Below are 72,089 nucleotides of genomic sequence, written 5' to 3'. Positions count from 1 at the left end.
CTCATTTTATATGTATTCTCTCAGCCAGCTATGTCAAATTCTGTAAACATCAACAGATTTCCTTCTCGAAAATATTCTATCCCTCACTTTCAAGGACAAGGATTTCTTAGATGGAAAGTAAAGATACTATTAAATCTTGAAGGTGATGACTTGCATGATATTATTCTTGGTAATTATGAATGTTCGCCTCAACCAATTGATCAGACTCATGATAATACCCTTGTAATTGAAGGATTTATATTTGAAGAATGGAAAACTATTTACAATAAGTGGATCGGACGTGACAAAATAGCTCATCGATATATTCTTTCTGCTCTTCAGGAATTAATCTCTTATACTTGATGTATGTAATATTTCAACCTCAAAAGTTATATGTGAGTATTTAATAGAAAATTTTGAGAAGAAAACTATTACAAAAATACTTTATCTTTGTAGTCAGCTAGCTGAGTTACAATACAATATTAAAATTTCTATGACAACACATATGAAATCATTCAAGAACATTATCAATAAGCTTGTTGCAATGTTGCCATTTCATAAAAGGAATTGGTAACAGAGCTTCTTGACACTGTAAAGGATCCTACTTATGATAATATTGTTACCGTATTATCTAACAAAGATGGGATCAATTTTGATCAAGCTTGTATATCTTTGATTGAATATTCACAATGACATGAATGAGGACACACAGATTCAGAAATAGTTATGATCTCACAAGAGGATACACAATCAGAACCGAGAAACCAAGCTTTACTTGCTTAAAGACATCCCTTTCTCCACTTTAAAGGTATGAGTCATTATGGTGGTAACTTCTCTCATCTAAAGTTTCCTAACACACATTGTTCTTATTGCAATAGAAATGGTCACAGTACAAATGATTGCTGGGAAAAACAATATGATAAAGAACATGGTATTACAAATAAATAGCCATGTTTATCTAGAGATTATTCTCCTTATGAATACTAAAAAATAGTGATTATCCAGCCGATTTATGTTTTAAGGGGCGTTTTGATTCAGATCGTAATAGAGCATATGATGCTACACATGACAACATTACTAAAGAAGCAAATTGTGTGAGTTATTCTATCTCTTCAGAAAGGATACTTCGTGTTCAAGATGGATCTTTTTTTATTATTGATTCTAGTGTTATGGGAAACATGACATATCAGTCCCAAATGTTACATAATTATCATTCTATTCCTGTCAAGAAATTGGTTTATCTTGCTAACGACACAACCTATCAAGTTAAAGGTATAGGTGACTCTTATATCTCGGTACTTTTTCTTCAACAAGATTTCTACATGGATTTTTACATGTCCTAGATCTTCAAAGGAATCTTCTTTCAATTTACACGACTTATGGATCTTGGTCTCTTTGTCGATTTTGACCATACCAACAAGTGTTACATTGAGAAAGACGGCCAACAAACCATAGCTGTCAAAACTCAAAATGGTAATCTTTTTGAGTTATCTTTAAATGAAGATGTTGCAAATGTTATTATAGCTCCCCATGATCTTAATAGAAAAATATGTCATCAGCACTTCATTCACTCTTTTTTTTCTAAGCTTGTCGATCTTTATCAGTGTGACCTTGTTCAAGGTATGGAATTCAAAGCTCGTCCTCACATGGGTATTTGTGAATATTGTACACTTGAAAAACATTTTCGCAAATCCTTTTCCATTTCCGCTACAAGTTATTCTCGATCTTATTCACACTAATATTCGTGGACCTATTGAAATCTCAATATCAATATTTCATGACTTTTATTGATGACTTCTCAAGATACACCATTATTTTTCTCTTGCAACACAAATTAGAAGCTTTATTATCTTTTAAGAAATATAAAAAAGCTACATAACTTCATATTGGTCATCGCATCAAGAAGCTTTGCAGCATATATTTCAAATTATTTTGATGATTATTGTAATCAGGGTAATATACAGTCTCCTACTTTCCTCAACAGAATGGTATTGCTGAATGTAAAAATAGAAATATCCTCAATGCCATGCCATATATCTTGGGGAAGTTAGTATATGTATATCCTCTACATCACGTGCCTTCAAGGCCTATTTATAAATATCCTTATCTGTGAATTTTACTTGAATAAAACATAACATTTTTCTATTCAATCTATAAATAATGCATTTATATTACACCCTTCTGTATGTAAAAAATGTATAAAAATAGTATTTTAAAAATACCTTACTTTGAACCCACGTGATGTTCATGAGTAAATTACTTGAGCGATGTATACACATTCATTACGGCTTATCTTGATGTTTTTGGACTGAAGCAATCTTAAGAGTAGTATTTGTGCAAAATCAACTTCCTATGAGTGCTCCTTCTGGTAAAATCCCAATTACTACTTGGACTTGTGAAACTCCTTCTATTTTTTTATTTTCAAACTTTTGGATGTATTGCTTATATTCATGTATCCAAAGAGACTCACAAAAAACTTGAGTCTAAGTTACTTTCATTGGATATTCGATTTTTCCTAAGGGATACAAGTTTTATGAACCATCCTCCAAGAAGGTAATCATAAGTTATGATGCTATTTTCAATGAACAACTTACGAGTAGCACATGGTCTCAAGAGGATGATGGAAGGATGTGCTCACTAGAGGATGATGAACCTCCTTTACAGGATAATATTGACTCTTCAAATTAGAATTCACAAGTTGCACCTATTATTGTTGATGATGACCTTGGCATTGATATTTATGTTGATCTTCCAATTGATAATGAGCATGGTAGTTGTCATGTTTATGATGTTGATATTCTTGAGAATACTCTCAATATTTGTGAAGATCATGTATCTTATAGTAATGCCACATCATCCACACAAGAGGAACAATGGCAAGAGGCCATGGAAGTTGAGTATGAATCTCTTTCCTCTAAAGGTACATGGGTTCTAATTGAGTTACTAACTAGACATACTACTATTGAATGCGTGTGTTTATAAGAATAAAAAAAAAGAAGATGGAACATTTGATAAATTCAAGGCAAGGCTAGTTGCCAAAGGTTTCCCACAAATTACAAGAGTTGAGTATCGAGAAACTTTCTCACACTTCTTGTTTATATTACCAATATTCAGGACTTGTTAATTTTGGCTATTGAGTTTGATTTAGAGGTTCACCAAATGGATGTGAAAACTACTTTTCTTAATGGAGATTTAAAGAAAGAGATATATATGGGAGCAACCGGAGGGATTTGTAGTCAAACATAAGGAAAATATTGCTTACAAACTTCATCGGGTACTCTATGGTCTTAAACAATCTTCATGAGCTTGGTATTAAAATATCGGTCTCTTCCTTACAAAACAATGTTTCATCTCTTATTCTTTATATATCAAGCATTGTGATGATAGTTTTGTTATCATTTGCTATATGTGGATGATACTATACATGTTTCTAACAATCTCAACTTCCTTCAACAAGTAAATAAGGTTATATCTTCTGTATTTGACATGGTGGATCTTGGAGATATACACTCATGTCTTGGTATTTGGATTCAACACTATCAAGAAAAGGGTATTTTATTACTGTATCAAACAAAGTTTATTGAAGATATTATTCAGATATTTGGTTTGGGTTCTGCACATCTTGCTAGTACTTGTTGTCTTGTGAGCGCTCTACCAACAACTCTCACTTTCTGCAAAATGATGGACAATTAGTATGACATCAACCTTATCCTAATCTTTTTGGATATCCTCAATTTATTGGCTTAATCTCTTGATATTCTTTTTGCTACTAATTTTCTTCGACAACATCTTAGTTCTCCATGCCCTAAACATTAAATTGCAGCTAAATGAGTTTTGAAGTATTTGAAAGGCTCTAAAGATTTTGGGTTGGTTTCTCGATGCCAACAAAAATTTGATTCTTTGCATTCACTTCACCTTTTGGATTATATAGATGCAGATTGGGCAAGCTCTCACTTATCTATGCATTCTACAAGTGGAAATTGTTTTTTTATCGATGGTTGTCTTGTTTCTTGGACTAGCAAGAAACAATGTTGTGTTGTTGTTTCCACTACTACATAGGCTGAATATGTGGTTGCATCTTTAGTGGCTTGAGAGTTAGTATGGCTTCGACAAGTTCTATTAGATATTCGACATGAGTTGGCCATCCTCCTCTCTCCAGCACACCACTTTGATGTGATAACCAAAGTCCTATTAGTCTTGCTAATGACTATGTTCAACATAACAAGTCTAAATATATTGCAATGCATTATCATTATGTTTGATATGAAGTAAAGAAAGGCACGCTTATGATTGAACATTGTCCAAGTGATCAAATGACCGTAAATATATAGTCCAAGTGCTATTAGTGTTGCTAGAGACTATTTCAAGATAAAAAGTATAAACATATTGCAATGCATTATCATTATATTTGATATGAAGTAAAGAAAGGCATGATTATGATTGAACATTGTCCAAGTGATCAGATGTTTGCATGTATATTCACCAAAGGACTCAATGAAGCATGTTTCACTGTGATGCTGCGCTCAGAACTTGGGGTTGTCTCAACTTCATTCTTTGGAAATTAATCTATTATGACTTTGTAGTGCCATTGTACATACTCCTTGTAGGCATCATACACTTCACACATGCACATACACCTCAGACTCTTGGTCATCTTTGTATATATATATTTAGTTTAGTTCACATGCACGAAATCACTTTACATGCATGCAATAATCCTTCTTTATTATGTTTTTACATCTGTATATAGGACCTTCGGTTTTTCCCTTGTGCTCCCCAAGGGTTTTTTAATCTATAACTAGAGACCTATGTTTGAGTGGAGGTGTTAAAGCTATATATAGCTCACCCTATCTAGACTAGGTCTCACCTATATATATATATGTAGATTATGATCAATATAAAATAGTATTTGGGAGTGTACATGGTGTGTCTCTCCTCTCTATCTCTTGCATCAATGCATATCTTCTCTCTCTACATCTCAACACTTTGATATTGCTTTTAATGTTACTACATCACTCTTATGTGAAGAATCACACGGTGGGGAGACTTGCTTGAGTTGCTATGCAAAATACACACTATACACATAAGAGGAAGCTCCCTCAAGAACACAAGAAGAGAGATGGAGGCAAAAAAAAATTCTTGCTAGTTTTGTCTTCTTCTCTCATATGCAATACAATGTACATAGAGTGTAGATAAGATATAACATAAAGGAAAGTAGCCTACTATGTTAAACAATGTATAACTAATTATACTAATCAACTGACACTATAACTATGCCAACTATAGATAGGTGTAACAAACTAAATATCTCAGGGGGTTCACCTTATATATATTCTCTATATAACGTGCATTCATGGCCTATTTATAAATATCCTAATGTATGAGTTTTTCTTGAATAAAACACAACCCTTTTCTATTCAATTGGTAAAAAAGCCCTTTATATGACACCCTTTTGTATGTAAAAAATGTATAAAAATGGGGTTTTAAAAACTCCTTATTTTGAACTCACATTATATATACATATATTCATGAGTGACCCCCCCCCCCCTTCGAGCTTGATATCAACACTCCCCCTCAAGCTCAACTACATCTTTGCGAATCCAAGTAAGCTTTGAAATTTTTGAAGCTTCTTTGCACCCAATACCTTTGTAAAAATGTCAACTATGTGATCTTGTGTGCTAACATATACCAAGTAAATCTTTTCTCTTACAAGTACCTTCTTTCTCACAAAGTGATAATGCACCTCAATGTATTTTGTCCTAGCATGGAATAGTGCGTTCGTAGCTAGGTAAATGCTACTCATGTTGTCACAATATATGACAATTGGACCATCTCCTTGTATATCCAAATTACCCAATAACTTTTGCATCCATACCATCTCACATGCTCCTATAGCAACAATATCTCTATACTTAGCCTCTCTACTCAAAAAGAAATTGTAGGTTGCTTTTTGCTGCTCCATGTAACTGTTGCACTACCAAAGAAAAACATGAATCCATTGTAGATCTTTATCAAACATGCTACTAGCCCAATCTACATCTGTGTATCCAAATATATGTATATCCTTACTTGCCTCATAAAGTGGACTTCACATACCACAATATTCATCTAGCTACATCTAAGTGAGGCTTTCTAGGCATCTACATAAATTGACTGACAAGGCCAACACCATGGCTCAAGTCTGGCCTTGTGATAATCATGTAAATAAAGCTTCATGCTATCCTCTTGACCATAGTAGAGTTTTCTATCTCATCCCCAATATCAGCACTAAACTTCACATTTTTCTCTAATGGCATTGAAAGAGGCTTATATGTTGTCATACCATACTTGGATAACATATCCAATACATACTACTTTGGGACTATTAAGAAACATGGATCCTTGAGCAAGGTTTAGCTATGGAGGGTGAAAGTTAGTGATGATAAGACACTTGATGACTAAAACTAGACACACTGATTGTTACTTAAGTGAATCAGGTTTGAAGATAGATTAACTTGGGCTCATAAACAAAATCTTGGGTAGAGAGAGACAAGACTGAAAGTACAAAGTATAATCACATTGCATTCAAATGATAGTCAAGTACATTAGATTATAGCTCTATGATGGTAGCACTTTCCCACACTATGGCTATGGATACATGCAGCTTCTTTTAGGTTGTTGCATGTTCGAGGAAGTTACTATGTGTATATTCTCTACATCATGTGCATTCGAGGCCTATTTATATATATCCTTATTTGTGAATTTTTCTTGAATAAAACATAACCCTTTTCTATTCAATCTGTAGATAACCCCTTTACATTACACCCTTCTATATGTAAAAAATGTATAAAAATGGTATTTTAAAAATGCCTTATTTTGAGTCCACATGATGCACACATATATTCTTGAGTAACTTACCCGAGGTTGCATGTCCCTTGCCCTAGTGCTCCATACAAAGAGACTGTCTTAGAATTTGATTGCATAAATCTCAATAGGGACAGCCATATACCATTGCCACATCTAATCACCTCAATACCAAGAAAGTACCTAAGCTCACCCAAATCTTTCATCTCAAACTTCTTCAAAAAGTCTTTCACTTCAGCAATCCCACTATCATTGTCTTCTCTAATGATCAAATCATCCACATAGATGACTATGATGATCAAGCCTACATCTCCCTTTTTCACATAAAGTGAGTGATAAGCATCCAAAACATAAAATCTAATGTTAACAATATATCTACGATCTTATCAAACCATGCTCTAGGTATTTTCTTCAGCCCATAGAGCACTTTCTTTAACCTGCATACATATGTGGGATGCTCTAAATCCTCATAACCTACTGGTTGCTCTATATACACATCTTCTTGCAAGTCACCATGCAAGAAGGCATGCTTGACATCCATTTGCTACAAACTCCAACCTTTGGCTACTATAAAAGTAATCACACATGTAATAGTTTCCATTCTTGAAACTACACTCAATGTCTCCATAATCTATGCCATATGTTTGAGCATATGCCTTCCTCCCTTTATAGACATTAAGACTTTCCCAATCCATTGTGCATTCAATCCAGAATTTATTCTTATCAAGCATGTGTGATTTTACTTTGTAGCACACCAAATCAAAGTTGGAACTAAACCACCCAATTTTCTCACTCCAAACTTAATATCACAACCCCTCTTTGTATTGACACCTTCCTTGTCAACACAATATTCTTCACAACTCCTTGCATGAGAGGTTTATTGGAAAATAATTGGAGCTAGACATATTCCAAGATGTGGTGGATATAGTTGTCATTAGACATGGATCAGAACCCTTGTTGGTGCCATTGTGTAGATTGGTGTTGAATAAGCCTATTAGGTTGGTGGTTCAAAAGTTTAAATACATGTTTAATATATATATCTATAAGACCACCATCACTCCCTTCCTTGCATCTATCATGAGACCTAATTTCAACATAGTGATGGAGGTGATAGATATCAACATGCAAGAGTGGGGACCAATATGGGAAATGAAGAACAAGGCATTTGAGAATGTGCTCAAAGATAGCGAGTGGGAGGATTTGAAGGGAAAGTAATTCATCATCTGGGATGTTAACCAGTGATTCAAGAAGTGGTATAGTTGTATCTAAGAAGGTATGTTATTTGTACTAGGGTTTCCAACTATTGTAGACACATAATTTGGGCCATAAAAACAAGGTTTCTTTTTAGGTAACATGGTCCCACATGGAATCCTCATGGAATCTCCCCATGTCAATATGAGATGCCAATTTCTAGAGGTCAAGAAAGAGAGAGAGGGTGGGTTGCTGATGGCACTATAGGCTCACAAAAACAAGTAAGTTTCTTTTTCATGTACTCCTATATCTCTAGATTGGTATCTTGTGTTTGTGGATTTTGGGTTCAATATTTGGTCCACCGTAGGATTGCATATACGAATGTTTCCTTGACTCTCTCTTAGGATACCTTTTATTTTTAGAAGTTTTGGGGATGGTGGACAAGGCATCCATCATGGTAAGCCTAGGAGACAACACTCATTGCACGTGGGCAAAGTATGAGATGGCAATGAAAAAATATACGATGACTCTATGGTATGATGCCTTGGCCATGGTTCTAGGGTAGCTTTTGTGGAAGGTCAGTAGGTCCATTTTTACTAACTTTATGGTAGTGCTTGGAACATGGAAACTAACAAAGTGGAGAACCATGTCAAACGTGACAAAGCCATGCCTCAAGTTGAGACCCAATACTAAGATGGAGCAAACAAGATTCTCAAAAAGTTGAAAAATGGGAGGGATTTTTCTAGTTTTTATTTTCATATGATTGGAGATTCAGAAAATCATGATACAAATAGTAAAGGAGAAGCTCTACATTCTTGCAATATCAAGGCTCAACCCTACAAGGTATGTATGTCATATGGTGGCTTATATTCTTTAATATTTTACAATAGAGTTGGATAGTGTTGGCCCAAGAAATAGAGCTAATTCTTTAGTGATTGTATAGAACAAAGGAGGTCTTACATATACTCATGATGAATAGCAAGTCTAAAGATGTCATAGCTCAGGTAAAATCTAGAGGTAACAATAGGATGTAGAAACATGTCAAAAGGAAAATAGGAGCATTTTCTAGAGGCATGCAAGGGCCATATACAAGAACTATAAAGTCAATGGTTTGTAGCCCCATTGCTAGAATCACTAAACATCACAAAGATTTACCTCATGTTACATACATGTCCCTTATATGGACCAAAGTTGTTTCCAAAGGTCTCACGAATGATGATGAAGATAGTTTATCAACATTCTTGCCAAAGAGCCATGATTTGAGGGAAGGATTCCTTCGATGATCTCCTACAAGGATGAATTTCCAAATCATGTATGAGTGGAAGATTAGTCCACAAAGAGTCACTTCCACAACTGGAATGCTATGGTTGTCAATTTTCTATGAGTTTTCATATTAGCCTCACTTAAAGATCTATCATATTTTGGATCCCATGCATATAACAAGAATGTTAGCATCTTGTTATAGAACCATATCACAAGAAAGAGACACACTTTGGATCAAGGATGGACTTGAAAAAGATAAGCAAGATGGAGTCATATTGGTCACCAATAGGATACAATGGCCATGTGCAACTACCTCATGCTCGTTGGATCCTATATCCACTAAAGAGAAGAATATCATAAAGCAAATCATTATGTCTATCCACATGCCAACAAATGTAATGTACTCTCTTAGTTAGCATTTTAAAGATGAATAGATAACTTGATTCAAATCCCATGATTGGCATAATACATGCCAATTTTGTACTACCTACTAGAATAGGCATTGACTTGATTAAGTACTACTTGTATTTTCTATTTTGCATCAATCTCTAGTATATAAAGTGTTAAATTTTTTGTTGTTCATACTATCAATTGTGATTGTGAATTGTCTCATTCTAGAAATATGTTCAATGTTTTAGAAGCTATCAAACTTACCACAATGGATCTAAAGAAGAAGATAAGAACATTCTTAATTGAGTCTAGTAAGGCAAGGAGTAGAAGCATACTCATGATACAAATCCACCTCCTAACACATCTTGTGGACAAAGTGGATATTGTAGGACTTGTCCATACCCACTAGTGGATATTCTTTTTGAAGCACTCCACGAAAACCCTAAAAGGATTTGTGCAATAATGTGCTTGCAACATGGTTAAAAGTTGGATAGTGTTGGACACATTTGTATATATTTTTGAGTAGTTATTGATGGTGGATATAGACAATAGAATGCTATGAGTGTTTAAGGACAATGACAAACTAATTGTAGATGTGGTACTTGAAAATGGAATATAAAAGTGGATGGATGGAACTGTGGATGAGAAGGTGAATCTTGTTTAGATATTGCACCACTCATTCATGTAGAATTGGCGAAATAGGTATGAGATTTCTAGAAGGAAAAAAGAGGTAACGAGATTGGAGTTTCAAGGCAGTACTTGTGAATGACCTATTTGATACCCCAAGGACCTAGAGAAGATATTGTGGTTCATATGTAGCGTGATATGGTTTCATAAGGTACTAACAATAGCATCATTGGGCAAAGGGGAGAAAGTCACTAGAGAGAAGTAGGATCATTGGGCAAAGAGTATCTAGTAGCTGTAAGTGAAGACTAATCCAAATGTTTTAATATATAGTATAAAGTCTATAGCATAGTGTGGTTGTGTGGGTGACCTTTTCGAGTAGAGGGTATTAATAAATTATGATTTTTTTAGTGTCATGAAAAAGCTTGAGAAAGAAATTCAACGACGAGCTACAAATCCAAATACTGTAGTGGATGAAAAGAAGTACTTTGGCAATTTGCAAAGTGTGATTTTAGTATATTATCGTAGATTCTCCATGATCATGTTTGCTATGTAGTGGTTTAAAGTGGTATTATATAAGGAGTGAGGGCAACCATTTCGATGAGGGCCATTTGGGTTCTTGGAGACAGATTTTGAGAAATAGTGGAGCAAATTTTGAGACATGTTATCTTTGCCAAGTTACTATGAGTAGGTGCATGGTTTTTTCTAAAATTTTAATCTAGCAAAATGAAGGCCACAAATATATTTTATTTTGCAACAAGTTCTTAATTGATTCCATATAGGTAATCTTCTACCCTAATCTAGAACAAGCCCATTGGTTGTATATTGTGCGTGTAACACCTTCGATCGATTGAGTGTATGAGGATGTCAATGTTCTTAGTGTGGATGACAAGAGCATGAAGGTAGGGAAGAATAAATTTTAGGTAGTCTCGCAATATGTGGAAGAGACAAGCATGGGAAATCCAGTGGAAGAGACAATGTATAAGAGTTTTTTGAGAGTGAAATAGAATCCTTTTTGGTGGAGACCTTTGCATAGATCTTTCAGAGTACGTTGAGCTATGCCAAGTTGAAGTTATGGAGTCATAGAATTGATCATATTTACATCCACTTGTTCTTTGAGTCATTGATAATTTCCCTTTATTGCTATTTTATTACATGGTTTTTAACTTACTTCCAAGTCCAAGTATATGTTTTTTTATTGTGCTTCACTTTCATATTTGTATTGAATGCCCTAAAATTTGTTTTTGGCTATGCAACTCTCTATGGTCACAATCTAGAGAGCAAGATACAAATGAGGAGCTATAAGAGAATACCACACTTATGTCTCCAAATCAAATAGCATGTTTTAGGAACATAGTGTTTGTGGAGTTGTCTCAATCAACATTTGGGCTTTCTTCCTACTCCAATGTGTCGAACTCCAACAAGTTGAGTTGACACTCTCAGTTGGCCGTGGAGGGAGGTGGATTGGGTACACATCACTTGACTAATGATGGATGCTTTGAGGAGCTAGGGACTTCCTCTCCTTGTTGTATTGGGAGTTATTTTGGGGGTTTTTATAGAGATATAACATGGAAGGGTTCCTGTAATAATATCCAAACAGATTTAAAGGATGTCCAACCAAGTCAAAAATCTCACAAAGCAAGTTGTAGTAAGAAGCTTTTAAGCACCAAAGCCAACCCAAAACAATAGCTAAGTGTGAGGAATGTATGTAGGGCTTGGCTCCTCATGACCATAAACTAATGATGATGGAGGATTTTATTGAATGTCCATTGATGAGACAGAGCCAACCTACAAACTATTTAGAGAGTGTCGCTTCTAGTAATTGCAACATAGAATTTGCATATAATACTGCAATAGCACACATGGAGTTATGTTAGGAACATCAACACCACTCGTTCAATAGTGCATGGAGACCCCTCCACATGCTGACCATACTTGGCCTCTTATGATATGGACCATCTTCATCCCTGAGTGTCATAGTCATCGAGAATGAAGCTTTCCCTACTTCGAGTGGATGTTCATGCTGTCAAAAGAAAATAATGCTTCTACTCCTTGCTCTCCTAAACAAGATCATAGCCCCTTCACCCATACACGATGGCAACCATCTCTAGCATGTCTCTATCTATTAGCTTTTCTCTCCCCCCAAAAAAATGATGATTCTCTACTCCTTTACCCTAATCCTATTGAGGGCCTCCCCCCTCCACAAACCCTCTACACCATAGCAACCATACACATCGTGCCTCTCTATCCACATCAACACCTTGCATTTTTCTTCCTTTTCTCTCCCATGCATGTCCCTCCTTCGTTACCTCAAAAGCACATGCTTTATATCCAAAATTCATGCTTGTTAGTATTGTAAATAGTTACACATGTGAAGCTCTCTATTACTCACAATCCAACATTGTATCTTTATCTTCCACATCACCCTTAGATAAAACCCTTACTTTGATATAATCCCACTTCACATGCTACATTTTATGTATGTATTATTTAAAGAGAGAGAGATAGAGAAAAGGGTTGGAGAAACTAAGAGGATCCGTATACTCACACTCACTATTTTTATCTTATTCCATAATCCATATATCTAAAAGTGAATACAACACTCTAAGGTCTATAAGACCATTCACACATAGCCTTAATCCATCGACTTATTTAATGTCCCACACTTGCTCATACAGATGGACACATCTAAGACATTGTCGGTCACACACACAAGCTTGAAGTCTCAACACTCCCCCTCAAGTTGAAGACAACCTCTGCACACCAAGTAGTTGTCGAAAAACACTGAACTTACTTTTACCCAAAGACTTGGTAAAGATATCAGCAGCTTGTTCATTAGTCTTCACATGCATAAGATCTACTTTCCTTGCAAGAACCAACTCTCTAATAAGGTGGTAGTGTACCTCAATGTGTTTAGTCCTGGCATGATAAATTGGATTTGTTGCTAGGATTACACTACTAAGATTGTTGCATAACAAGGTCACTGGAGCATCCACCTATATGTCCAAATCAGCCATAAGCTTGTACAACCATGCAATCTCACATGCTACCAATGCAACACCCATGTACTCTGCCTTAGTACTAAACAATGCAATAGTAGGTTGCTTCTTGTTGCTCCAGCTGGTCATTTTGCTTCCAAAGACAAAAGCATAACCACTCATAGATCTGCGATCATATGAGCATCCTACCCAATTTGCATCTGTGTATCCAACCAGTATCAAGGGCTTATCTTTCACATAGAACATCCCATAATATACAATGGAATTAATATATCTCATAATCTACCTAATAGCATCCAAATTTGACTTTCTTGGTTTTGCATGAATTGACTTATGAGCAAAATTGCATAACTCAAATTAGGCCATTGTGATGGTTAAGTAGATCAAGTTTCCAACCATCTGCCTGTACATAGTCACATCATCAATTTCAACTCCAATGCTAATGTTCAACTTGACATTCTGATCAAGAGGTGTATCCAGTGGTTTACATTCAGCCATGTCATATTTCTTCAGCATTTCCATGGCATAGTGTTTCTGTATCAGCCATTAACCATTTTGAGCCTTGATCACCTCGATAGCCAAGAAATACTTCAGTACACCTAAGTCTTTCATGTAAAATTCAAATTTTAGCATCTGCATAATATGTTTTATCCCAAAGTCATCATCACATGTGATTATTAAATCATCAATATAGATAACCAACACTACTCTTTTTCATAAACAGACTATGATCAACCCTGCCAAGAGTAAATCCCAAACTCTACAAGTAACTACTGATCCTTGCATGCCAGGCTCTCGGAGCCTGCTTCAGCCTATAGAATGCTCTTTTTAGTTTGCATACATAATGCTAAAAATCAATTGGTGTATATACCCTTCAAGATGATCCATATAAACATCCTCTTCCAAGTCACCATTGTGGAAATCATTTTTCACATCCATCTGCTATTGCAATTTCTAGCCTTTAGCAGCAGCCAATGCGATCATTGTTCATATGGTTGCCATCTTGGCAACATGGCAAAATGTTTCCTCATAGTCTAACCCATACTGTTGAGCATATCCTTTAGTAAGGTGCTCAAAGAAATTATATTGAACAATAAGGTTAAGTTCATTCTAGGTGAAGTTTTGAGAATTGCAAAAAGAGAATTTCATGAGGAGATTATAGGCATACCAAGTCAAAGAAGTAGGTTATTTGGACTTTAGAGGAACTGCCTATTGATGTTGACCATAGCTGGTGGATGAGAGCTACTAATAATGCTACATGTCTGATCATGAGGGTGACCATAGGAGATGCACAAGATGACTATCATTTTTTGGTATAGGACTCATGCTCATATGATGTTATTTTGGGATAGCCTTTTATCACACTAATGCATGCATGGAGAGAAAGGTACTGATGATGGTCTTGCTTATGCATGGATTCGTAGTAAGGATGGAAAGAGAGCTATGTTGTTTACGATAGTCTGTGTTAATCACTTTAGGAATAGGGATACCTTGCGGGATTCCCCTCTTCTTGCAAGAGAGCTAGATTTTTGTAGGTAGAGTCTAGATATAGTACTAGGAGTGTGGGGAATATATAAAATGTATAAAAATAGTATTTTAAAAATACCTTATTTTGAACCCATGTGATACACACACTTGGGCAAGTTACTCATGGATATATATGTGTATCATGTGGGTTCAAAATAAGGTATTTTTAAAATACCATGTTTATACATTTTATACATACATAAGGGTGTAATATAAAGGGGTTATTTATAGATTGAATAGAAAAGGGTTATGTTTTATTCAAGAAATTTTCATAGATAAGGATATTTATAAATAGGCCTTGAAGACATGTGATGTAGATAATATACATATAGTAACTTCCTCGAATACACACATAAATTCATGAGTAACTTACCCAAGACTAGGAGTACTCAAAGCGCAACTACTTGATAATGTAGAACTAAAGGAAACTAAGACTGTTGCTTTATTTAGTAGAATTTTCATAAGTGCTATCCATAATAGAGTTAGGAAATGGCTACTCCTCAAATCCATTCTTAACTTTACAATAAACTTTGACATTAGTGGATTGTTGTTTAGGCATCTCACAATCAACCAGTATTGTAACATTTTCAAGTATAGATTTCTGAATTGGTATTTCTGTAATACACTATAAAAATCTTATAGTGAACTCCACCTCTGACAAACCTTGGTTAATAGATTTCATTCTAGGACTAGGTTTGCAATGCTTCACAACAAATTGAGAGTCTTTTCCATCTACATAGGCAATATACTAGGGCGGAGAACCCATCTTATATAATGACATCCACAATGCATCATAGAGAATAAAGACATGGAACCATGACTAAATTAGTAGATCAATAGTCCAATGAAAAATATCGGGAACATCAATTAGAAAACATGTTGATGATGCTTTAATATCTATATCTATAACGTGCTCGCTCCTCAAATCGCGGGACACGTCTTAGTAGTCCATCGAGAAATGTATCTAGAAGACGCCGCTTGGCACTCCCAAGGAATGACATGGGGTTTGCCAACTAGGGTCTCTCGAGTCTGCCCCGAAATGGACATTATCCGACTGTTCCCACTAGGATCGACCTAAAATCCGGGTTTATTGTAATCATGTCTTCCTAACAGCCTTCTAGCGTTAGTTTGCAACTACTCCACTGTGGGATCTTTCACTCAACCGCCAAGACCCACGGACCGCTTATTGTTTCAATTGTTCCAAGCAAGCTCTAATGGCTATCTCTCACCTAGCCAACGCACCGTCGATCCTACGAGTGTTGTGAGCTTACCTTGATGCCTGATCGAGTATCCTTCTCTCTCTTGCACTCCGGTAGCTCCATGATTCTTGATGCTAGCTCAAGCATCCTCAAGCCTCCTCCATCTCCAAGCTCCATCCTCCATAGCCACACGCGCAAGAGAAGAAAAGAGAAGACAAGAGAAGAAGAGGAGAGGAGATGGTGAAGAGCTTCACCCTCTTGATCCCTCACTCTCACACACACTCACTCCCTCACACTCTTGCACTCCCTCTCTCAAGAGCACACACAAGCAAGAAGGAGAGAAGAAGAGAGGAAGAAGAAGACTCTTTTTGCCACCCACCAAAGAATGAGCTTCTCATTCTCTTTTCAACTTTATATACAAAGCCCTAAATCCTTTTTGGGCGGTCATTCCTCTTTTACATGGCCGGCCGTAGCCTAGGCCCTTTTTCCCATATCCCACCATTCTAATTTATCCTATTCCCAATTAATGCCTACACTTTGCACAAGAGCCAACCTGGCACTCTTTTACACAGATTTGGGGGCGCTCTCGCATTTTAATGGTGCAGCTTTTTCCTCTTTTGTTGCCTTGGGCCGACACCGAAGCTTCTTGCGGGTCGTGTCCGATCATTTGAATTTTTCAGGGATTGGTTGCCGGTCAAGGCGCCTTTTTCTGTTTTTATATTTTTCTGCTTTTATCCTGTGCCTTTTTTGCTATTTTCCCTTCTTTCCATTTTCCGCTCCTTTGTGCTGTGGAAACACAGTCGGAAACATGGTAACATTACCCCCTTCCTAGCCAAGTGCCAGTCCCATGGCACTGGGGTGGGACATAGTGGCAAGTTAGGTCGTCTGGTAGGTGGAACATGTAGGTGGGTGGTTAGGGATGATGACCAGGAGAGAGTCCGGCGTGCTTTAGGCTCGATGAAGATACTCGGCATCTGTCACATGATTGTGGCACTGGTTATGTAGCCGATCGTTTTTTGAGTATGAGAAACACTTGAAGCAATAAGCAATCCCTTAGGATGATGGTATTGGAGGGATTTATTCTGAGGAAACCCCTCAAACGCTGTTTGGCTTGAAAACCCGTGGCTTCGATTGAAGATCCGTGTGTTTGATTTGAAGATCTTCAGTTTTGAGTTGAAGGTCTTCAGGCCGGTGGAATCAATAAGCGATCCGTAGATCTTGGGGCATTGGGCATGGATCATTGGATGATGAGGTTCCAATATCAATGCGAATGGCAGCTCTACCTTGACTTGGTTCAATCAGGGTGGCCATTAGCAGACAACTGGCCGGATGCCAGTACAGGAAAAGAAGTGGTGATCCTTAAGGGAAGCTGTGGGTGATCTTCTTCCGCGGGTAGCCATGTCTTGAAGTGCGAACATAACCTGCAAGAAAAGTTGTGCACTCCCTAAGGGGTGTGTCTGTCTCGCTGTGTAGTGTGTGTGGTGCCCGTGGCAGTGGGACTAGGAGATGGGTCTCAACTTGGGCAAGCCCTTGGTAACGTCCCATACTTGAGCACCCAGTTCGTGCTTCGTTTGGAGGTGCACTGCAAGTTTTAGGGTGACAGGTCTGAAAGACCTGCCCTTGATGTGCCCTAAGTATGAAGTGGGGGGGGGGGGGGGGCTAGGGAGAATCCTAGGTGCGGTGATTATGGTGTGTCTTTCTTTTCTTTTTCTTCTTCTTTTTTCTTTTCTTTTTTTTCTTCCTTTTTTTTGTCATACAATAATAATAGCATAAGGAGGCATATACATGGGGACAAGCGATATAAGGGCATGACAGGAGTTTACTCCTCGTCATCTGAATGGGGGGTAGGGGATGGTGGAGGGTGGGGGGCCTTGCAAAGGAATCTTCAACTCAACAAGTAGCTTTTGAGGTTGAGGTGGGTTTTGAGGGTGGTGGTAGAAAGGAAGGGGTGGTTGCACTGGGTGAATTTTCTGTCACTCATATCTTTGAGTAGTGCAACACAGAAAGATGGCAAAAGAGAAGCACGCATCATGAGGCGAGTCATGGTGCTGCTGTCTATGGCGTTGGGGTCAAAATAGAGGGGTGGGAGGTGGCGTTCTTAGGGTGCGGGCTCTTGGTGGACTAGGATCCTAATTAGCCTAAGATAATTACAAGTGGTGATGAATGCGGGGTTGGGACAGGAGGTGAACTCGCTAAGAAATCTATCTATAGAGCTATACAAATCGGGGAGGGTGAAGAGAAGGGCATCCCTATGGGAGGTGCTATTGGTATTATAGATAATGGGGAAGTCGAACCTGCCGTGGATGGAGGGATTGAAGTCTACATCTACCCTTTGAGGATACAGCATAAAAGTAGGGTCGTTTCTCTCCGAAGGAAGGGTGTTGCTAAATGCCATCCATGCATCAAGGTTGACGTAAAAAATGCGTCTCCTCCAGGTGGGTTGGCAATTATAGCCTTCCACTGATCTAGGCACTTGGGGGACTTTATCTTGCCAAAATTCACAGTCCTCGGCTCCCCAAGCAGTTGGGTGAGCCTCATGCTCCGCTAACCACTTGGCTTTGAGCCTTGCACCCATAGCAATGACGTCCTCTATAAGTTGAATGGGCAGTACCCTATTCAAGGTAGTGGAAAACTCAAAGCACAAGTCGAAGGGGTCGCGGTTATACTCTTGCTGTTCCCAGATGATCAATTCGGCACGGAATTCAGCAGGGGGATCTTGAGTGAGAGGGGCAGGCTGTCTTGGAACGGGTTTGGTATTCAGTTTTCTCCTTGGCTTCTCCACCATCTCTTTCCTGCGGTTGGTTTGGGCCGCTCTTCTCTCGGCAGATGTATCAGGGGGCTGCACTTCCAGTTGTTGTAGCTAAGGGGGTGGTGGGACATATTCCTCCTCCTGAGGTCCCAGATCGAACTCCGGTTCACCCCCTTCTGCTTGCTCATCTTCTTGTGCTTTTGCCTCTGTGAAACCGAGATCATCTATTTCCTGCACCGTAGGGCCTACCTGTGCAAGATATCTTCTCTGCTCCTCTAGGCTGTGCGGCGGGCCTCCTAGCTACAGTGACCGTGTAGGCCTGCTATGAGTGCTCTACATGCAATGGTTAGTTTCCTTTGCAGCTGATCATTGGCTTCATCTCCTTCTGGTCTGGTGGAGTGGAGCAGTGTATTGAGGAAGGTGTGCTGCTGGGCTATCATGGAGAGTTGGGCCGCCTCTGCGTGATTCTCAGCCAGCACCCTGTCTCCTTCGGCCTTGGCTAGCCGGCGTGCTAAGTCCTATATGCTCTGCTCATTTTGATTGGCCCATTCTTTTGCTCTTTTTTCCATATCTTCTAGGCTCTCCCCCTGATGGAGGGTCATTGCCATGAGTTGCTGCTGGGCTTCGAGCTCACGGTGCAAGTGGGACTGCTCCTTGCGTTCATCTACAATCTGTGCATTGAGCTGGTCCAGCTTCACCTGCATCCTTCGTACCTGTTTTGCCCTTAATTGATCCAGCTCTGCAGCCTCCTGTCTAATCTTGTCAAGCTGGCTTTGTGCTTCCAGGTTGTCTGCAGCTAGCTGATCATTCTTGGGCCGAAGGTGGGCATTTATTTCCCTCTCCCCGTTTAGACGCTCCATCAAGATTTTTCTAATTCCTTCCCAGGTAGCGTCACGTTCCTTCAGGGCTTTTTATTCTTCTGCCTCCTTAGTGCTGGCTTCCTCCCTGAGCACAACGATTTCCCTATGATATTTTGTTATCTGCTTTGTTCTCTCCAGTTGGAGGGCGGCTTGTGATTCTCGTTTTGCTGCCAGTTCCCCCACAGTTGTCCTCCTTTCTTCCCTGGCCCTTTCCAACTGCGAGAGCAACTCCTTAACATATTTGTCGTATTGGCCTGCTGGAGGTGGGGGGTGGGGCATGGTCGTAGTGGTGACAAAATCTTCTATTTTCTACCTTTTCAGTTCCGGCCTTGGCTCCAGTTCAGCCATGGCTGCCCTTTTGGCTCTTGATGCTGGGGTGGTCACGGCCACTTTCCTTGCTAGCTCCCGCTCCACCAAAAATTGTAACCAAGTGACCACGTTACTCTTGTCGATTTTTGGGGTGGACCCTTGGGTGGCGGTGGCAAGGGGTGTCGTCATGATAGGAGTGGCTGGCATGGACGGTATGAAGAGGGGGAGAGTTGGCATCATTGGATCCTTTCCTCTTCCTTCTGCAGGGGGCAAGGGTGCGATTTTTGGTATGCTAGTATTGGGACCGGGTGCCTCTATTTGGCGCGGGCCCTCTACGCCTTCCTCGTCTCTTCTGTGCTGCTCCTCGATGGAGCGACGGGTTTCCAGCTCTAATTCTTCCTCTTCCTTCCTTCTTAGCTCCTCCTTGGCCTTCTTTTTCCTTTCCTCCTCATCCTTGACCGACTCCCTTCGAGCCCTTTCCAGATCTTCCTTCTCTTTCCTCCTTCGCTCATCTTCTCTTTTTCCATGCAGGGCTTTGGTTTGTTGTTCGGCATGCCTTTGTGGTGTAGCCTGGGATTCTCCCTCTTCATCTGCGTCCGTCTCCGTTTCATTAGACGACCTCTGCTGCTCTTCTATGTGAGGTGGGGACTGTGACGGTGACTTGCCACTTTCCTCATTGCCTCCCTCTTTGTCTTCTCCTGCTTGTCCCTGCCCTAACGCTTCTTGGATGATTGCCATAAGGACACCTCCAAACCCTATGGTGGAGGCCTTGGAGGATGATGCCTTGCGGGTCGATCGGGGCGACGGGGACTCCCCTCCCACGAGTCTTCCTCTTGTCGCAAGGTCCTTCGCCAAGGCCTCAATTTTCTTTCTCATGAACCCATTAAGGTAAATTGAGGCGGGGCATAATGCTGTTGTACCTTTGGATCGAGAACAAGGTGTGCACCATCTTTGCCTGTAGCTGAATTTATTGGTTGGGGATGTTTGCCAGGATAATTCCGTCATTGGTGTGAACCTTCACTTTATCCATCCCCAACATGGCATAGATGTCTCTTTTCAGCGTCATTTCCACCTTATTCGGCAGCCCTAGTGCCCTTTCCACCAACTCGGGGGTCAGCTCGATCTGCACGTGTCTGGTAGCTTCATTGTCATGCACCGTGATGGTGCCCTTGTTTCTATTGAAGGTATGCAAGAAATCAGCGCACAGGGTGTAATTTACCCTCCAGCCCACTGCGACCAGGTACTTTTGTAGGTGGCACTGCTCTATGATTTGGCGTACCGCCGGCTCTTCGATGGCTACATCTTCAAGGTTGAAGACGTGGCGGAACTTTAATTGGTTGAAAGCTCTTGTTTCCACCGTGAGGCCATACTTTACTTGTTCCTCCTCCGAGAAGGGAAGCTTGCCCGCTTTGTCCTAGCTTGCCATGGTCGCCACCTGCACGTATAGCCATTTCCATTTTTAGTACTTTTGGCAACTAATTTGCTGGAAGAACAAAAGCATAGCAGATTTTATTGAACATAGCCTTAACTTTGCCTTTCAGACTTTTACCACCACCCTTTTACCTTTGCATTTCAAATTTAAGCGTTTCACACTTGGTTTACTTTTTAGATTCTATTTCGTTTATTTTTTACATTCCTCCACATTCCACCTTCCACTACATTCCACCTTACTACCCCTTCCCCCCTTTGGAAAAGAAGAATCCATCCAAGGATTGGATGTTGCGAGACCAAGGCATTCATTTCTATTTGTGTAGGAGCCAAGCATAGAAGTTAGGGTTATATTCCAGTTGAGTAGCACGGTCTAGATCAAAGGGTCGAATTCCTACATGTGTGATGTACGTGAGGACATCTATGAGGAAAATCACCGGAGTCAACCCGACTTGCGATGTGGAGCTCTTCCTCTATTAAGAGGAGGTCAAGATAGGGATGCCTTGTGATATGCTCTAGGTTGACCCCGAAGAGTGGTTAACACTCTATAGGAGGTAGGTGCGACATGGGTGGGATCATACTCGGCCGTTTTGATGGCTCGGCGTTGGTCATTATGCGACATCCGTCAACCTCCCATTGCAACCTAAGAGCGTACCACTGCCTTAAGAAGGGTGATCGAGTATCAGCAAGGTGGGATAACCTTGCGATCTCTTGATCTGTGATAGCAGACGTTGTCTGTGGGTCATATGATGTGATGAGGCATTTCTTAATGGCTTGCTCTTTGGAGACCTTGCTAGCGAGCAACTCAGCAGTAGAGCGAGAAGCCTGTGCAAAGGCAAATTCAAAAGTCTCCCAAAAGCAAGGCATATTGCGCACTTCTGTTGCAAAGGGTTCTGCTAATAGACCCAAGTCCAAGCGGTCATAGTAGCTAAGGGCCAGCGATACAAAGGTGGCATCGAGCTGTTTGATGCAGTCCACCACATCATCTTCGGTGTCCTCTACAAGGTCAGCGACCAGCGTTAGAAATGACTTCCGTTCATAGGAGGGCGTGAGGCCGACGGGTGGTTGAGGTTTACTAGAACTAGAGGTTTTGACTATATAGAGTTGTGGCTAGGAGTCCCTTTGAGTCGGCAACCTGGCTGTTGGCAAGAGGGGTGGGTTAGGTTCGGTCACAGTAGCTGGGCTACTGCAGTCAGCTAGGCTGCGGAGAGTTGGGTTGACTTGGTCGGATGATGCCACCTGTGGTGGTGGTCGTTGTTTGGGCCGATAGGTTTGTGCGACTCTCTTAGGCCGACGTGTAGAGGAGTCGGATGGCTGGGGCTCTGGACAGCACTGCGGCCTATGGTCTTGAGGTGTCGGGAGACATGGGCTGATCAGACTTGAGATTGGCGTAGGACTAGTGCCTTTGGCCGTAGGGGCCTTAGGGATCCACAGCGAGGCATTCCCCTCATAGTATCCTTGTGCATGTAGGACGGTTTTAGCGACCCGTATTTGCTTAATCACGCGGCGCTTTCGGTGATTGCATCTTGGTTTCCTAGAATTAGAATTGAAGGTCTTATGCAGACAAGCGCGTCTAGTCCTAGGTGGTTCTCGAGGCTGTTTAGGCACCCATTGGAAGCAAGGCTGTTGGGCCCTTGCCTTGGTTGCTGCGGTCTGCGGTTTATGGGAATCATGGAGCGGCAGACGTGCATGACCCCCTCCTTAGTCTTGCCTACGAATGTTTCTATCGGTGGCCCTACAGACGGTGACGGTGTTACTTGGCCCTTGCTGAAAGCTGTGACAATGCGCACGTTGCCGATTGCTAGGTGGATGCGCTGCGACTCATAATCAACATTGCAGTGAGTCTGCTTTTTGAAGGTTCGCCCAAGCAGTGACTCCATGCCTGCGTCTATGGTACTCAGCAATACGTAAAACAACATTAGGACAATTTCAGACTCGATAGAAACGGCGACTCTGCACTTGCCGAGAGGTGCATAAGATTGAGCCCCGTATGGGCTCAATTTGGCAGTTGTGGGTTGAAGTAGTGGTTTGCCAAGTTGGATCCAATGCTTGTGCATTAAGACATTGAAATCCGCTCCCTCTCATCAATCAAGGCGTTGAAGGAGCACGTTTGCTTGGCACTGACCGTGATATGGAGGTAGGCGGGTTCTATAGCTTCCTTCTCATTCTCGTAGATTTCAGTAATTGTGGCTACTCGTATTTTGACAGGCGGTTCTAACATTGGTGGCTCATGCAAAGGATGAGTGGGAGGGTAGTACTTCTTGACACAGCTACCATTGAAGAAGTCTATTCCTTCACCGTCCAGTGTCTCAAGCTTGACATTACCAGTTTAGCTGATTGCCCGAACCTTGAAGGGTCCGAGACCTCTGAATTTCATCTTTTTCTTATGTCCTTTAATTGAGTAGAGGAGCACTGAGTCACCTTGCTCAAACTTGCGCTGCTTGACATGCTTGTCAAACCAGCTCTTGCATTGGGCTTTCTCGCAGATAAGTGCGTGGGTGGCTAGAAGACGAGTTTGTGATAGACGTTCTAGCTCGACCAAGCATTGCGTCCATGCTTCCTTTCCTTCCCATCGTTCTTGGAGTGCTATTCTCAGGCTAGGGACGAAGAATTCTAATGGGAGACTTGCTTCAGTCCTATAGGTCAGCCTAAAGGGAGTTTGACCGACGGCCGTTTTATAAGTTGTGCGGTAGGCCCACAAGGCTGCCATCAACTTGTTGTCCCAATCGCTTCGTGAGGCTGAGACTACTTTAGTCAGGACGTTGATGAGAATTTTGTTAGTTGATTCTGCCTGGCCATTAGCTTGAGGGTAGTATGGTGAGGATTTGCGATGGATGATAAGAAAGGCGGATAGGAGATGTGCTATCACTTCGTTGATGAAGTGTGTGCCTTGGTCGCTAACCAGTTCGATGGGGCAACTGAAGCGCGAGATCACTTGCTCCCATAAGAACTTGGCAGTCTTCCTAGCATCATTTTTTCGTGTGGCTCTCGCCTCTGCCCATTTCATGAGGTAATCCATGGCCACCACGATGTACTTGGCTTGTGAGTATTGCGCCGCGGGGCTGATGGGTCCTATGAAGTCAATTCCCCATTTTTCGAAGGGTTGGCGAGCAATAACAGGGGTCAACTCCATTTGATCCTTACGAATCGGGACTTTTGTCCGTTGGCACTCGTCACAATGCTTGACGAATTGCTTAGCGTCGCCGAAAAGTGTGGGCCACCATAGCTAGGACTGCAGCACCTTCCGTGCTATCATTTCTCCACTAAAGTGTCCTCTTGCAATGCCGTTGTGCGCCTCTGAGAGCACATCATGCATCTCATGCTCACATACGCACCTACGCAGCAATCCGTCTTGCCCCAGCCTATAGAGTTGGCTTGCAATCAGCTGGTAGGGCTCGATCTTCAGGATCAAGCATATAAGCCGTGCCTTTTCTATTGGTCGCTCCGGTAGTCCGTGCTCGAGCACTTGGACTATGTCGTCTACCCAGTATGGTGTCAGATCGGCCCTAAATAGGTCTCTTTCGCTGGACAGGTGGAATAAGTGAGCGTCAGGTAACTCGTCAATGATGCCTTGTCCAGCGGCTTCTCCTGTGGATATACGGGACATATGATCAGCCATGTAATGCTGTTTTCCCTTTCGTACCACCACGGAAAAATCAAACTCTAGGAGCAGGAGGAGCCATCAAGCTATATGTCCTGTAGCACAAGCTTTGTTTACTAAATAGAGCAGGGCTTGATAGTCCACGAAGAAGGTGAAAGGGGTGGCCAATAGGTAATGCCGGAACTTCTTCACGGCGAACACCATGGCTAATCCCTCCCTTTCCATTGTTGAATAATTCATCTCCGTCTCAATGAGTTGCCTACTAGCAAAACTCACTAGGTAATCTAGGTTATGCTCACCAGGTTGGCACAACACTGCCCCCACGGCAAACTTAGAAGCATCGATGTGTACGTGGAAGGTAATGGTCCAGTCTGGGGCTCCTAGAATTGGTGTCGTTGTTAGAGCCTTTTCCATTTCTTCATATGCCCGTTGGCATGCCTCGGTCCACTCGAAGACAATTAGCAGCTTGTACAATGGCCTGGCGATCAGTGCGTAGTTCAGTACAAATCGCCGATAGTATCCTGTGTGACCTAAGAAGCATTGAACTCCCTTGTAATTAATTGGGGGTGGAAGGTCAATGATAACCCTGACCTTCGAGAAGTCAATGGCGATGCCGTTCTTCGACACCATGTTTCCTAAGATGCATCCGTACTTCACGCAAAACTGACATTTCAAGGGGTTCAGGGAGAGATGATATAAGCGGCACCGTTCAAAGACTGCACGGAGTTTATCTAGGTATTCGATCCAGGTCGAATGGACACACAGATCATTGACAAAGACCTCTAACTCCTTGCAAAGCATGTCTTTGAAGATGGTGCACATGAGGCGTTGGAAGGTGGCGGGGGCATTGGTCAACTCGAAGGGCATGACTATGTATGCAAAGACGCCCCATTCAGTAGCAAAGGCAGTCTTGTGCCTGTCTGCAGGATGCACTTACACCTGGTTGTACCTCGAGAAGCCATCCAGAAAACTGTAGGCTTCCTTGCCTGCCACCCTCTCAAGCATGTGCTCGGTGTAGTTGTCTCTCTTTGTAGCAGCATTCACCTTTTTGTAATTGAAGCACACTCGAATTTTGCCATTCTTCTTCATCACAATGACTATGGGTGATACCCAATCTGTGTGCTCAATTTCGTAAATGAATCCAGCTCTCATTAGCTTGTCAATTTCCTCTTTGACAGCATGAGCGTGTTTTGGATTCATGGGGTACGGTCGCTGCTTGACCGGCATTGTGCCCGGCGTCATGGGTATGTTGTGAGTCACAACACTCCGATCTACCCCCCGTAGATCTTCTAAGGACCAGGCAAATACGTCTATGTACTCCCGCAAGAGAGTGACAAGACTCAACTCTTCTTTACCAGTCAAGTCATTGGCAATGAACACTGGTCGGGGTATCTCCACTTTTAGGGCTAGGTTTACCTCCTTGACCTTGGCTGGTCCTTCAATTGGTTCGCTCCTCTGCCCTTGATACTGGAACCTAGCAGAACCACTACCCTATCCCCTTTTTTGAATTTAGTGAAGCGTTTAGGGAGGTCCTGCGGCTTTCGCTGCTCTTCTAATCATGTATCTTTGGGGTGCTTTGCCCTATCCTGCTTTGACTGTCTGCGTCTCAGGTGGACGGGCAAGTCCCCCTTGGTGCATCTGGTCATAGGCGGCCTAGGGATCTCTGGGTCGCTATTCGAAGTAACTTCTGAGTCAGAGTCAAACCCTCCATCTTTGCTAGAAGAGGCGGTCTCCCCTGGTCGCAGCAATTCAGATAGCCATTCAGTTCTAAGTATTGATGTCGCACCTGATTGGGCTAGGCCTGCTTGCTCAAGGTCTATGGCCCCCATACATTCCAGCCACACACGATCACATTTCATGCGCATGAATCCTTGCTCCAGTCTAAGGGCCTGCCTTTTCTATGGCTTGGCGTCTGCTCATATCTGCTCGATTTCTCGTCCATCAGTGTCGTACTCTATGGTATCCACTTCACCCTCGTTCTCATCACTGAAGGATTGGCAGTCTTCGTATTCATCGCAGGAATCCTTGTCATTCAACTGCCCATCGTCTCCTAGAGCTTGGTATGCCCCTTGTCATTGGTTTGGAATTAGGGCCCAGTTATACACGAGGTTCAGCTAGTGCACCCTAGTCCATTGCCACTTAGGATCCTCTAAGAGATCCTGGAGCAGTTTGAAGTTGGCAGCCGAGTTGCCCGCTAGCTGGTCTGCTAGGTATTCTAGTATCCCTTGGAGTTCCCTTTTTTTGGATGGCACTTGGAAGGTAACAGGCTTAGGCCTTCCATGGAGGCTTGCTGCCATCATGTAGACTGGTGTGGAGAGTGCTTCGTTTGTCTTGCCAATTGTTTTGATGGCCTGCTCATACGCCTCATGGTCTGAGAATGGCAGGTCAATTGTAGCAAGAATGTGCATCCAATCCTGCATCCTCTGGGCATGGGATATACTTAGTTAAGGGCCCATAGGATTCCCTGACCTGAGTGTTTTCTTTGAGAATAGCAGAGATGGCCTCTAGGTCGACTGGTAAGGTCTTCCAAGTGTCCATCTCTATTCTTACGACGTCAATTCTATTGCCAAGGAAGATCAAGCTGTTACCCCAATCTTCGATGACTCTAGCATTGCGCATCCAGGGTTGGCCTAATAGGATATCATAGTCCACTCCCTTCATGACTATAAAGTTGACAGAGAACTGGACACCTGCGATCTTCACTGGCCAATTCTTCAAGACCCCAAATGGCTTCACTCTCATACCGTTTGCCAGTGTGACGTTAAACCGAGCAGCTTCGACAGGCGGGTTTCCCCAAGTCTGCAGCACTGCATGGCTAAGCACACTAACCCTGGCTCTAGTGTCTACAATTCACTTCCTTGTTGTGTCACCCAGGGCTAGGACCGGCAGGACTGCGTGCATCTCAGAGCCCTCCCAAAAGGCGTTGACGTGCAAGGATTTAGGCACGGAGTGCAGCATCAGACTTGGCAATTGCCTTTCTGCATCCTGGTCTTGAGGGTCTGCCGTGACCTGCTCTTGTGATCCCTCGACCCACTGCTTAAGGTCTTGCCATAGGGAAGGGTGCTGCCTAAGCAGATCTCCCAGGCTAAGTGTTACAGGGGTGGTCACTAGAGTGGTCAAGAGATGGTTAGATACTCATCCTTCCTTTAGCCCTGACTGTGTGGGCCAACGGCTGCGGCGGCTGATCTGCAGATCTATTGCGTCTAGACTTGGTCTCAGAGGTACTGCTCGTAGCCTAGTGGCTTCAGCCGAGGCAGTGACATTGGCGCGCTCATGCTAGAGAGATCATCGATCTCTTCCTCTATGATGGGTTCAACATCTTTGAGATGCTGTTGAGCCTCCCTCACCCATTTCTTCACCTTTTCTATGGCCTCTAATTGTCGCTTTGGATGCGGGTATTTCCCTATCTTAGCGCTTCCCTTCTCGACTGTCTTAGGGGCTAAAGTCTCTTCCTCTGCATTTGAGACTTTCTTCCCATTAGGTAAGGTCGTAGCACTGTCGGTCTTTAATGCGACCTTAGCTTCTGATCTCTTCTTCTTTTGCCTACGTCTTTTCTTTCCTACTGAGGTTGCATCAAGATTGCTAGGTCTTGGCAGAGAGATGCCGGCCTGCTTTGTTTGGGATCGGGTCATAACTCGCAAGGGAATAGGTGTGGCCTCCCCATCGGGGTTTTCAACACCAAAAAACCCCAATGGGACGGATGGCAAATTAGCTGAGCCAGAGGATGACTTCCGCTTTGGGCAGTCGATGAAAAGATGGGTGATTTCGCACTCTGCGCACCTTTGGTCAGCCTTGTCCCTATTTTGTTGCTCTCTTTTAGGGCAGCGTGATGAGACATGACCGGGGTGGCCACAAGTCCAACAAGTGACCGGATCCTGTGGCTACCATCCTAGGCCTCTACCATGTCCTCCTCCTAATGCCATCACCGGCGTGGGTCGATAATCCATGAGGACTGCGTTGCCTTCGTCGTCATGCGAGACGTAAGGGTATATGTAGGTCTCTTCATCACTAGGCTCCTCCACATAGTGTACTGGAGTGTCGATCGGTGAGTGGGTCACATAAGGACCAGGCGGTCCAGGAATGCTGGTAGGATTTATGTCCATTCTAGGGACAGCTGGTTTCATATCGTTAGGCGCGGGTAGAGCCAATGGGGCTCCCCTTCCGAAGAATGGCTGCGGCCTATTAGCTAGATAAGGCTAGCCATAGGGTTGCGAGTATGGAAGTCTTCGTGGCAGTCTGCAATGTTCGACATCGTGGCCGAAAGCCGCAGTTAGCGCAAGGTCTTGATCTAGGGTCTTGACACTCTGCTGGCAAGTGGTTTCTGCTACCGCACACGCACTGGATGTGCGGGCGCGTTGGTCGTCTCAACATGTCTTGTATCTTGGCTAATTCCATCTTGACCTCAGCCAAGCCTTGGTCTGTCTCGGTGGCCTTTCTCTTATCTTGGGATGATGGGTTTAACCGCTCACTAGAGGCTGACGTTTACTCTAAGCTTCACGGGTTAGTCTCTTCTAGAGTTGAGCTCCTAGAGCTTCGCTCTTTCAGTTGGTCATCGACTTTGATGGCTTCCTCAAAAACTCTAGCCACCACGTCCCGCTGCAAGCTTGAATTGCCTGCCAATGCCTTATATAACTCCTCATCTCTAATTCCGCTGATGAATACAGTTGAAACTGCTCTGTTAGTCGGTTGCTCCCCTAAAGGGATTCTCTTAAAGAGACTTCTCACATGGGTCACATAGTCGTGGATGTCCTCCTTCTCTTTCAGTTTGACATTCATCAAGCGTACTAGCAGGTTGTCAAAGTATCCGGGCTCGGCGAACCTCTTAACGAAGAGATCCTTGAGATTATTGAAGTCGGCTCGTTCCACGGCATCCATACTTGTATACCACGACCTACCATTATCACTTAAGCAAAGTCCAAATGCTTGCGAACGTTGAGTCTGGTCGTTGAGGCCGTTGGCTTCACAGACTTGCTCAAACTACTCAACGAAGCTGTACAGATCGTCATGCAGTTGGTACTTGTCGAGTTGCTTGGCAACAATCGGTATTTTAGCATGGCTCTTTGAGCTCTGGTTTGCCCCTAATCCTGCAAGCAGAGACGTCGCTAGTGCAGTGGCACTCTGCTCTACTGCGGTGTTATCGAGCAACCGTTTCATGAGGAGCTCGCTCAGCGTCAGGTCTCCCTCTAGTGCTCTCTCATGGTCTGTTTGGTTCCGGCCAGCCAAGTTCAGCACTCGTTGCACCTCATGCAGCTCCATGCTTTGCCTTTGGCTCCTAGCCTATTGATCCCTATTATAATCAGCTATGCCTTGCAATGGGTTACGGGCTAGCCTTCTCTCCTCCTCTAGTTTTGCAATGATTGCATATGCCGTCCTGCCACGGTGCTTGTACCGGGCGTGCGCATCGTAACTGCTCACCATCTGCTGTATAGCATCTGGGAATACACTCACATCGAGTTCCTCGGTAGACCAATGGTCTGAGCTTTCTTCCGTCATGGTCAAATTCTTGCACCTCGTTGCGCTGTCGATCAGGTTGACTAGTCGTGACAGATCCTTGTCGTTGGCGCTCCTTACTTGGTTCTACCTTGCGCTTCGCGTGTTTGTCTACATCTTGGGTCCTCTCCTATTGGTGGGTTCCTTGAGCGATTTATCTGAGTGAGTTCCTTTGATTACTGAATACAATTCTCAATTTATGGTCACTTGGTGAGTGTGTTGTTCCTCGTGCACTTGTGCCCAATCAAGCTTTCAGCTTTCCTAAGTGTATTTCAAGTGCAGAAATTAAATGTGAGTGTTGCAAGCAATTTCCCGACGTCTTACTCACTCTTGCTCGCTTCGGTCCTGATAGGCTTTGTTACTCAAGTCCTGGCCATTCTAGTGGATTCTAGGGTCTGCGCTGCTTCTCATCATTCACTAGGGGGTAGGTCGCTGGGGAGTGCTCCAGTATTGTCCCTTGGTCTTGACTCCTATGTCGGGAACTGCCTACAAGGCGTTCGCCATGTCGTCCTGGAGTGGGTTGCGCTTCCAGTCGCTCGTGGGGGTCAAGTTTTGATGTTTTCACTTTTTTTTAAAATCCGACTCTGGGAATTGGACGTCCGATTTACCAGTGGTCCGATTCTAAGAATCGGACCAGGTGGGTCAGAGTTGAGTAGTCCGACTCTCAGAGTTGGAGTGTCCGATTTTCAAAATCGGACGGGCGAGTGTCCAATGAATCGGACAAGGGTGGTTTGATTCATCCAAGTGGTCCGATCAGACAGGATGGTCCGATTTCTAAAATTGAACGGGCTGGTCCGAGTGTCCGATTCTAGTGGTTCGATTATGGGCGGGTCCGATTCTGGGACTCGGATCGGACTAGTGGTCCGATTGCTGACGTGTCCTAATTCGTCCGATCGGATAGGGTTGGTCCGAGTCCGAGCGTCCGAGTCGGGGCGTCCGAGTGTCTGAGTATCCGAGTGTCCGAATCGGACGGGGTGGTCCGATTTGACGGTTGTCCGAGTGTCCAATTCTGGGAATCGGACACTAAGTCGGGTGTCCGATTCCGTCGGCCCGACGAACTTTCGAGCACAGATTCATCCAAAATCTCCAGATATCTATCACTATAGACCACAAAATTCACCAGTAATGATGTTGGAGTAGTGAGGGAGAGATCTATGTACCTGGGGATTGCCGAATGCAATGTCACTCCGTGCCCTGATCGATCGAACGGTCGCCCAAGCTTTCTCTCTCTCTCTCTCACTCTCAGCTGGTTGCAAATGAGGATTCCCTTGCCCTTCCAGAACTTATACCTTGCCGCGGTCATTCCCTGGATGCTACAGATCACTCTCCTAGTGATTCCTACACATTCAAATGCACATTTTCTCCATTTTTCCCCTTTTTTTCCGATTTTCTCCCTGTTTTACATCAACAAACCCTCTCCTTTTCGGTTGTGATTTCCTACTGTTAACCTACTCTAAACACAACATAAATCGAAAGCAAAACATTAAACTAATTTCTCCATGTTTTCCAATCATCAAACAATTAGAATATCCCAAAATACTTACCTGTTTTGAAGATAAAAAACACCCAACTTCCTACCTATCTCAAGCTCCGTTTCGGGGATGAATACCCCACTTCGATGCTCGATATGAGGCGCGCAAGTGCTCAAGCTTGAATTCGTTAGTCCCGGCAACGGAACCAAAATGTGGGAGCTTTCACTCAACGGCCAAGACCCACGGACCGCTTATTGTTTCAAGCGTTCCAAGCGAGCTCTAATGGCTATCTCTCACCTAGCTGACGCGTTGTCGATCCTACGAGTGTTATGAGCTTAACTTGATGCTCGATCGAGTACCCTTCTCTCTCTTGCACTGCGGTAGCTCCACGATTCTTGATGCTAGCTCAAGCATCCTCAAGCCTCCTCCATCTCCAAGCTCCATCCTCCATAGCCGCGCACGCAAGAGAAGAAAAGAGAAGAGAAGAGAAGAAGAGGAGAGGAGATGGTGAAGAGCTTCACCCTCTTGATCCCTCACTCTCACACTCTCGCACTTCCTCTCTCAAGAGCACACACAAGCAAGAAGAAGAGAAGAAGAGAGGAAGAAGAAGACTCTTTTTGCCACCCACCAAAGAATGAGCTTCTCATTCTCTTTTCAACTTTATATACAAAGCCCTAAATCCTTTTTGGGCTGTCATTCCTATTTTACATGGCCAGCCGTAGCCTGGCCGTAGCCTAGGCCCTTTTTCCCATTTTCCACCATTCTAATTTATCCTATTCCCAACTAATGCCTACACTTTGCACAGGAGCAAGCCTGGCACTCTTTTACACAGATTCGGGGGCGCTCCCGCATTTTAATGGTGCGCCTTTTTCCTGTTTTGTTGCCTTGGCCCGACACCGAAGCTTCTTGCGGATCGTGTCCGATTATTTGAAATTTTCAGGGATTGGTTGCCAGTCAAGGCACCTTTTTTTGTTTTTATAAATTTTTTGCTTTTATCCTGCACCTTTTTTGCTATTTTCCCTTCTTTCCATTTTCCGCTTCTTTGTGCTGCGGAAACACGGTCGAAAACATGGTAACATCCACTTTGCGCAGATACAACTGGACCAAAGCAGACTCATACCACACTTGGTTCAAAGAGAATGGGAAACGAGAGGGATGCATTGCTCGACCTCTCTGCCTGTAGGGTATAGTCCCATTCCGGTCCCCTAAAATGGTATGAATCAGGGTTCTAACCAACATTAGGGTCATCGTCCGACTTTTCCTAACATTTCTCGTTAACATTTTCTTTGAGGAAAGCTCTCGGCTAACCAAGACCACCCTTCCATAGGATAGACACATTGGTCACATCCACCACGCTTCCCTCGAGGGTTGTTTTAGTTACCTAATTACCTACCACATTATGTTTGACACATAAAAGCAACTTCCTTAGTTAACCCATTAATCACAGGTTCCTTTATGTAATTTAGGGCATTGACACGAAGACAAGATAAAATAAGATCAAACACTTCCTTAACTTATCTTCTGATTAATGTTTGTCTCCCACCCATACAAGAGAATTAAGTGTTCCTTTCTGCCTCCACAGAAATAATCCTTCTGTATCTCAAAAATAAAAACCTGAAGGTTTATCCTACCAAGATTCTGCCTTGTAACTAGTATCAAGGCCTCGAGATCCCATCTCGAGTCACATAGAACACTTGCGTAGTGTCCGGAGGCATTGGGATTTACGGCCAGAGCCCCCATTGGCACCCAAGAGTCCTCCTATGCCAAGTAATTTCCATGGAGAGACCTCTCACGGTGGGTTCGGTCCACATTCATGGCGCGGATTCATAACCCCCTTGGTTAGGGTTTGGTAGTTCACGGGGGGTAGCTAGTGCCATCCTTCCTTAATTATCCCTAGTTTAGGAAATCAACCACAGTTGAAGCAACCAGCTTAATAACATTTACTAGGGAAACCATCCCTTTTGTTTCCATGGCAATCAGTCATCTCAGACCTGGCCATGCAATCATCAATCACAAACAACTTGGATTAGCATCCAAAACCACATCAAGCAATCACCATGCTTATGATCCACCTATCCTTAATAAGATTCTCTTCTCTTACCAACACAACTAGTTGACATGCACTTGGGGATACCCTTTTCAAACAATCAAGCATAACTTGGGTCAAAAATCCATCTTTAACAAGATCAACCTTCGTTAAAACCATTTCAACAGTTCCAAGAAACATGCTTAGCATAAATCAACTACCCTAAAGTTTGCTCTCCCCCTTGGGTTAGGGCTTCGCAAGGTTGATTTAACAAATTCCTTCTAGATCCTTTAAATGATTTAAGTGATTTCACCTTGACCTTTATTAATCATGGCTACTTATTTAGGGTAGAAGATCAACCCATCCTAAGCCCTTTAATGGCGAAAACATGCAACTCTACCTCTATTTAAGAATTCAAGATGCGTGAGAAGAATCTAAATCTTGGTACAACTTGGATATGAGCTATAGTTGCTGGAGGGTTGGTGGTATTCATGTCTCCGCTTGTATTGGATATGTTCCTAGCCCCATTTGCAACTTCAGCACTTGTGCTCCTTGTAACTCACCTCTTGGGTGTCATCCTTGTGTGTTCCCAGTCTTGCAACCCTTGAGGTAAATCGACCGCTCTTGCCTTGGCAAAAGGAAGTGGTACGTGGGTTTGCAAGGAATCTAAGGCCAAATAATATAACTTCAACATGCATAACTTTTCTTCTCTACTTCTTCTTCTCTTCTTCTCCTTCTCTCTCTCCCTCTCCTTCTCTTCTTCTCTCTCTCTCTCTTCTTCTCCTTCTTCTTCTCCTTCTCTCTCTCCCTCTCCTTCTCTTCTTCTCTCTCTCTCTTCTTCCTCTCCTTCTTCTTTCCTCTTCTTTTCCTTTCCTCTCTCCCTCTCCTTCTCTTCTTCTCTCTCTCCTCTCCTTCTTTTACTTCTTTTTCTCTTCTTCTCCTTCTTCTTCTACTTCTCACTCTCCCTCTTCTTCTACTTCTTCTTCTTCTTCTCCTCTCTCTCCCTCTTCTTATCCTTCTTCCTCTCCTTCTCTTCTCCCTCTTCTTCTCCTTCTTCTTCTCATTCTCTCTCTCCCTCTTCTTCTCCTTCTTCTTCTCCTCTCTCTCCCTCTTCTTATCCTTCTTCCTCTCCTTCTCTTCTCCCTCTTCTTCTCTTTCTCTCTCTCCCTCTTCTTCTCCTTCTTCTTCTCCTCTCTCTCCCTCTTCTTATCCTTCTTCCTCTCCTTCTCTTCTCCCTCTTCTTCTCTTTCTTCTTCTCATTGTCTCTCTCCCTCTTCTTCTCCTTCTTCTTCTCCTCTCTCTCCCTCTTCTCCTCCCTCTTCCCCTCGGGTTTCCAAGGCACTTGTTTAAAACCAATGGGAGGGGGGCGTGTTGCAGTCCCGTGAGAGGGGAGAAGCTTGCCACAGTCGTCCCAGGGGCCTGTCGAGAGCGAGGGAGGGGGTGCTGATGCCTGGAGAGGCTGGAGGGAGGGGGTGCTGTCTCTCCGTAGGGAGGGAGGGAGCCTCCCCTTTATAGGAGGGGGAAGGAGGGTGGCATGGCCGCCACCCCTCCCATCTGGGGGGCTGCATGCCGCCCATTTACTTCACTCCCTCTCTCTCTCTCTCTCTCTCTCTCTCTCTCTCTCTCTCTCTCTCTCTCTCTCTCTCTCTCCCCACCATGCACACGGAAGGGGGAGAGATAAAAAAAATTGCACTAAACTTAATAAATGTCTTTTTTTCTGGTCCCCCATTAAGGGGGAGGAGTTCCTATTTGGGGGGGTGGGGGGGGGGGCACGAGGGAAGCACGGGAGGGGGGGACATTACAATATCATAAGAAATATATGGAAATGCACCAAAGAAATTGGATCACAAACAAAGCCTTACATCATTGAAGAAATACGCAAAATAATCCAAGAAATTTGCTTGTAAAAGAAAACAATGTTGAACTATATATGCATATGCACCGTAATCTTCCACAACTTCAATCTTGATCATAACAACTACAAAAGCTTTATTGACATTGATCCAAACTAATAAAACCTATAACTATTGATTTGTAAGATCCCATAATTTTCTATCTTTATGTAGCTCCTATATTTATTATTTATAGGTTACTATTGTATTTCTTATTTTACAAATGGCTTGCCACGCTTCATTTTGAAGTAGATAATTAGATTTCTATAGATCTTCACGCTGTTGAAGAAATTTTGTACTCCATCAAAATGCTTCATCTATGTGATAATAGTCTATAAAGCCCTAGACATGGCTTCCTCATGCTTTCTGTGTTCATAAGTTTGCATATTGGCATGGCTTCACATTGAGTTCACCAATGAAGTTGAAGGGAAATTGCATCAAGCCACGAATCTATGGATGATGGAAGATATAAATACAACTATAATTTTCTACTAAGGCTGCAACTCATGATTTTGTGAGAGTATACTCTAGGGTGATAGCTTTAATTTTGAGAAGAGAATGTTTTAGAGTTTTCGTATACACAACATATCTTAAATAATTTCAAGATAACATTGAAACTTGTTCTTAATACTATGATTTTATGATCGCAAAGGTATGTTCAAAGCACATGAAGGTTTTGGAATCACAAGCTCTTTTTTCAATGACATAAGTTACAAGTGTGCTGAAATGTAGGTCATAACTCTTCATTCAAATAGAATTGCAAAAGAGAGAGAACCTATCCTAATTTAGATTAAGGCTGAAGTAACATATAATGGTGAGGCTAACAATTTCTTTTTTCCTTGGTTTTTGGCAAAGATAAAGTTGTCAAGTGCACATGTTGCATCTCATATTGAATTGTAAGATAAGGTGAAGGAGCTCATACATGAAAATAGTGACATGAAGATAATTGTGTTTTCCATGGATTTGATCAAACCTCACCTTTCAATAATATCCAAATAGATTTAAAGGATTTCATAGCGAAGTCAAAAATCTAACAAAGTGAGCTACAACAAGAAGCTTCCAAGCACCAAAGCCAACATTAGCCAAGTGTGAGTAATTTATGTAGGGGTCAGCTCCTTAGGACCATAACCTAATGATGATGGATGCTTTTACATAATGTTAGCCATTGTTGATGATAGCCAACCTTCCAACAATCTAGAGAGTGTCACTTCCAATGACTACAACACAAAGTCTACATACAATACTACAGCTATGTGTATGGACTCATGCCAAGAATGTCAACAACATTGGTTCAATAAAGCATGGGAACCCCTCTACACATGCACCCTCAATGTAGCAATCACCAAGAACTTGGCCTCCCCTCATTCTAGTCAATGTCATAGGCTATCAAAATCAAAAAATACCTCTACTTCTTCCTTTCCTAAACATGATCACTGCCTCTTCATCCATACATGAAGGCAACCAGCTCTTGCATGACCTTGCAAGTTAGCTTTTCCCTTACCCAAAACGATGATTCTGTCCTCCTTTCCCTGAACCTTCAACACCATAGCAACCATTCACATCCTGCCTCCCTATCCACATCAATATCTTATTTTTTGCTTAATTTTCTCTCCCATTCATGCTCCTTGTTCATTACCTCAAAAGGACATGCTTTACTCCAAAAAGCATGCTTGTAAGTATTGTAAACATTCACACATGTGAAGCTCTCGTTTACTTATGATCCAACATTATATCTTTATCTTCCACATCATCCTTGGATGAACCCCTTACTTTGATATAATCCCACTTCACATGCTTCATTTTATATATGCACACATGAGGAAATCAAGCATGCTTGCTATGTCTCTTTCCCTTGATGACTATCAAGTTCAAGGGACATATCTCTTTACTAGTCCCTCAATGGCTTTCAAGAACTCAAGGCAAAGTGATATTACAACTTTTGTCAAAGGGTCAATAGCTCATCACTAGACTCTTCCACATGACTGAGAGTACATATTCATAAAATAAGTTTCAATGAACTCCACATCTAGCTCCTTTGTGATTGGATTTGAAGCATCTTCAATGTGCCCAACTCCTCCTGTGACACTTGACAATCATGTTCTTTCACTCCTTGTTCCTATGCAAGGTCTTAATACACTTCTCTAAGCCCATGATATTGGGGTTCTCTTTTCTCATCTTCTTATTCATCCTCATTGAAGAAAGTAAAACTCGTACAATGTACATTGCTCAACAATCCAAAACATGTAGAAATGATATTGACTTTACTCCCCTTAATCAACTATAAAACATCCTCCTTGCAAGGATTTTTGAGAGTGAATGCACGATATCATGACAGTGGGGTTCAATATACCTTTCTTCCATCATAGTTCTAGACAGGGTGACTTTGATGCTTGCTACAAAGATATTGATGGAGTGTGCCCCTTGTGTCAATCAAGTGGACACCCGTCATGTACTAGAATGGCTACATGTAGAGGCACTTGGACTCCTATGACCGTAGGGTTTGCTCAACCATCTGCAGATGCCACTCTTATGGGTGCCACTCCTGCATGTACACAAGATATACAAGGATCTCCTAGTTATGCTTAACAGTGTGGTGATAATTCGAAGAGGACATACACTAGACATACTCCACCAGATTATGGGTACTTAGTCAAATAGAGCACTAGTATGAAATGATGATAGAACGATATTGATTGCACATATGTAGCAGTTATGCTAGCAAGTTCTTAGGCACAATATATTAGATCACTAGAAAAATGTACCTAAGAGAAGCAAGGACTATGTCATAGCATCCTTGCACGAGGAGTTTCTAGTATCTTCAGTAGAGCTAATTGTTTCCCAACATGAAGATAGTGAAGAGTGGTGTAGGAAAGCTCAAGTGGCTAGATAATTAGGACCAGAGGAGGCTTAGAGAGGAGGTTGTGGACTCTCTAAAGTGATGATAATAGTAGTGAGAGATAGTGAGGGCACAATTGAGATGAGAGTCGGGCAACACCTTGGGAGTGGAATCCATACAACTTCCCTAGAGGGTTTTGTAAGTTCTCTATTAGTCATATTAACTTTGTTATTTTATGTTTTATTCATAGTAACAACCTAATTCTAACAATAATACTTTTTTCCTTTTGTTATAGTACTCCACTACAAATCACGATTGTCTAGGCTTGGAGATAATATATGTAGAAAGACATGGTTAACTACACTTATCAACAAGCTATATGCATGTGATGGTCTAGTATATCATGTCTCTTTAATGTAGCAAAATTTTAGTTCTAGTCATATGACCTTTGGTTATGGTATAAATTTTGTTTGATGATCCATTGCAGCATATAATCTTAATCTAGTTATGTGAAGAAGGTAAGAAGAGAGAACGACAAATATGTTGTTACATATATATATATATATGCATATACATATATATATACATATATATGTATATACATATATATATACATATATATGTATATACATATATATATACATATATATGTATATACATATATATATACATATATATGTATATACATATATATATACATATATATGTATATACATATATATATACATATATATGTATATACATATATATATACATATATATGTATATACATATATATATACATATATATGTATATACATATATATATACATATATATGTATATACATATATATATACATATATATGTATATACATATATATATACATATATATGTATATACATATATATATACATATATATGTATATACATATATATATACATATATATGTATATACATATATATATACATATATATGTATATACATATATATATACATATATATGTATATACATATATATATACATATATATGTATATACATATATATATACATATATATGTATATACATATATATATACATATATATATACATATACATATATATATACATATATATATATATACATATATATATATATATATATAGAGAGAGAGAGAGATGGAGAGAAATAGGATATTATTTAGGGGGAGGAGGGGAGAGAGATGCATATCATGGATCCCCAACATATGAGAGAGAAAAAATAGAGGGGGGAGGTGATAAATGAAAGAGCTAGGGGTAAAAAAGAGAAAGAGAGAAATAGGGTGCTATTGAGGGAGAGAAGGAGAGGGAGGTGCATGTCATGAATCCCAACATATGAGAGATTGGAAATAGATTATGGAGGGATATTCAGCCCATGTGGTTAGAAAGGTTGCATGGCTATATGTTCTACCATTGAAAAACATTTTTCAATTTGTATCCATCAGTATTTGCATAGCAAAATTACTATAACTATCCCTATTAGCATTGCAAATTTACCATGATCATCGCTATTTTCATTGGTACTTGCATTATTTATGTCGCTATATAGCAATAAAGATATCAACAGTTTTCTAGTGGGTATTTTTTTCCATGCATAATTTTGTCACTTTAACTATTGATATTAGCTATATATGTCACAATGACATGGAAGCTTTAGCACATCACTTGTGTAAGTGATAGGAAACCAGTTGCAAGTGGTACCACACCACTTGCAAGTGGTAGGGTATCACTTGTAAGTGGTAAAGGACCACTTTCAACTAGTGGCACACAACTTGTAAGTGCTAAAGATACTTACACAATGAGATAAAGATTCTATAAGTTGTAATAGACCACTTAAAAGTTTATGCACAACTTTAAAGTGGTAGAGGACCAATTCTAAGGTGAAGCAGACTACTTGGGAATGGTAGTTTAGCCCCTTGAAGTGATAGTACTCCAATCAAAGGTTCTATGGGAGCAATTGGAAGTTGTAGAGTATCACTTATAAGTTGTAGGGAAACAGGTGCAAGTGGTAGTGCATAGTTGCCAATGATAGAGGACCAACTTCAAGCTATAGAGGACTAGTTGCAAGTAGTGGGGAGGGATAAGTGCTTGTAAAGTTTAGAGGAGTCATTGTAATTAATAGGGGACTACTTGTAGGGAATGGCACATCAATTATCAATGATAGTGCCCCACTTTCAAGGTCTAATTAGTGTTTTAGTAGTCATAGGGTAGACCACTTGCACTATGTAGTACACCTTTTGAAATGGGAGGCACATAACTTGTAAGTGGTAGTGCATTGTGGGTGGGGAAGTGATTTAAGCGACTATAGCTGAAGCACAAAATCCATAATTGGTAGCATAGCATTTCTAATTGGTAAATTATTATTTGTAATAACTAGTCATGTGCCTCTTGGAAGTTATAGTGTAGGTCTTAGTGCTAGCAACCACCTATGACTTCTAATGCACCACTTGTATCTAGCTCTAATAAAATGAAAAATTGATTCACAGATAGAAGAGTGGTCTATTAAAAAAAACACTTATTTAGAGATAGAAAACAATTGTAGTGCACCACTTGTGATTAGCTCTAATAAAATGAGAAACTAGTTCAAAGACAAAAAGGATTGGCAAATAAGCACAAGAACTACAAGATACAAGCCATATATCGACGTTTAAAGTGACAAAAGGATTCATCTAAAAATTTCCCCCATTGTTGCTAAAACTATTGTCAGGGAGATGCATGCTCGATGTCGAGAAGATGCATGGGTCTGATGAAGCAAGCATGGCAAGTAACAAGCTCAAATCAATGAAAAGTAAGAGAGAAAGCTAGAGCAAACATCAATGAAATTACACCCTATCAAATTACATAGATCCACATCCCATTCTCATACGAGAAACATAAGAAATAGACTCGTGGCTCTTAGCCCTCCACTTCATCCAAGCAATTTGCACTTAGGAGTGATTGTAGCTAATCCAGAAACTCTGCTTAGCCCATGTCAAGTTCGTCTGAGCAAACTATTGCTGCTCAGGAATGATCATAACTAAGCCTTCAAATCACATCAAACTTCAAGCCTTTAATTAATACCAGCAAGAGATAGAACCCCAACTTTTCTGTAGCATTTTTCTCATAAAACATTGACCCTCAAACATGTGAACATCTCCAAGACAAATAGGACTTGATGTCAAATCTTGCAATTGGGCTTTAGTCACATACATGGCAACAATAGTTATTGCATAAGTTGATAATCAAGAAAAGCGGGTTGAAGAAGATATGTCAATATAGACTTATATAGATTGAGTACAAGGCAGTGGTTGATCTTTAATCTCACTATTTTCTTTCTTACTCATACAGGTAGAATAATACATTTCTTCTCTTTAATCTTATCTTTCTCAGTTTAGCAATACTCCAACTTCATAAAGCTCATAGTACAGTCATTAGAATGTTCTCTCTTCTAAACAATAACTTGCAGCCTTTGCACCCTTTAACACTAGTAACAAAACATGACCTCGTTGTTAACTTCGACGCATGCAGGGTAGCAGATACGCAGCTTCTTTTCTTGAGTCCAGTCAGCTGTCGACTAAAGTGGCGACTTCAAGCTCGTATATGACTTTAATAATGACTTCATGGTGGTCGTGTGATTTCTGCAACTGCCGTTATCCTACAGTTGTAATTAGAGTAGCAAGTGTTCCACTCAGAAAGCCACAGGGAATCCCGCAGGTTAAGAATCTGGTTATGGTGATTCTGGTTTTGGGATCTGGATTCAAGCGATCCTGAAGGGATTCCCCATCATCATCAGCACAATTGCAATGGATTCTTCGTCTGTAAACCATCTTGCAGCAGCAAGCAATTCTTAAGACTCCCCATGTGATGTTGCCATGGCAGTTCCAAATCTGCGCTGGCCTGCATGCAATATAAGCAGTTGTAGACAAACCGTACGTGGCTTTCATCACAAGCGCCTGCAAGTAACCATCCTCCTCTGACAGAGAGTAAAGCAGCTTCTTCATGCATCCTCCCAAAGCAGCGGCGCACTGCCTGTCAGCCCAAACTGAAGACCAGTGTTGGATATTCATCTAATGGTCGTCTGTGAATCGAACAAACACATGTCCAGTCTTTATATATTTGGATGTAACCGTTCATTTAAATATAATAGAACAGATCAGAGAATGTTCCCTGCATACTCTGTGTTCTCTCTGTAATGGAGTCTTTTCTCTTTTCTACATGGTATTCAGGGGTTGGGACGATCCCCTGTGCTTACCCACCATCAACGAATCTCCTTGTTGTCGCAGATAACAACATCCTGCGTGCTGATCGCCAAGGTGTTCCGATCTTTGCACGGTCTGAGCAATTGGGTTCTCAATAGGATGGCAGCCATGAAATTCCCACTGGCGCCCAGATTATGATAGCGATAGAAGAAATCAATCTGCCCAAAAGCAATGAGTGCCAAGGTGTCTTGCATGCAACACTCTCTGAGCATAATATTGGGACTGATGGCCACGAAGATGCAGAAGAAAGCAACCTGCTCTTATCAGTCACAACCTCTGAGTCGATGTGCAATGAGCTTGACCAAGTTGTCCAAATCCAAACTCCTCTTCTTCAAATTCCCTCTCATCAGGTCGTCCTGCTTCTTGCAACAGACCTGGAAGTCTTAAGTGGTCATGGTCAAGAATATGCAATTCTTCTAGAGTCCTCTTTGCCTTTCTCATCCCATTGAGGGGGAGTTAATGTGATCAGAACGAGAAAACAATTCAATGGCAGCTGCTGTTCTTCAACTCCAATCATGTGATGTAGAAGAAGAATATGAAGACCAAGTCATTGATGTTGCTGATTATCAAAGCAACATTAGATCCGGGTTGAATGCATTATCATGCTTGTAAACATTATAGCATATAGCTTTAGGCTATGAAGCACCATGAACCCTTAAGGAAAATTGGGTGCATCTCAATTTTAATTCTTCTATGTAATTCAGATATTCACACTACTCCCATTAAGGGGGAGTGTTGGATATTCATCTAATGGTCGTGTGTGAGTCGAATAGACACATGTCCAGTTTGAACGGGACACATGTCCAGTCTGAACAGGACACATGTCCAATCTTTATATATTTAGATGTAACCGTTGATTTAAATATAATAGAACAGATCAGAGATTCTCTGATCCCTGCGTACTATGTGTTCTCTCTCTCTGTAATGAAGTCTTTTCTCGTAGAGGATAAAAACCCTGTGGTTCATTTTGTCATTTGTCCAACGTGGTGGTAGCAGTGTTCGAAAAAAAAAATATTTGTGAACCTGACATAGATCCTTCTTGTCTTAGCCTAAAGAAGTTTTGGAAATTTTGAACCATCCAAAACTTTTACTTTTCAACTTGAACCGGTCCAAATCCTTTTATCCTTCAAATTGAACTGGTCTAATTCCCTTTTAAATATATAATAAAAAGATAATTACTTTTTTTCTATTATTTGAAAGGATCTTTATTTCAAAGTTTTTCTTTGAATTTTTTAAATTACTTATCTCTTATGCCTTAGAAATGAAACCCTTTATTATCATTAAGAAACTTAATCTACATTACTTATTTAAATTTTTAATAGTAAAAAATAAATGTATAGAGGTGGTTTCTATGTCTCTTAATGGGTCTAGACTCAATGGCCTCAAAGAAGTATATACATCATAAGCACAAAGATAAAAGAATGTATAAAACAAAAGCCCAAAAGAAAAGAAGTTAAATTTTAAAAGAAACAAAAAGAAAAAAAAACATGAAAGAGAATGTCATGAAATACAAGCAAAACCAAAAAAAAAAAGATTTAAAAAACAAGCATATTTTATTGAAAGAAGCAACCATGATACCAAAAAGAGAAAACAAAACTAACATGAAAGAGAACATAGAAAAAATAAGTTTAACATATAAAAAGGACTAAATATTTAATAAAAAAAGCAAATTTTACATTATAAAAATATAATAAACATATAAAAAAGAAGAAGAAATTGTGTCAATGAAAAAAGGTAAAAAATTTAAGATAACAAAAGCGCAAACAATGCACTGTGACTTCAATATCATCGTAGGCCATAAAAAATCAATTGCCCCTTTGAATATGCAAAGTTATTGCAAAATCAATGAGCAAATTCCTTGTGCTGTGTATAAATGTCGATGTGTTTTTTCAACCCATAAGTCCATACTCTCAATGAATTCCATATTAGTGAATTTAGAAGGCCCTTCAATAAAGATTTTCATTAATGCATCTAAACTCTTAATCTCCAAACGATTATGTAGCTTACTCTTTATCACAGTTCGAGCACTAAAACCTCTCTCACAAATAGCAATGCTCGAACATTGGACAAGAGCTACATGACAAAGAGTAAGAACAATACGATAAGCATCCCTCCACATATTGTTGCAAGCAAGTGCTAAAGTTACCTCTGGTAATGTGAATCTTACCCAATCTCTAGAAGCTTGATGCTTAAAATTTCTAAATTCTTTCTTAAACTCATCAACTTCTATCATTGCAGGGAATTCCCCTATATTCAACTTTTTTGGAAAACCATAAAATGAAGTTACTTTATCTATTTCTTGGATTCCATAGTTTTTTAAGGCCTTCTCATGTATTGGATGTTGTGTAGGCACAAGTATTTTTAAACAATTAAGCACGGAATTATCTTCAAATCGAGAATTCAAGTTACTTACCACTGACTTGGCAAAAGCAACTTGAAATTCTAAGGCCCTATTAAAGTCTTCTCCATTAATTTTACATTTTAAATCATGCTCATAAAACTTATTCCCATGCAAAGCACCTCTTAATGTATATAAATATCATTTTTGAGGCCCATAGTCTGGAAGGATATCATATCCCTATATACCAACAATTAATGCATTCATATCAGGAGGAGGACAATCAATGTAATATTGTGTTATGGATATAATTTCATTCTTCACAAGACTATCTATAGTTGTGACATCTACAAAGTCCTTTTGAAACATTTGGCTTAATGTTGTTAAACCTCTTAAAATGTCAACTAAGAAATGTAAGCAATAAACACACTCAAATTCAGCCAATTCTTCATAAATATGCAATGCCTCTTTTTTTATGATCTCAAGTATGGCATCTAAAGACTTTCATACTCTACTAATGGCTCTATATCTACTTAACCAGCTCACATCAAAAGTATGTTCAAGTCGAAGAATGGGACATGCCAAATCTTGTTGCATAGCTTGCAACCCTTCTAATCTCTTTGTGCTAACATTAAAACAAGAAGCTATGGCATTAATAAGCTTTTCTAGCTTTTTACAATAAGGCATCTATTTTGCTACACTTGATATTGCAAGGGCACTACAATGTGCAACACAATGAATTGAAGTTAGAAATGGATTAACATGTTTTTTCAATAAGGCCTGAACACCATTATCCTTTCCTACCATTGTGGAACATCCATTGGAGCCAAAAGCAACAAATCTAGACAAGTCTAGCTTACATTTCTTTAGCCAACTAATAATAGCTTCAAACAAAGATTTTGCAGTACCATCATGCACACATATAATGCCATAGAAACTTGTCTTGGGAATGCAATCTCTCTCAAGATATGATAAATAAATAACCATTTGTCCATGTGAAGAGATATCATTGGACTCATCAATTAAAACACCAAACCATGGACTAGCAGAAACCTTCTTTATTGTGGTTTTCATAAGATGTGATGCCATGCAATAGATCATTTCAGTGCATGCCTTATCATCATTATAGAGACTAGTTGTATATGGTGCATGACAATCTTGCAACAAATTTATCATCTCAGGAATAACTGAAAATGGTAAATTTTGTTTGGCAATTAAATATGCAATTCTAAATAATGAAAATAATGCCTCATCTTTGACTTCCCTTATTTTTTTAACACTATTTTCAATACAATTTTTTCATTCAAGAAAATGGCTTCCATGGCAAACTTATGACAGGTCGTGCGAACAATTTTAAGTTACTACTTTTAAAATTTATTGTTCCCCCTTTTGAATATGCACTATGTGGATGAGGATATTTTAAACAATACTTACAATACATTTTTACTTCGTCTCTATCATAAACAAGCCATTTGAATTGGTCGAGCCAATTCTCTTGAAAAAGTAAACGTCCTTCTTTTTTTCTTTCAAGTTCAGCCTTATCTTCAAGTGAAATATTATCGAGTGATTCATTCGAAGGCAATACATTAATTGAAGATAAATCCACAATATTATTAGTGTTTTCTTTTACCTTTTTAGAAGGATGCTTAGTTATATGTTCAATCCTGACCCAAGAAAGAAGATTTCCTTGTCTTTTTTCTCTTGATTTAGGTGCCATTTCTTGAAAATAAAAAGAGTAGTTTCGATCTTACATTCTTTGCTAATAATACTTGAAATTTGCTACCTTTTATAATGCCTTTGTTCCTTTGAAAACCAAGCTCCTCTGATCTTTAGTCTCTTTTTATCTTCAACTTTCACAAATTTATCAATAAACACATAACAAAAAGAATTTGTTACTAATCTTTCATTTCACCAACTACTCTTAAAAGAAAAGGGATCACATGCTTTTGCTTTATTGAGTGATATCAATACTTAATTAGAAATTACATTGGTAATAGTAGAACTTAAAAGACTAAACTTTAAACTTTAAAACTTAAAGCAAAATGAAAATTGAACAATAAACTTATAAAGAATCAAGATGGTGCTTACCTGTTTTACCACTTGCGAATCGTGATTTTAAGGAGAATGTTGACAACTTGACTCTTGAGCAACGAAGCATGGAACTTTGGAAGTTAGAAGACTAATTCATTGTTCACTATTCAGGCCCAGGTAGTGAGGCATCTTTAAAGTTTAAGTTCTTGAATCTTCTCTCTCTCTCTCTCTCTCTTGCATGAATGTTTAATGATGCCAACAATTTACAAATCTCTCTCTCTCTCCCCGTCAAAGGCAACGGCCTGGCCCTACACAGTACTGAGTACAAGCCAACAATCTGTGTGTGTGTGTGTGTGTGTGTGTGTGTGTCGGAGTCTGAACTCTGCTCAATGCTCAAGCCTCATGCTCTCTTCAGAAGTTCAGCTACAGCCTGATCGGGAGTCGACGGGGGATGCTGAGTGCCTACGGCCAATCTTCAGGCCCCAGGGTTGACGCCCTCTCTCTCTCACTCTCACTCACACTCTCTCTCTCTGTTGAAGCCTGACACCCTCAGACAGCCGCCGCCACACTTCGAAGCCTCACAGCTTCAGTAGTCAACCCTTAAGGCTCTGAGGCTTGAGCCTTAAGCGCTCTCTCTCTCTCTCTCTCTCTCTCTCTCTCTCTGTCTCTGTCTCTCTCTCATCCCTCCCACAGCCCTAGGCATAGTCAGGACTCAACAATGAGCAGAAAGGCAAGCTTGAAGCAACGATAGTTTTTAGGTAGCATGCAGGCCCAAGGCTCAAGCGTAGGCACTGAAGCTTAGTGGAAGTTTGAAGATTCAAGAAGCAACAATGTTGAATGCATGTAGGCTCACGATTACAAGAGCTCTCTCTCTCTCTCTCTCTCTCTCACTCTCTCTCTCTCTCTCCCATCTAGTAGTGGTTAGTTTGCTATTGCCAGTCGAGTGCAGTAAGAATTACTTATAATTAAAGCTATAATTAAATCTAAAATATTCAAAATTCAAGGCTAGATTCGTCACTCCATCCTTTAAAGTTTAAAGTTTAAGACTTTCACTTAAGTAACATTTAGAACTTTAGGCTCTTGAGTCTCAAGGCTCAAACTTAAAACTAATATCAAATGCCAAAAATGGTCGAAGACTTAAGATTTAATTTAAAGTATTATATAATATATATGTTATATTTATTATATAAAATCCTTTTCCATATCATTCTAAAAGGAGATTCTCCTTCTATTTTAATGTTGAGAAGGATATTCTCCTTAGATGATCCAAATTAAACGGTCCGAGTCCTTTTCACCTATATTTTTTATAGGCAAGCACTTCTTGCCCACATGTAATCGAACAAGTTTTTTCTTAAAATGAACCGGCCTTAAGATGAAGCGAACCCGTCTTTTCCTGAACATTGGGTGGTAGGGGACTGGTGGGAGTCAGTTCTGGGGGGCGCCTACATACAATAATGTTTTAAATTAAAATTAAAAAATAGTAAAATGTTGAATGAAGGCTTGGTGTGTTGATAACAATGTTGCCATGTGTGCCTGGGGTTTTGGGTCCAATTCCTGGACCCAAGGGAAGGGTTTACTAATTTTGAACTTGAGTTTTAATATTTCACTTTTTTTTGAAAAATATAATTTCAATCTTTTTTCTAAGGGGCGGGTGATGTTTACCGATGCCTCCCGATCACGCCTCAAAAGGGACAAACCGTAACGCAAGTTTTTATCCTCATCCGTCCTTTCTCTTTTCTACAATTAGTATGAGCCCCGGCTCAAGTCTTCCCATAGTCGACCTGACCTGCAGCTGTTTGGTGCTTAATGGTGGCGTGGTCTGGATCAATTGCGGTGTTGTTATAGGGCAATTCCCGCTTTCGGCCAGCAATCGCTCCCCTTCTATAGCACGCTTGCACTGATATACATTACGGCAACAGCACCAGCTGCACCCTCTCCTATAACCTCATTGCTTCCTGCTGATCGGATATCAGTGCTCCCTCTCATAGTAGCCACGTCTCTACTCATGTCGACCTTGAACTGAATCATTCAGTCAACAAGAGCTCAGACAGTTTCACATGTAGTATGTCGCCTTTGACACCTGCAATCGGGCGCAGTTTCAGTGCTCCTCTCCATCATCTTTATATGGTGAGCCATACTACACAAACAGTTTTCTTCTAGTGGATGCTTCGCATCAAGACATGTTGGTGTAAATACACCTGAAAGCCTCGAGAACTGAAAAGGCATGACATCCTTTCATATCATGCAAAGCAGTTTCTATTTATGTATGCAATACTTTGATAAATTGATCATCTACCTCGACTAATTCTGTGTGCCTATTCTCTCTTCCAAGTTCTGCACCTTGTCTCTGATATACCTCTTGATCATGCTTTCTCTGCTTGTTTCTGATAGTGGGAGGCCAGGCCAGGAAAGAGCATGATCAGAGAAGTTGGCGCCCTTATGATTACTCATTGGATAGATTCTAAACACCTGAGGAGGCCTCCCACTATCAGAAACAAGCAGAGAAAGCATGATCGAGAGGTATATCAGAGACAGGGTGCAGAACTTGGAAGAGAGAATAGGCACACAGAATTAGTCGAGGTAGATGATCAATTTATCAAAGTATTGCATACATAAATAGAAACTGCTTTGCATGATATGAAAGGATGTCATGCCTTTTCAGTTCTTGAGGCTTTCAGGTGTATTTACACCAACACCCCCCCTCAGCTGAATGCCGAGAGAGGATTTTATTTCATTACTTTGAGCCTAGTACAAGTGCATGGTTGTGCCTATATGGTATTGAAATGTGCTCTCTCTTTTTTTTCTGCTAAATAGCAAAGGTGCAAAAAGAAAAGGATTATAGTCGATAGCTTTATACGAGATACCAATTTTGTGCGCCCTGACAAAGGCACAGCACGCGCACTAGCAGATGATGAGGCCTTGGCAAGTATTTCATAGCTATCTCGTATAAAGCTATCGACTATAATCCTTTTCTTTTCGCACCTTTGCTATTTAGCAGAAAAAAAGAGAGAGCACATTTCAATACCATATAGGCACAACCATGCACTTGTACTAGGCTCAAAGTAATGAAATAAAATCCTCTCTCGGCATTCAGCTGAGGGGGGGGTGTTGGTGTAAATACACCTGAAAGCCTCGAGAACTTAAAAGGCATGACATCCTTTCATATCATGCAAAGCAGTTTCTATTTATGTATGCAATACTTTGATAAATTGATCATCTATCTCGACTAATTCTGTGTGCCTATTCTCTATTCCAAGTTCAGCACCCTGTCTCTGATATACCTCTCGATCATTCTTTCTCTGCTTGTTTCTGATAGTGGGAGGCCTCCTGGCTTCCCACAAGACATCCACCCCCTCCTAATTAGCACATCCTCCAGGTGCGCCAATTATGCATCAACTGGGGTCATGCATGCAATAATGTACCAATCTCCCTCTAAGTCCTTGCATCAAGTTAAACATGAGATTCATAAGTCTTTCAATACGCACTATGAAAATTTGTCACTTTAGGCTCTTCCAAGGCATAGGTGGTATGACTAGTTAACACATCAATAGTCTCTACTACATCCAGTAGTAGATGAGACTCATAGGCTTCCTCATAAGAACTCCAAAATTTTGCATATGCTTTATCCATCTCATCTACTTTTTGACTCCTGTAAGGTACCATCTGTATGGGTTTCCATAGCATCATGAGTATCTAGATAGACATCATACATGTGGAGACTCAAAGCATCCATAGTATCTATAGAAACATCTTCTCAAATATAGTGACTCAAAACATCACTAGTATTAGTTGAGACATCATCTCTTTGGCAGCTCAAAGCATCACTAGTCACTACATAAGCAATATCCTTTATAAGACTAATCATAGCCTCAATATTTTTAGCACAGGTATTTGCTACATCAGTGATTGCAACCTCAGTAGGCACATCAGAAACATCCATAGTAGGTCTATGCTCAATCTGAGTAGCAAGTAGTGAAACGTGGCAAAAATCTGATGTCTCTTCTATAAGTTTGCCACCCTCTAGCAGCATTTGCATTCTTAGTTTCTCCTCTTTCCAGATCTAAAATGCCTCCTCTATCTGTCTTATTGCTTCTTTGTCTTCCCGCCTCCTTTGTTCTTTCTCGTCTTGTTTCTCCCATTACTAATGTTGATACTTATATGATGTAGTAACACTATAAGGTATAGGCCATATATTGATGTCTAAAGTGGCAAAAATATTGATAAAAATTTGCCCCTGTTGCTGCTAAAATTATTGGTATATACGTTGTTACGCGAGCGGTGATCGAGAGCAAGCCTTACTCACAACCCGATAACGAGATGTTAAGGAGTGCCGGTTGGGGTAATTGACTTTGTCGAATGCACAACTCAATTTGAAAAATTCAAATATTCGATAAATCACCACAAGCCACACAAAAAACAAGACTAAAAACAATGCCTCTTATAGCTCACAAAAAAATTAAAACCCATATGCGGGTGGAGCATCACACAACCACACAATGGAAATACCAATAATTCAAAAACAACCCAAGAGAAATATATTCTCGTACCTTAACAACCTTGAGCCGATGCTCGGCGCTTTGACACCCAAAAGCTCCAACTTCCAAATTGGCATGACAAGAGCTCACTCTAGCATGCGACCCTCCACTCTCCTCTCTCACATAATACAATTGTACAAGAGGGGGAAGGCCCTTGATTCTTCAATCTCCTCTCCTTATATAGTTTTCTATCCACACTCACACACATTAGGCTTTTTGCTTTCAGCTTTTGGCTTTTGCTTTTCTACAGCTTTTTCCTATTTTCGTTTTTTCTGCTTTATGCCTATTTGCAACTTGTTTGGATCATAACTTCGTCATTTGAACTCCGAATATAGTCGTTTGGGTACTCAAAACGATCGGAACACATCTGGAAGACACGTTGCGCGGTCAGAATTACAAAAATCCATCAAAATCAGGCAAAAATACTAATTTTCATAAATCGCATCATTTTTCTCCATCTTTTAACTTGGACGACTTATTCCCTTCCTTGGCCTATTGTTCTTGTGATTGCATACACTGTCACCACACGTCCTCTTTTCCTTCAAGAAATATTTGCTGACGATGTAAAATGTACAATTTTTTCCTTTGATCCTCGAGTCTTCAAAATAAGCATTCTCTAGATATGAACCTATTTTTTATGCAATGTGCCCTAGCATGAATATGGTTTTTTGAAATGAACTCCGTTTCCAATCATTCATGATTTGAAAAAATATGCAATGTTGGATCCATGATATGCAACAAATCAATTAATGTTCCACACAAAAATTATGATTGCACTGAAAAAGTTGTGCCTAGCCTATCTAGATGTAATCGTGCGTCATACAAAATGCAAATAGAATTCCTTATTAATTTAAAATTCCTTATATGTACCTCTCAACTCTCATAAAAAAGATATGATATACTCCGCTCCACCCATCCAAATTTTCACAATCACTTTAGAAAATGATGGTCCTCAAGATGTTGACCAGATAAGAAGAACCCTTCTTACTATTGATGACGTCCTTCATGACCCTCCAACTCTCCCAACCACTTTACACACTCAAGCAGAGGTTCCTAGCTTTGTGATGAACATCCCAAATGGTGCATGCAAGAATTGTGTGTGCTCAATGACAGGTGCTCTCTCATGTGCACGTGCATCTAAGATTTACTACATATAGTTGCAGCGGACCTCATGCCGTGCTAGTGCTCAATGATGGTGCAAAATGTGCATAATCCCCAACCCATGGCATGGAAGTATTTGATAAGGACGGGAGATGACCCTCGAGTGCAGTGCATCAATAAGTGCAACGTGAAGTGCTCGTGATCCCATTATCCTCGTGATGTGCAAAAGTCTCAACAAGAAAACATACCTTGCTCCTCAATGTTCGATAGCTATTGACAAACACAAGCTTCATCCTGTTCAAAAATATACCAAGCTTGACCAAGGCTATTAAGTTTCACACTCAACAAATTAAACAAAATGACAGAAACAGATTCTAAGCTAGACAAACACAAGAAATCCAACTACAAAACAACAAAATAAATTGTCACATAAACAACTAAGCTAGCAAAAATCAAACCTAACTACAATTTGACTAGGGGTTTTCAGTTTTCAGAAAAACGCTTGACAACGTCTCTACAAATACATCCTTAAATAGTGACATAAATAGTGATGTCTCTCGATGCATTTACTAACACAAATAGTGATGTGTGTAGTAAATTTACGATGCTAATAGTGACGATTACAACGGAAAAAAAAGGTAGCAGTGCATACTATCCGACTACCCTTCTAGCCTCATGTGTTGAATTATGTTCCATGAAACAATTATAAATTAAGTGGACAATTGTCATCAAAACACATGCATGATGAGATGCTAGGAAGAAAGAGACATTGACTTAATATTCAAATAAGTACAATATTGATGATGATAACTCATAGAACTACATGGAATGATAGAGAGAAAAGTCCAAGACAAATATAAAAATATATCTATAAATGTGAGTTCATACAAAGGACGAGAAATATATCCAAGGAAAGCTACATAGAAAGAGTTTGCATGGATCATAGGGACAAAAAAAGAAAGGATACACACTCCATGAATCCAAGCAACAAATGCTATAGCTCCTCACTTTTCGAGAGCTTGTCTCGATGCAATGGAGTGTTAAATGGACTCTACAATATAAAAAACCAAAGATTAATCCATAAGATATAATGTATCACAAAAAAACTAATGATTGAAAATAAGAAAAATGCATGATTGCACACCTGCATATTCTCACTACCTTGCATTAATGGTGTCATTGTCTTGGAGAGTCTGTGGCCTCCTCCTTCTAAGTCTTTGCCAATCGTGATCTACGTCCAATCACTCAAGCTTTGGAGTGTTACTCTTCATTGCCTTGTATACATCAGATCATCTATGTGACATGTATGTATGCATACAATCCATCATCCATCTTTGTGGAAAACCTCTTTGTCACCATAGGTACCAAGAACTCCTCATACAATGACGCTACCATATGGTCCTTACTCCCTTCCAGTATAGTTTTTAATTGGTCTAAAATATTGCACCTAAATACTTGTTGGCACAACTCTCTCATGTATACAATCACCCTCCTCTCCTTATCATTCATGAGCATGGCATTGATTTTCTCATCCACTAGGTATCCATACCCTGGTGGAGTATATCCAAGGTACACCCTCACTTACCTACAACTATACTTCTAGGCATAATTAAGAGACCTCTATCCATCTTGCATACGTGCAGGGGTGGTATCTCTTGAAGTAGCACCTATAGGGATGCCTGCAGACGACTAAGTGAAACATGGAGACACAAGAGTAGATGTCCCTATAGGTGTGATAAACCTTGGAGGTCATAAGTGTCCACTCCACTGACAAGATGGGGACACTACATCAGTGCCTCCATAGTATCCACCTAAGCCACCCTCTCCAGAACAAGTACAAGAGTGAGGAGTAGCAACCAGATGTGGGGTCACAATATCTGCATCTCCATATCATCCCCCAGAACCACCACAACCACCTGCTCTATTGATTGATCGAGGTGTCTTTGAGCCTCTCTCTATAGCCAATCTAGAGTGTCAACTCCACCAACTGGAGATCAAAGCATCAGAGAGTACAAAGATAAAATGTGAAAAATGCCACCAAACAATGATAGAGACAACTCCTAGTTTTCCATGTATCTAAAGTGGGCCATCTGACCCAAAGATATACGTGTGAGGATCTCCTATAACTCCTCATCTATCATCTCTCGACTGACTACTTAACAGATTTCACAAGCAGACACAAATGTTATAGGTCCTATGATTCCATATTGAGCTCTTAGTATAGCTCAGCATAGATTGGAAGTTTGTGCATAGGTCTCCATAGAAAGAGGAGTCCATTTCATTCTTGAAAAATTCTTATATTCTTGTCTCTTCATCTATATTACCCATGCATGTCTCCTCCGCATACTCCAAGCCCTCCTTGTCTCCACCCCCCATAATATCAACTTCTCTACTTATATACTCTCCTTGCCCATGCAAATGGGAACATTACTTTCATCATATACTCGAGCGCTTCGAGGTGTTGATGGCACAATATACCACCAATGAGGCTATCAAAATTTTAGATAGAAGATTACATGTTCAATATCACATATAAGTGTGTGGAAAAGAATAAATCAATATTTATAAATATTTTGTGCTATGAAAAAAATTAAAAAACAAGGCCATACCCTTGGTTCACAATGACCTGGCAAGTAAATGTGTCACCACAGATCTTGATCCTATCCTACTCTAAATACAAAAAAAATCAAAACCCAAATATTGAACTGATTCCTCCTACTTGCATTATCATCAAAAAATGAAATAATTACTTGTTGTGAAGATTAAAACCCCAAAATCTCCTACCTATCTCAAGCTTGGTTTGGGGATGAAACCCTTACTTCGTTGCTCGATTTGAGGCACGTAAGTGCTCAAGCTTGAATCCGTTGGTCTTGGCAATGGAACCAAAATGTAGAGGGTGCTCAGGCTCAATTGTCAAGATGCATGGATTGGTTATTGTTTCAAGAATTTCAAGCGAGCACAAATGGCTATCTCTCACCTAGCTGAGGCACCTTTGATCCTACCTGGGTGTAATGAGCTTACCTTGATGCCCGAATGAGTAGCCTCCTCCTTCAAGCAAGCCGATAACTCCATGATTCGTGATGTGTGCTTAAGTATCCTCAAGCCTCCACCTCGAAGCTCCATCCTCCATAGCCATGGGTAGGAGACAAGAGAAGAGAAGAGAAGAGAAGAAGAAGAGATGGGATGATGGAGAGCTTCTTCTCTAGGATCCCTCACCCTCACACACTCACTTCCTCACACTCTCGCACTCCCTCTCTCAAGCATACACAAGCAAGCAAGAAGGAGAGAAGAAGGGAAGAAGAAGAGTCCACTTTAGCCACATACCAAAGAATGAGCTTCTTATTCACTTTTTGAGTTTATATACAAAACCCTTATCCCTTTGGGCACCCATCCCATTTTTTACATGGCCGGCCATTGTGGCAAGTTCTTCTTTCCCGTTCCCTTCTAGTTACCCTTTTCCTTTACTATGCCCTTCTACCATTTATAATTTTCAAAGGAGGGAGCCTGATGCTCTTTTACAAAAAAATTTAACGACTCCTTGCATTTAAAAATGTGCTTTTGCTTTTGACTAAGCTTTCAAGACCGCCCTTGTGCTTTTGGCCGTTTCCCTTCCTACTTCTTTCTTTGTATCCACATTTGGAGCTTCCTTGGACTTCTTTGGACTTCTCGTTCTTCGATTTAGGGTTAACATATACATAGTAGCCTAAGGTATGATCAAGACTATGGATGGGTTGGAAGGTTTATACAATTTTTATTTTAGGCTAGATGGTGATTGCTAGAGTTTTTTAGGTGATTAAGCGGTTCTTTGTAAATAGATAAAGTGCCAGCTTTTTCTATATGTTGAAATCTACTAGCATTTGAGGATCATTCTTAGGGATTTGATAAGCATTTTATTGTTTTTTAGAGGAAGTGCCTAAGTCTCCTTCTAGTTGAAGGATCTTATAGCTAACCTATATATAAGGTGGATATAAACTTCAACCTACCCTTCTCTATGGTAGTAGCACAATTCATAATAGAGTATGCACGAGTAAGTGGGAGGGTAGTGCCAGACTTGAGCTTACTTTTGAAACTCCATACTACTTTGTTAGAAATTGAACTAGCTCTCTTGGAGGTCTAAGTGATGATTGAAAATTGGCAAGTGAATATGATTGGAAATAAGTTGGTTTTTGTCAAATGTACTAACATCTTTTGCAAAGGTTGCAACATCATAGGGGCACTAGAGAAGGGCAAAGAGATACATACTATAATAGTCAGGCAAGGTTACTACTACAATTGATAAGCAATGGTACTATTAAGACCCATATTTTGTGTAGGTAAGTAGTAGCCATAACTTTTGTAGAAAAGTCTTATTATTGGTATGCAATCATTGTTCATTGTTGGTATGGTGCACTATGTGAATAGCTATATGATCATAGCTGTGATTGATTCAAGTCAAGAGATCAATAGAGGAAACACTTTCTTTGAAGTAGAATAGAAGAAGAAGTTAGAAATTTGAAGTTCTTAATCTCTATTTAATGCTAACAATTAAGAAGGGAGACAAGGGAATGCTAAGTTCTTTTTAGTATACGAGAAGTAGAAGAAATTTTTAATGGGAAAAGCAACAATCATGTGAGTTATGAACTTTGACAGTTTGTAGCAATCTTTATAGTACAGGATCCAAAGTTGGTGATAGTGTAGAATAACATCACATCTCCCATGCTATGCCCTTGTAGTTAACAGATTGTTCTAGCAATCAGTTTGACATTGAGATTAGAAGTGAGGTAGGCCAAATGATGTTGTCTCTAGCATGATCATGAAGAAGGAAGAAAATTAATGTCATATATAAATTTGGTTTTGTGCTACTTTAGGTTCTAGTGTGGCACTAGAGTGGAGCTTTAGAAATCCAATGGTTGCTCAATTTGTTGGATGTGGATTAAAGGTGCATTGTTTGGTTTGTCCTTGAGGGTTTTATTTACTATGATCAATTTTAACAACTTCATGATATTTTCATATCACTAGTGTCACTTTGGTAGTTAGGGATTTACCTTCATTAAAGAAAAACACATGCATCACCTGCATTGATTTAGAGTGACTAGATGAATCCGAGATGTACATATGTAGAGGTGGTGACTCAAGACCCAAAAGGAATAGCAAATGACATGGATGAAAGCTAGTTTTAATGATGGTGCATACAAAGGAATTAAGGGGGAACCTATATCTCAAGTACATTCAATAATAAGCATGTGTTAAGGGGAACCTTAGAAAATGGGAAAGAAAGTTGAGCTAATGCTGAACACACCATGGACAAGGATAAAGCATGTCATTGAAGCTAAAAGGGATACAGCCTTAGAAAATGGGGAAGCAAGTAAACATGCCACTTTGAAAATGGGAAAGCATGTCGATGTTGAACAGGCCATGTACACGGATAAAGCATTTCATGGAAGCTAAAGGGGATGCACTCCCTTCAGTTTAATAGGTGGGCTGTCTATAACTCATGGACTGATTAAATGGGCCATTCTAATGCACTGCCTTCAATTTAGTGGGTGGCTGATAAAATGGATTGTTATGATACTGTATTTCTATTGAGATGTATAGTATTTGACTCATCTCTTTTTCCTCTACTCGATTGAGTGTTACTATGGCTGCCAATTTACAACATTACTTTCACAATCTTCCGAACATGGTGCCAAGCTAATGTAGGGGTTGCTCTCACAGTTAGAGCTCAACATTTGGAGCAACTCATACTTTGTTTGAATAATATTACATAATGTCAAAAGGGGCTACTTATAGTTCACTAACCAATTGAATGGGCTACTTTACCTTTTAAGATGGATATTTATGGGTTTGTCTCTTAGAATGCTTTGATTACATGAACTAGAAGCCATTTTCCATGACCTTCTTAAGTTGGTGCAAGTTGGGGTCAATGTAAATGCTTGGCATATTGCTATGTACATTTTATTTGCTTTTCTAGTCTCCCTATTGTAAGTTGGGGTAATGTACAATTCGATGCCTCTATTTACCATTTCATTAGCCATTAGGGATTAACTTCAGTAAAAATATAGTATTAACATATTATGGCATAATACAAATTATTTGAATAATCTTTTTTAATAAATTTATCTATAAACAACATAGGAAAAAATTCCTACATAGAAAAATATTATCTATTTAGGAAATTTTCTTAACATAGGAAACAAAGCTATTATAGTGATTTTTAAAAATATAATATATTAGATGTATATTGTGTCCTATTTTGAATTAACTAAACAATCTCTATATTTTTTTTTGATTGAAATTTTGCTATATAAGTTTCTTCTTAGAAATTCACATAAATAGGATTATGCAAACTATAAAAAATGCAATATTTTCAAGCTAAAGAAAAATTAGAATCACATAAGAAAATTTCTATATAGGAAAATTACCATATGTAGTGAAACATAGTGGAAAAAGTTTTCCTACATAAAAAGAAAAAAAAGGAAATTCCCTATCAATTTCCTAGATAAAATTACACATAGTTAGGGAAAGTAAACAATAGGAAAAGTGGAACATTTCCTGATCTCCATAGGGAAAATTTCCTATATAGAGGATTTTTCCTATGTAGGGAATTTTCTATGTGGTTCCCTAGTTTCTCTAACCAAGAAATGTTTCAGTTTCCCTATTATTTACTTTCCCTACTTATGTATATTTTAACTAGGGAATTGATATGAAATTTAATTTTTTTTCATATATACGAAATGATTACAAGTTCCTTGTGTGATCACCATGAAGACATTATTTAAGTCATATACAAGCTTGAACTTGCTACTGTAGGTTGACAACTGACTAGACTCAAGAAAAGGATCCTACATTGTCGAAGTCTACAAGGACATGTTTTATTACAAGTGTTAAAGGGGAAATGTGGCAAGTTATTACCTAGAAGAGAAAGCATTCTAATGACTATACTATGAGCTGAATGAAGTTGGAGTATTGATAAATAGAGAAAGACAAGATTAAGGAGAAGAAGGCTACTATTTCATTTGTATGAAGTAAGGAAGAAAATAGTGATAGTAAAGATCAACTAGGGCCTTCTACTCAATCTATATGAGTCTACATTGACTTGTCTTCTTCTACCCAATTTTCTTGATTATGAGCTTATGCAATGACTATTGTTGCCATATATATGATAAAAGCCTAACTGCAAAATTTGGCATCAAGTCCTATTTTTCTTAGAGATATTCACATGTTCGAGTGCGATCGATGTTTAATGAGATGAAAGCTACACAAAAATTTGGGTTCTATATATTGCCAGTGTCAATTAAAGGCTTGAAGTTTGATGTGATTTGAAGGCTTAGTTACGATCACTCATGAGTAGTAGTTTGCTCAAACAAAGTGGTCCGCTAAGTAGAGTTTTTGGATTAGTGATGACCACTCCTAAGCACAGTTTTCTTGGATGAAGTGGAGGGCTAAGAGTGACGAGTGTGTTTCTTATCTTGTACGAGAGTTGTGGATCCATGTAATCTGATAGGGTATGTTTCACTAGTGTTTGTTCTAGCTTTCTCTCTTATTTTTCATAAATTCTAGCTTATTACTTATTGTGCTTGCTTGATAAGACCCACATCTTCCCGCCATTCGAGTGTCCAGCTTGTCAATATCTTTGGTAAAACTTACGTGAAGGCCAAGGTAAAGAGTTAGGTATGGATGCAAGTATGGATGTAAATGCACAGATGCTTTTTGGACAAGATATACTACATGTCATGGATTACATTACATAGTTTCTTGAGCTTAGGCATATAGAAGATACCATTGGGGAGCAACTTTTGGTTATATGTTTGATATTCATTGCAATGTTGTATAAGCCTCTGATGACATAGGATGGTTCTAGAGATGAACACATATTTGCATGCAAAAGTACAATAAGTGCTAGATGCCAATGTATAGGTGAGTGAACTTTGATGTATAACTTGTGCTACTTATAGATTTTGGAAGAAATTTGAGCATTTATACATGAGGCTTACACTACAAGGGAATGAATGGGTAAATAGTGATGCTCGTTTCCAAAAAAAATTGTAGTAGTACTATTTGCATTGCAAATAGTGTCACTAATCGGTATTTGTGATGCAAATAGCAATAGTATTTTGAGAAAAAGAAGCACAAAAAACTGAGTGTGGCATTTCTACAAACCATTTGCGAAAGAGAATGGAAGAGAGAGTGAGAGAGCTCAAAGCTTTGAGAGAGAGCAAGACTTGGTAAAGATATCACCTACTTAATGATTTGTCTTGACACTAGGAGATCTACCTTTTCTATAAGTACCATCTCATGTATGAAGTGTTAGTGTACCTCTATATGTTTTGTTCTAGCATGGTAAATATGATGTGTAGCTAGAAGTACACTACTATGATTATCATAGTACAATGTCCACCACTAGAGTCTCTACCTACATATCCAAATTAGCCACCATCAACTTTAGCAACAATGAAGCAATCTCATAGACTGCTAATGTGGCACGTTTGTACTTTGCCTGAGTACTAGATATAGTGCAGCTATCGACTACTTCTTGCTACTCTAGTTAAACATTCCACTCCAAAAGCTAAAAACATAGCCACTAGTAGACCATCTATCATAAGGACATGCCGCCCAATCTACATCGGTGTATCCCATGAGCTTGAGGTCCTTATCTCTCTAATAAAAGAGTGCATAGTCTACCATTGCCTTAATATAATGCATGGTCCTTCTCATTGCATCAAAATAGGATTTCTTAGGCTTCTACATAAACAGATTGATAAGCCCAACTCCATAGCTAAGATCAAGCCTAGTGATAGTTAAGTATATCAAATTTTGCACCATTTTCCTATGCATGGTAACATCTACAATTTAAGCTCAAAATGTCTACATCCAATTTGGTATTCTGATCCAATTAGTATCAAGTGGTTTACAATCTATCATGCCATACTTCTTTAGCATTTCTAATGCATATTATCTCAACATCACTTAGCCAAATTTCACTTTCTCAATTTACTACTTCAATGCCCAGAAAGAACTTCAAGTCACCCAAATCTTTCATATCAAACTCAATTTTCAGCATAGTCATCACATCTTGTATTCCAATGTCATCATTACCAGTAAATTATGAGATCATCTACATAGATGACTAACACAAACAAACTTGTATATGTATTTTGGTTTAAAAACTATGATTAGCTCTGTTAAATATAAATCCAAGACTCTGTAAGTCATTGCTAATGCATGCATGCTGCCTAGGCTCTTGGAGTCTATTTTAGCCCATAAATAGCCTTTTTCAGCTTGTAGACATGGTTTTGATATTGTGGGTGTACATACCCTTCAAGCTAATCCATCAATACTTCTTTTTCAAAGTCGCCATTGAGGAATGCATTATTCATATTCTTTTTTAATAGTTTTTAGCCCTTTACTATAGCTCTTGGAGCTTATTTAAACTTAGTCACGAGAATTGCAAGTCACGAGAGGATGCTATTTGTATTGGATTGGCATATTGCATGTGAGATACATAAAGAAATCCCATGCAACACTCTTTGAGATCTTTCCATCCATGCATGATGTGCCCTAAGCTAATAAATTATTGTATTCTTTTCATGAAGCTTAGGCTCCAGCTTCCACACTTGTGACTAAATCCCAATAACCTTTGCCAATGAGGAAATTCTCCATTTTGAACTTCCACATAGCATAGTTATTATTGTCTAGCTTCTCACCCACTATTTGCATAATGCTGTCACCCCTCTTAGCATTTTCCATCTTTGCAATTAAATTTATTTAGTGTTTTCTTCAATCAGATGCACTACTCGACTCCCCACAAAGAAGTCAACCTTTCATTGATCGTGTCTGCCAGTCAATGCTCATGCAGGACAATTTCAGTCCTAGAGCAAATAGTTGTACCTTTGCAACAGCCAGTAGATTATAATTCATAACCATTCATACATTTCCAAACATGTGGAAGAATAATTTAAATATAATAGCATTTCAAGCAGGTAGCATTGTATGTATAGTAGACATATAGGTATACACAACATTCAATTACAAACAACAGTCTCTACCCTAACCATTTATGAGTAATCAATAGTATATTCTCTATTGGAATTAGGATATTCTAAACTCAAACTAGCCACAAACTGCAACAAGCATGTGTCAGAACCTCTGGGAGCCAATACATAATCCTATAGGCATCAATGCTTATCTAGTCCTTCAAGCAACAATGTCATATATGCTTGCCACAAATTGATAACAGTAGTAAACCACTTCAAATCTAAGCATTTAATTCTCACAACCTATCATAAACCATCTAATAAATATATGACCTCCTCTAGGTATGGTTAAGCATCAATACATGCTTCAATGAGATCCAAAACTTTAAGATTTAGGTTATTCTAGGATTATGATAGTAGTGTATCTCCTATGAACTTCATGTACATGAAGCTCAATAGCTTCCATAAGTTTTCAACCATGTAAAAGTCTTGCAATGATCATTGTCAGTCATTGTACCCTCTGTAGGTATGGTATTAATCAACAATAGGTTGCCATTAATCACTGTCAATGCAAAGAGACCATCAAGTAAATTTCTAGCCAAGTCAAATTATCTTCAAGACTACTTTGATGTATTCATTGCTACTATAAACATTAGACCAATACTAAGCTTTGAGTGGTGCTCAGATGCCAACTATATCCCTCAAATTAATTCTCACTAACTTCTTAGTATCTTAGTGCAATGCCCACTTCAGATGAACTGTAAAATTATCTTCACACTATAATAAAATAAGCCCATTTTACCTATTGTCCACATTGATTATTGCTATTGGTTGTCACCTAAAATTATTCTTACTCATGAATGCTCAAGATGCTACACAAATGTTACTCTATTTTAGCCATGTTGAATACCAATCAAATCTCCACATAGTCAACTTGATTAAGCACCTTCTCTATGTTGTCCACACAAAGTTGTGACCACTATTGGTGTTATCCATACTTGACAAGAACACGTGTTTGTTTCTCTTCAATGCATGCTACTCACACAGCTCACTTCTTGAGCTCCATTTGATACTTCAATAGGCATTGGATAGCCAAATGTAAACCCATGTCACAAACCTTCTTGGAATAAAAGATACTTTGATACCATGCAAAAATGCAAGAGAAGAACTAGTGATTGAGATAGAGTAGAGGTCGTGATCAATATGCTCTCTTCTTCTTCATTATTCTTCTATCATTACCCTCACACTTCACTATCTACAATCCAAGTGAACCAGGCTAGGTCTTACTTCTTTATTGTAGCCGTGACTTATTTAAGACACACACACGCTAGTGATATCTTAGCAACAGAGTTGTCTTGTCAGGGATAATATGGTTGTAGATGAGCTTGACTCTCTCAAGATTTTGCATGTCAGGCATGGTGAGCTTGACAATGTGGTATGTGCAAAATGGATCCACAAATGGAGTCCAACAAACAAGAGCAAATTCATGAGCATGGAGTTATATTGACTCCACCTTTCCAAGCTTTGCATGAGAGCCAAGGAATCTTTGGCTTGGTCTTGCCATGGATGGTGTGAATCCATTTGGTCTCGACTCAACTTCTTACACTGTGTGGCCACTAGTCCTTGTCATACCACCATGGCTTTCTACGAGTAAGTGATACCTAATCCTTAGCTTGCTCATTCTTGGATACTATAAAGTCAAGAACATGATCGTCTATCTCCATTCATTAGTTGATGAGCTCAATATTTTATGGGAGGAGGGGATTGTTGTGGAAGACATGAGCAAGCATATTGGTATGTGGTTCATTAATATACAAGCCATTCTTCTGTGGCCCATGCATGACTATTGGGGATTCGAGGAGTGCTTAGGGTCATGGAAGTTACTATATGTATATTCTCCACATCATGTGTATTCAAGGCCTATTTATAAATATCCTTATCTGTGAATTTTTTCTAAATAAAACATAACCATTTTTAATTTAATTTGTAAATAATCCCTTTATAGTACACCTTTTGTATGTAAAAAATATATAAAAGTTGTATTTTAAAAATACCTTATTTTGAACCCACGTGCTACACACATATATTCATGAGTAACTTACCTGCCAAGTGCTCAAGTAAATGAGCTTATATTCTCATTGTTGATATCTAACATGGCTCCTTTATGTTTGTGTTGACTAGATAGGAATACTATGACAAGTCGGATTACCTTAGGTTATCATGCATGTCCATTGTGTGGACCACTCTTGAAGGCCACGGACCATAAAGAAGATAGTATATTAGGGACATGCTACTTTCTTGCTAGAGGGCCATAAATTAAGAGAAGGTTTTCTAAGATGACCTCTATCATGATGAATGAATGCCCAAAGTTTGTATGAGTGGAAAATGATCCATGAGGAGTCGCGTCCATGCAGAATGTAATAGTTCTCTGTTTTCAATGAGTTGCCATATTGGACCCACTTACAGATCAACAATTTGTTGGATCCCATGCACATTTTCAAGAATGTGGATAGCTTATTGTGGGACCATATCATAGGATAAAGAGACATTGTAGGGGCAAGAATGGATTTGAAGGAGGTAGACAAGATGGAGGCGCTTTGGTCACAATTGAGCTTTGATGGTCATACACAACTACCTCATGCTCCTTGGGTCCTAGATTTAAATTTCTAGCAATTCATACTACCGATTGTGATTAGAGGTGTCTCACTCTAGAGATATGTTTGACAATCTATAAGTTGTCACATTAAGTGCAATATATCTCATAGAAGGAGATTAAGTCATCCTTTATTGAATTTGCAAGGTAGGGAACAATGGAGATAGTATGTCTCTTTAAGAAGTATCTACCCATGACCATAATCATCATACAAACTCATCTCCTAGTACATCTTGTGGATGAAGTGGAGACTAGAGAACCCATCTAGATCCAATGGATGTTCTTCTTGGAGTGCTTTATGAAAACCCTAAAATGGCTTTGTGCAACAATGAGCTCATATAGAGGGAAGCACATAAAGGTTGGCTAGTGTTAGAGGCACTTGTGCATATTTTAGAGTTACTATCAACAATAGATTCAGATATACAATTATGTTATGGATGCTCAAATACAATGATAGACTGACAAGAGATGTAGTGGTTGAAAATGGGATAGAAAAGAGGATGGATGGTGCCATGGAGATAAAAGTGAATTAGTTTTTTTATATTGTGCCACACATCCATAGAGAAGTGGATCAATAAGTATAAGCATGCCAAAAGAAAATGAGAAAAAGCACGATCAAAATTTTGGCATAGCACATACCATGGACCAGTTCAATATTATGAGGATATGGAGAAGATACCGTGGTTCATGCCTACGAGGTGCTTGCATGATGCATTAACCACACCTTCATGTAAAGGGGTAGAAGTATCTAGGGAGAAGTGAGAATTCTTGAGGGAATGTAGTCCAAAGGTGACGCATGCTTTCTTTGTTATTGTACCTAGATTTTATATAGAACTACTAATCTAGCCATTTCAATGTACAATACAAAAACTACAATGCATTATGGTCACATAGGCAACATTTTTAAGTTGGGTGTATCAATAAAATATATTTCACGATGGATTGTGGTGTCATGGTGAAGTTTGAGCAAGACAGTCCACGATGAGCCACAGATCCGAATACTGTAGTATAAGATTGAGTACTTTGGCAATATCCAATGTTTTATTTTACTAGATTATCATAGCTTTTCCATGATTATATTCAATGTACAATGGTTTAAAGTGGTATTGGAAGGAGCAAGGTAAACCATCCAATGAGATCCATTTGGATTCTTGGAGGTTGAACACACCCAATTGAACTCATACTGTCTGACTCCGAAAGTTGGGACCACACCCAGAATCGGACCTTTTGATTCTAGGAATCGGACCAACAGGGTAGAACATTAAAATGGTGACAAATCACCCATCCTCTGACCACCAAACCCTAGAATCCCCTAAATAAATGACTCGCCTTACACAAGTGGAGAACATGAGAAATTGTGACCTATGGCCTAGAGGCAACCTCTAGTAGCCTATTTGAGAGTCTAACCCCACTTAGAGCCGAAACCAACTCATAGACCATTCCTCCCTGATCGAGAAGAGAAGACTAATAAAGACCCTAGACAATTCTTAGGGAGAGCCACCAGAGAGCATGCTTAGAGCCACATTAGGATGCAAACGAAAAGGGAAATAGTGTGAGCTGCATTTTCCATTCTGCATTCGCATCCCACATTGATTTTATCACTTAAAGTGCATTGAAAAGCCAAAATCCTAATTTCGCACAGTGCACGAAAAAGAGCACCGCACACATAGCGTAAACTTGAATTGAGAATTTTTTGTAAATAACAAGAAACTCACTCAGACGTAAGAAACTTAACAAACCCACCAATAGAAGAAAACCCTGAAACTGAGACAAGTAATTGAGAATCCCAAGTGGTAGGACTAAAAGGAAGACTCCACATAGGAGCTAGACAAAGTGAAGGTCCGACATCATTGTAGGCATGGATCTACCCGATTTAATCAACCTCATTGACACCCAGGTTGAACAAGAGACCGCAGATATGGTAGAAATGGCAATGAAGAGCTCAATATGGGGGATTCCTCAAATGAAATCTAACAATTGGTGAGCAAATACAACTTGCAAACCCTCATGGACCACCACGGTAGGCCATCTGAGGATATCATAGTGGACCTCAAGGAAGAGGAGAAGAAACTAGAGTGGGAAGCTTTGCAAGGCATAGTGGCATACAATCACGAATAGAAAGCTAGAAGCTTACAAGACATAATGTAGACATGCGAGAGATCTAGCGAGTATTAGCCTTAGCAAACAGAAATGGAATAGGACCTGATGCATAGAGAGAGAGAGAGAGAGAGAGAGAGAGAGGGGCTAAACGGTGACCTTATCTTGAGCAAGCTTCTCATGAAGCAACTACTATTAGATAACACGTCCACAGAGCAAAGCGCAGTAGCACTTGGGACCTCTTTACTCACAGGGCTAGGAGTTAATGAGAGCTCCAAGGGCCAATCAAAAATCTATGTTGTTGCTAAGCAGCTAGACAAGTACCATCTAAACGATGATCCATATAGCTTTGTAGAGGAATTCAAGTAGGTCTACAAGGCCAAGGGCCTCACTGATCTCGCTTAGTGTGCAAGCTTTTGGTCTGTGCCTAGGCGATAAGGGTAGGACTTGGTACATGAGCTTAGATGTCACAGAGTGCAATAATTTCAATAACCTCAAGAATCTCTTTATTAAGAGATTCTCGAAGGCTAGGTACCCAAACAATCAAATAGTGCAGCTAATGAACATAAAGCAGAAAGATAAGGAGGATATACGAGACTACTTTACCCACATGCAAAGTCTCTTTAAGAGAATCCCGACAACCAAACGACCCATGAAAAGAGTGGTGTCCATGATCTTTATCAATGGAATAGGAAGTGAGAAACTCTACAAGGCCTTGGCAAGCAACTCAAGCTTGCAGAGCGAGATGTGCTGACTAGGGTGTTTGAAGAGGCCACTTAAGTGGATGACCAGCTTAAGAAGAGGAGCTCCAAGAACTCAAACTAAGACAAGGATAGTGTCAAGATTGTGGGAGAGAAGGAAGGAGTCTCACTTGTAGCTTTCTTGCTTGCACAATGGGGGAATACACTCAAGGGTGGAGGCTAAAAACAGTTTTCCTCTTCTTAGTTGTGTAAGCCAAAAGAACTCTAGTACATAGAAATAGAAGAACCCTATATATGGGTCTCAAACCAAACTCAACTAGCTGAGGTGGCATACTAACTGAGCCCCGAACTAGAGTAGATAAGGATAGCTGTCATCTAGCTATTATTCATGGGCGGTGTACCAACCGCATCCGTAACTAACAAGTCGGTGACATAAATGCACAACGGTCACCCTGGCATACCACGAGTGGAGCTCGATATCTCAACACTCCCCCTCGAGCTCAATCCCAATTCCTGCACACCAAGCACGTCTCTGAACTTGCGTAGCTTCTCTGCGCCCAATGCCTTCGTAAATATGTCAGCTATCTGATCCTCTGTGTTGACATAAACTAGATCAATAAGACCTAGTAAAACCCTCTCCCGCACATAGTGATAATGCACCTCAATGTGCTTTGTTTTAGCATGATAGACTGGGTTATTTGCCAAGTGTATACTGCTCATGTTGTCACAATAAATGACAACTCGCCCATCTATAGGCTGATGCATATCATAAAGTAGCTTATGCAACCAAGCTACCTCACATGTAGCCATTGCTGCACCCCTGTACTCAGCCTCTGTGCTCGACAAGGCAATTGTATGCTATTTCTTGCTGCTCTAAGTGACTACAGCACTCCCAAAAGAGAACATATATCCACTGGTAGATCGTCTATCAGAAATACTACCAGCCCAATCAGCATCAGTGTATCCATGCAACTGTATTTGAACCCCAGTCTCATAAAATAGTCCATACTGCAATGTGGACTTCACATACCTGAGTATGCATCTAGCAGCATCCAAATGCGGATTCCTTGGAGCCTGCATAAACTGACTTACCAATCCAACAGCATAGCTCAAATCTAGCCTGGTAATAGTCATATAAATCAAACTTCCTACTATGCGATTGTACATAGTAGGGTCTTCCAGAAGCTCACCTGCATCTGCACTCAACTTCACATTCTCCTCCAAAGGAACTGAAATAGGCTTACAGCCTGTCATCCCATATTTGGACAGCATGTCCAATCCATACTGCCTCTACAAGAGCCATATCCCACTTGGTGATCTAATCACCTCAATGCCCAAGAAATAACGCAGTTCTCCCAAATCCTTCATCTCAAACTTCTGCTTCAATAGCATTTTCACATGAAGGATATCTTCATCACTGTCACCTGTCATAATCAAATCATCAACATAAATGACAAGTAGCATAATACATTTCTCTATTTTTCTCACATAAAGTGAGAAATCTGCCTTGGAAATCTGAAAGCCAATAGTGACAAGATACTATTCTATCTTGTCAGACCATGCTCTAGGTGCTTGCTTCAAGCCATACAATGCTTTCTTCAACCTGCAAACAAACTCAGGATGAACAGCATGCACATAACTTGGTGGCTGCTCCATATATACCTCTTCTTGCAAATCACCATGCAAGAAGGCATTCTTTACATCCATCTGATGTAAAGACCATTCCTTTGATACAGCCATAGGAATGACTGCTCTTACGGTTGCCATCCTTGCAACCGGACTGAATGTTTCTTCATAATCAATGCCATATGTTTGTGCATACCCCTTGACTACTAATCTTGCCTTGTATCTGTTCACAGAACCATCTGCATTGTGCTTCACCTTATAAATCAACTTACAACCAATTGCATTCTTACCTTTAGGCAAAGGTACCAATTCCCATGTAGCATTTGCTTCCAAGGCATCCATTTCTTCATCCATGACTTTCTCCCATTTTTCTTTTCCCATGGCTTGCTCAAAAGAAGTGGGTTCTGGTTCCTGTATCACTTTGACCATATATGCATAGTGAATGGCTGTAAATCCATCATATTTCAGCCTATCCACATGATACCTAGATCTGGTAGACCTGCGCAAAGTAGGTTCACTCCAGGTGCTCTCAAATCATCCTTGGTCTTCCTTACTCCAGGTGTAACAATAGAACGAATACCCAACTCATCATCAATGCTCTGTTCTGAGCCACTGGATTCACCATCCACATAAGAGTGACCTGCATTCACATCAAACATGGGCTGATCTACCTTTTCTTTTCCTTTTCGTGATACCTGCATACCACTATCTACATTGCTTTGAGAAGACTCTCCTGATCTCAAACTGCCTATCCATGGTGAAGAATGTGAACCACTACTAGAGGACGCTCTAGGTCCATTGATATTTTGTGACTGCTGCTGTGAATTCTGTGCAGCATTACCATTTTGTGCATCTACATCATCAATCACATTTACTAGTTTATACCAGCTACTCATCTCATTAAAAACAACATCTCTGCTCACTGTAAACTTACGAGTAGAAGGGTTATAGCATCTATACCCTTTTTGTTGCAGAGAGTAACCAATAAAGATACACTTCTCAGCTTTTGGATCCAACTTGGATCTCAACTCATCTGGCACATGAACATAGGCAATGCAACCAAAAATTTTCAAATGAGAGATATCTAGTTTCCTACCAGTATACCTCTCCTCTGGAGTCATCCCATGTATTGCTGCAGTGGGAGTCCTGTTCATTATGTAGATTGCTGTAGCAACTGCTTCAGCCCAGTAAAAATCTGGCAAGTCTTTTTCGTTGAGCATTGCACGAGATACCTCTCCAATATGCATGTTTTTCCTTTCTGCAATTCCATTTTGTTGTGGGGTATGAGTGCATGAATATTGCTGCTTTATGCCATGCTCCTGCAGGAACCTTGCAAACTCATTTGAGAGGTACACTCCCCCTCCATTTGACCTTAGGCATTTTATTTGCGGGCCTGTTTCTTTTTCAACCATAGCTTTAAGAGTTTTGAAATGCCCAAAAACTTCACTTTTCTTTTTCATAAAATACACCCAAACTTTTTTGCTATAGTCATCAATAAAAGTGACAAAATAATGACAGCCTCCAAGAGATGTAGCTTTAGTAGTCCACACATCAAAGTGGATTAATTCCAATGGCTTCTTACTCTCTTGAACATGTTTAGGAAATGGTTTCCTTGCCTGTTTTCCAAATTGGCAGGCTTCACATACCTTATGCATTTTTGCAACCTTGAATTTTAGCAATCTTGCAACAATTTTTTGGGCCTGCATTGATTTAAGTCGATGTACATTAACATGACCAATGCGTTTATGCTAGATATCAATATCTGCAACTACACCGGTCCCATGTGCAAACATTGCTGCACTCAATTCAGACATGTCTGCATCCAACGTAAACATTCTGCCCTTCTTCTTTCCTTTTGCTATCAAGCGACCTTTATTTTTCATATTCTCAACAAAGCATCCATGAGGATTAAATCTGACCTGCAAGCCCTGCTCAACCATTTGACCAACAGAAACCAGATTCTTGGTGATATTCGGGACATGAAATACATCGGACAGGTATTTCTTTTTCCCATCCTGCATAGACAAAGGAAATTTTCCAATCTACACAATAGGATGTGCAGTATCATCACCAGTCTCCACAAATCCTGGTTTTTCCATTTTCCTTGCATCCTCCATCTATTCTGCATGACCTGTC

Source organism: Lygodium microphyllum, chromosome 1, assembly GCF_053477565.2.
Source record: "Lygodium microphyllum isolate KBCC chromosome 1, Lygodium_microphyllum_v1.1.10, whole genome shotgun sequence".
NCBI classification, from domain to species: Eukaryota; Viridiplantae; Streptophyta; class Polypodiopsida; order Schizaeales; family Lygodiaceae; genus Lygodium; species Lygodium microphyllum.
Note: the sequence above shows the minus strand (reverse complement) of the source record.